This window comes from Crocodylus siamensis, chromosome 4, assembly GCF_052110815.1.
Source record: "Crocodylus siamensis isolate JL-2025a chromosome 4, ASM5211081v1, whole genome shotgun sequence".
Classification (NCBI taxonomy): domain Eukaryota; kingdom Metazoa; phylum Chordata; order Crocodylia; family Crocodylidae; genus Crocodylus; species Crocodylus siamensis.
In genome coordinates this window covers 205654461-205715408 of record NC_143398.1, presented here as the reverse complement: position 1 = coordinate 205715408, position 60948 = coordinate 205654461, and the positions used below count along the sequence as shown (strand labels likewise).

The window sequence follows — 60948 nt, the reverse complement described above, 5'->3', positions numbered from 1 at the left end:
TTTGCTGGGCTGGACCGGGTGCTCCTTGAAATGCACCTGTTCTTACAGGGCGTCCAAGGGGGCCCAAGACTGCAGAGCGGACACTGTGGCCTGGCAGGTCTCCCTTATGTGTTTCACTCTTTCAGGCAGGGGCAGGGGTTAAGGGGAAGCCGTGCAGAGCAGCAGAAAGGCTTGCGGGGAGCACGGCTTGCAGCTGCGGAAGGGCGGGGGTGGGAGGCGAGGGCCGGCCTCGTTGGCTGGGCCCGGGGGCAGCGGCGCTTGGCGGCCCGGCGGGGCCCCCGTGGTGCTCGCGCCGCGAGGGGTGCCTGTCCCAGGCCGGGGGTCCCCGAAGAGCCCGGCGCTGGGACAGGCGGGGGCGCTGGGCCGGGCTCACCTTCCCTGCGACAAGGGCGCGGGCAGGGACTTGCCCCGAGGCCGCCCCGCCCCGCCTGCCCTGCCCGGCGGTGCGGGTCCCCGCGGAGGGCAGCGCCGCCTGTGCCCCGTCCGGCGGCCGCAGGGCCGGGCCGGGCCGGGCCGGGCCGGGCCGGGCGGGCGCTGTCCGCGGTGCTGCAGCGGCTCCCGCGCCGCCTCCCCGAGGCCAGGGACCGAGCCCGGCGACGCCCGGCCCCGAGCTGTGCCGGCGGCGGCGGGCTGCCCCGTCTGCCCTCGCCCGGCCCTGCCGATGGAGCCGGCGGGAGCCGCGGCTGGAGCGGGCTTCTCGGGGCTGGACGAGCCGCGGTCCCCGGGCAGCCCGCCACGTCCCCCCGAGGCGGCGAGCGCTGCACCAGCCTCGACGTGCCCGGCCCGGCCCGGCCCGGCCGCGCTCGCCTCCGAGCCCCTCCGGCCGCTTCCAAGCAGGCAAGCGATCAGCCCCGCTGAGCTGACGCGGGTGGTGGCGAACCAACGGGCCGAAGCGGCCTTTTAAAAGTCTTCCCGAGCATGGAGACGCCTTCGCTTCAGCCTTTAGGACCTCTAAATCCGCGTTTAACAAATGCTTTTGTGCTCAGAGGGCTTGAATTGCTCCTCCGCTTCCTCTGCTCCGCAAAGCGCCCGTCCGGGGCATTTAGCGCTCGTTTTGCTCCGCAGGCGGGCGGTTCGGGGTTTGCTTTCACCGGCAGGTCCTGCAGAAAGGACACGTCCCCCGGCCGCCCGCGAGCGCTCTGCTTCTCCAGGGTAAAATCTTCGCCCCCCGCAAGGACTCTTCCTTGTCCCTCTGCTTCCCCGCCTGTCGCTGGTGCTAGGAAATCACGTCCGGCTCTTCTCTTTAGAGACGCTCCTGTTTATCCGGGGCGCAGGTGAAATGCACTCCGCGCCGCAAATGTCTGGCAAAACCTCTTTCAAAAAAAGAAAAGAAAAGAAAATTAAATCCCGGGTTGTAGCGGCTACAGGCAGAAAGGGCTTCTGCAAGGTGACTATTTTTAGCCGAAGGACGTCTCGTATGAAATCTAGACCGAACAAAAACATTTAAACTAAGTCATAAAAACAGGTGTTCCCTGGTCGCCACGGGGAAGGGGAGGATTGTCCTGGTCTTTGGGCCTTTGACGCCCTCTGGTGGAGACTCACAACAGTCATCGCTCGGCTCGGGGCTTCGTGCAGAAGGATAAAGGAGTGGGGCACATAACGCGAGGGGGGGCTGGGTTCAACCAGGCTGAACACGGCCCCCTCCTGAATGATCCCTCTGGCAGCCCCCTGCACGGCAGGAGGCTACTGCAGGAGCTAGAGCAGAGAGGGCTGAATGGAAGGTGTGGAGCGAAAGTTAAGATCCAAGAGCTTTCTTTTTTTCCCCTTTGAAACAAACGGACTGAGAAACCCGGTGTCCGCTGGCAATCGCGACTACTTCACGTGAAGTGAACGTTACAGAGGGGTCTGGGGGCTTTGGTGCGCTGCCTGCACTGATCAGCTCGGATTCAGCAGGGACTTAGTGCCAACTTATCAGCCGTCCAGCCCCGGGGTGCCGTCCCTGCTCGCCTCTGCCCCTCTGAGAAGGGAGCGTGTTGAGTACGTCCTGTATTACTCATAGGGCTGGTCTTTCCGGGTGCGGCTTCGTGATCTGGATTCATCATCCAGCTAGAGAGCCCTCGAGGCAACCGAAACACCTGCAAATAAGTCACGTTAGTGTGGGAAGGCAACACTTGCCGCGTGATTTCCATCCCAGCGAGCTGACCTGGTCGATCCCCCCGCCAGCCCGCTCGCCTTCCATATTGGAGCAGAGGAGGTGCTGGCAGCGGTGTGACTCATGCCTGCGTCGGAGCAGATCAACCGGCGATTCACGCTTTAAAAAAGCAAATCCAAGCACTTGTGGGAAAAGGTCATCTCGCATTAAATTCTGTGGCGCGATTGGTATTCCGGCGCCGTTTCTGGCGGAGTTTATAAGCGGCCAAGTCCCTGCAAGGTTACAATCCCCCTGTCTTTTTGGACACTTGGAGTAAGTGCGGGTTCTCTCCTCCGCGGTAAGTCTCCTTTAAACTCTTCTCACTATACTCTGTTTTGCAAGCCGCCAGGAGCCTGTTTCAAGACATGGGGCTTTTCCCTAAAACATCTGTATGTGCTGCCCTGCCCAGGGAGAAATAACGGGCATTTTGAGACAGCCAGTGCCTTGGATGCTTATGCTAACCTGTTACTTCACTTCCAGGCATCGTCCAGCGAGTCTCTGTGCTTCAGGATTTGTATTTTTTCTCTCTCTCTCTAAAAGAAAAAAAGAGAAGTAATTTGCCTGTTTGCTATTGAAATCACTGAAGCGTTGTGTTTAGACGCGGGTTTACATCCACGTAGTGCAAATGAATAAACGAGTATTATCGACTATTGGCAAAAAAATAATAATAAGTTATTCATCCATTTACTGCGACCTTGATATTTTTTACAACGGGTGTAAAATAAATCGGAGCCAGCCGTGGGCAGGGACAAAGAGATAAGCGAGGCATTGATCCGGCGGCTCTCGATTAGTGACCCAAAACTGGTTACTGGAATGCAATGTCTGACACTGAGGAACTTAACAGCTGGCTGGGAGCAGGGTTAGCCCACAAAAGGCTGGATGTTCACCTAGGCATCCCTTGGTTACCGTTGGTAAAAAATAAAGCAAACACTGAAATACGAACGCCATTGTTCAGTTGTGCGCGCACGATACCGTGTGGTCGTGTGTAACATGCCTATGGATCTGTGCACATCCATGTACGCCATGCATGTACCTGTGCAAGAAGAAAATATGGCTTTGTTATGTGCCAGCCAGAAGGCTATTAAACCACCATCCCGTCTTGAATGTTATCCAGGCTGGCGAATGTTTCGGGGATTAGCTGATAAAGCACACAATGGCAGCAAGGATTCTGTGTGGAATCGCAGGTCATTTTGGCTGGTAATTTAAAAACGTGTTTTGTAAGTTGGTTTCAATTTGACATGAGCCATAATTGCCCTCTTCAGTGGCCATTGATAGAATTGCGATAGACTTCACGGTCTGGTACATCCATCATTTCGCGCAGGATGTAGCGCTTCAAGATCCAGCAAGAGACACGATTTAGCTCTTCAGCCTATCGAAGCGTTTTCTAATTGCCATATTTGCATGTTACGTGTCTTTAAACTAAGTAAGTGACTGTGCCTTCAGTGAGCTTCCCTTTCCATCGCTTTATTGGCGAGTGTTTTTCTGCCTGAGACACGTCGTATTAAGGACTCTTCCACTCGAGGTGCAAGCCTTTGTGCTGGCTTCTCAAGCCACTGCCACTTCTTAAGGAGTTTAATTGCTTATTGTTGGCTGCAGACTCAACCCTGACTATTGCATCTAAACAGGACTCCGGGCTCGTCCCTCCAGGAGAGCAGATCTCTACAGCCGCCTTCTCTTTCCTTCCAGTAAATTCTTTACTGTCCACCCATCAGCGGAATATTGGAGGAAAAAACGGGATCCAAGATCTGTGACTTTCTGAACTGATGGCATCCTCAGCTCCATCCTCCTCTAACGCCACTCAGGACCCCACCCCAACTAATTTACGACCCACAAGTAGGTTTTAACCTTTCTCTTCGTTTAAATCTTTTAGATGTTTTCTCCTTTTAGGCTGGCGCTTCCTAGACACCAAATTCTCAACCAAACGACAAGCCTGGACCTCCCTGTTCAGAAATCGCTCTATACAAAGACACCAGATTTCTGGTGTTAAAATCAGAGGCTGGTCCTTAGGAAAAAATGAGCGCGCGCGCCCAGGATACAGGAAAACCTCGCTAACCAGTGCTGGTTTTACTTGCGGGCCCACTTAAGAGACTGACAAAACAAACAAAAGCCCCAGTTGCTTATAAAATCGAGGTTTTCTCGATTTTGCTTTTTTTCAGTGGGGAAACTGAATCGCGAGAGGGTGAAGTTACACCACTGGTGTGTCCGCCCTCTCCCATTTTGTAATGCTACTGCTACTGCTTCCTTCGAGCTCTCATGGAAGCCTATAATCAACCGAAATGTGGATGCTAATTGTAGCTTTTCAGAACCCAGGATTCCTAATTGCCCCGATTTTGCCTTGAGTTATTGAGGTGTGAGTGGGAAGCAGAGGACGCTGCAGGTGGATAGAGAATGGGTTTATAGCTTTGCCTAGACAATTCAGACAATCGCCTACCCCCAACGTTAAAAAAAAAATAGGAAAGCTGGATGTCATAATCGCCCCAGACAAAGGGGAGGAGGGTGGGCAGCATGAAATGAAAGCTTGGCAAGCACAGCAAAGCGGGGAATAGCTTTTACCCTGAAAGGGCTGCCTGGGCTATGAGGCATGAACATCAGAGTCATTATTGTGATTATTCTGCAACTGGAAAGAACGGGGGGGGGGGAACAAAACTGGGGGGGGAGGACAGCTCGTTTGGTGTGAGATTTGGGTGTGAAGATGCTGGATGTAATGAAGAGATAACCTTTAACAAGAGGCAAAATGTCTCCTTTTCCTTTCTATTGACGATGGGTTGGCGAGAAGCGGATGGGGAGGGGGTGGGTGGGCTGTTTATTTCATCCATCAGCCATAGGGACATGTAAGGAAATGGTCCTCTGAAAAGACTCCGAGGACTAGACGTCGCCCGGGGGTGCCGCTTCGCCCCTGCCCCGGCGGCAGCGTCCTCAGCTGCGTGTGCCTGGCTTTGTGCAGGGCTGCCGTATTCCTGGGGCGGGCAGCGGCTCTCCTGCCCGCCGGCCCCTGGCCCCGGTCTGGCTGTCAGCCTCCATCCAACCCTCAGCTGCGGGAAGTGTCAGGGCCCTTCCGCCGGGCTGTCGCTCTCCGCTGCTGCCTGCGGGGTCCCCGTCTCGCCTGGCCCCTCCGTCCCGTGCGGACCCTCCCCTCTGTCTGAGCTCACGCGGCCCAGCCCGCGCCCCCTCCTCCCCCTGCTCGGGCAAAGCAGGGGGCAGAAAGGCGGCAAAGACCGGGCGGGGGGCGGCCGCTCCCAGCGCGCCTCCGCCCCGGCTTCCGAGGGACCCGGCCCTGGCCCTAGCCCTGGCCCTGGCCCTGGGTGGCCCTGCGCGGTGCACGCGGGCGGAGCTGGGGGCGGCGGCCGGGCCGGGGGGCGCAGGGCACCGCCCGCGGGCGCTGATGGGCGCCAGGTGCGCGGGGACACGCAGGCCCGTCGGGCCGCGCAGCCCGAGGGCGAGTTCCGCGCGGGGGCGCGGGACCGGGGGAGATGGGGGCGGGGGGGAGGGGGCACGTCTGGGGCTCAGTCATGCAGGCGCGATCATCTAGTCAAATACTATTTTTCACCCAATTAATTCCTGAACTCTTCCGCGACCCCATTTCACGGCGGTTTATTTTGAGCTGCCACTTCCCTGGAGCCCCGCCAGATCCAGGGCGAGGCGCGCAGGTCCCAGGTGCCGGCTCCTTCCCCCGCCGGCCCCACGAGCCGGCTCTGCCCCGACCCCTGCGCGGCTGGGGCGGGGAAGGGGCGAGCGCCCACGGCCGCCGGGGGGGCTTTGCCTGGGCGCCGTCGGGGCTGCCGCTGCCCCCGGAGGCGCGCGCTGGGTGCCAGCCCCGGGCCGCCTGCGACCTGACTCTCTGACTTCTGTTTCAGCCTACGACACGTGGTGCGGGGTGGCCCATGGCTGCACCAGGAAAATCGGGCTCAAGATCTGCGGTAAGTGACACAGGCGCGTGGGCCCTGGCGCTGGCGGGCCGGAGCAGGCGGCGCCGGGGCCCGGCCGGGCCAACCCCAGAGCCGGCTCAGTCTGAAGGCCCGCGGCCGGGCTGTGCGGGGGCCTCTGGCGCCCTCTGCTGCCTCCCGGCGGCGCGCGGGGCAGCCGCTGCTTCGCTGCCGGCTTGGGGCTCCCGCCCGCTCCCGTTGAAATCGGCGGGAGGGCCCGAGGCGCGTGCCGTGCATGGTCACAGGGGCTGGCTGAGGCCAGCAGCAGCTGACCTGCAGAAAGCCTTTCCCAGGCACCGTCTCCGGGCTGCCCTGGGAGGGGAAGAGCTGGCAGGAGCGGGGAGACTCATGGGTGTGTCAAGAACTGGGGGCGGCGGGGGGAGAAGGGCGGCTCTGGGAAAGGCGCAGGGGTGGGGGAGCCGCATCTCAGCGCCTCAAACGTTGCAGCCTTATCGGGCTGGAAAGCACTAAGCTCCTGGCTGGGGGGGTGGGGAGGAAAGATTAACGAGAGCCTTATTAAAGAGCAATTCGTCAGAGAGCTGCGCTCGCGAGATAGGGCTGGCAGCCAGTCAGCGCGCGGGCACATGCAAGGAAGGCAGGGAAACAAATCCGCTGTCAGATTGCGACGTTATAGCAAGAGATCCATTTGCAGATAACAAGCTGTCCTCGCCTCTCCACGTTTCTTTCTGGCGCCGTCCCTTTCGGAGACAAACCGGCCAGTCTCCATTATCTGAGAGCCAAGCCCCTTCCCCGTTCCCGCAGCCCCTGCCTGCTCTGAATAGGAATGATTTCCTCCCCTACCCGGTTCCCCTCCAGGGCCGGGAGGGTTCAGGGCTGGACATGAGTGGTGGCAGCACTCCCGCGGGGCCAGGAGCCATTGCAAGGCCTGATCTCGCCCTGAACCGCGCTCGTGTTTTCTTCCACGCGGGTTGGGGACGAAGGGAGCCCCTGGGCTGGCAGCGCCTTACCTCTTCACTCTGCAAAAGCCTGCATGTGACCCCAGTGGTGGTCTGCACGAGTAGTCGCTCCTTTCTATAAATAGCTCCTGCTCTGGGTTTAATGGACCATTTTCCTACCGGTCCCTTCAGTGGCTGGAGCGATGGGCTTTTTCATCATCATTTTAATTTAGCACGGCAAGCAGAACTGATAAAGTAACGCACCGCTGGGTTTGTTCTGTGTTGCCAGGGTTATAGAGGGACATCACAGCAGCACACAATGTAGGTGTTATTGAAGGTAAACTGGAAAGGAAGTATCCCACCATTTTGGCTTTTGAAGGAGGAAGAGCGGCTGAACTGGGCGGGTGTGGAGGGAATTCAAAACAAAGAACAAGCTCGTTGGGAAACAAACACAGACAAGTAATAAAGGGAATCTGCATTTCATTGCAGGCTCGCTCTTTGCTTTCAGTGCTGTTCCCTTTATTACTCGTCTGGTTTATACGTACTAAAATTATCCAGTGGTAATACAGGGTACTTCATCTTGTACACTAATTGTTTGGAGGTTTTTTACCCAGCCGCTGTTTATATGTAATCACAGTCTGTGTAACTCATGCTCACTAATAAAAGTTACCTGTGGTAACTAAATAATACCTTCCTGCTGCTAAGTACTATTTTAATTACAGACATATATTACTGTTGTTTTTTGCAATAGTGATATTATGGCAATCATTACTATTAGATTTCCCCTTTTTTTGGACTGATACCTGCCATTCCTCTAAATCCACATGATGCTGTTCCACATGATGGAGTTACAAGGAACTAGAAACCTCCGAATCGTTTATCTGTGTATGTCGGGCAGATCTGCTTTTTATGTCGATTTATTTTTAATGCAGAGCTTAAATAAAGTTCAGAATAGGGTTCATCGCAAAGAAAAGGAGGAAAAATCACTTTACTTTTAATTTAAATGAAAAAAAAAATATTTTCAGCAGCTGCGTGTGTAGCATCGTTTTCCCAACCGATTGGCCTAGTTAAGGAAGACTGCTTTCTTCTCAAGTCTGAAATGGGGGGAAAAAGACCATCTTGTGAATGGTTTGATGCATTTTCATTGTCAGCAAAGCTGGCTGGTATTGCGGGCTTTTTCACTGTTGGCTACAATTCGTCCCTCAGTCATTCATTATGACCCCAGGCTTCCAGCATCTACGTGACACTATTGTCCCTGAAATCAGAGGAAGGGCTAGATTTAGTAAAAATTGTTCGGATGCCTCTTCAACAGCAACCCCAGTCCGCTTTCCCTGACCTGATAATGGTGCTCTGCAGAATAACTAACGACACAGTAGGATGCATTTGTTTTCAAAGGAGCCCAAATGAATCAGATGAAAAATTAGGAGACTTCACCTCCTCATTCATTTAGGAGCTTTTGAAAAGGGGATATCGGTTTGTGAAGGATTTAGTGAAAATCAGGCGCGTGTATTGAGGAATGCTGTTGTGATTCTGGGACGGAAGCTGGAGTCGATTATCTGGAATAGATCCGCGATGTAAACCAGCTCTGGGGAGATTTCCTACACTCCTTCCATTTTTGTGGGTTTTTCCCTCCCTCCTGTGGTGTGAAAATACTACTGTCTCCTTTGCACTTTGACTGCGCTTATGCCGAAATTCCGGACTCAAGTTGTCAATACTCAGAAAAAAATTAGCTTTTTAAACGTCCTACGCCTATTAATGCAAATCTAGTAAAATAACTTGCAGTTTAATGTTGACTGTAGCAGTGAGGAGAGGTGTTGGTAGTCTCACCTAGACGAGAAATAGTGTGGCCAGTAATCTTTCCAGCAGAATTCCTCATTTATGTACGTAAATTGGGTACAGACAAAGGTTTCCATGTATTCATGGGCTTATTGTCAGGCATGGAAAGAGCGTCGGAGCACGGTGACACACGATCGACTCCTCTCCCGTTCTGCGTGTTCCCTGTTTCCCGGTCACCCGTTCAGAGGCGAGGGCTAGAAACCAGGAGATGTGACCGGAAGTTCGCATGATGGAGCCAGCCAATCGCAGGGCAGCAGGCTGTTCCCTCCGGGGGCAGCTTTAATCAATCCGATTGCCCTTATGTAATAAAATCACCAAGTTCCATTAAAATGATATTGTAGTTGAAAGAACTCCGCGAATTATGTAAGCAGATGTAAAGCGGCAACAGGTCCCTCAATCCTTTTGTAACTCTGTCCTCTAGTCTCTGCTCCCCAAGGTGCTCAGTAATGCGTGACATCTTAGTCCGAGTGGGGCTATAAATAGATCCTAATGCACAGCCCTGATTGGTCATTCTTGCTCACTCAAAATGTCTACTGATTTAGCTGGAGGCTTTGGGTGAGCAAAAAACGCAAGATGTGCCCGCGTGTTGGGTACCACGTAACTGAGAACTCCCACCCAGGGGCATGAGCCTCGTGTGTTGGACTACGGTAACGTTAACCGCCGCTAGGAGAGTCCCTGCTCATTAAATGGCTTGCCGCTCACTAAATGGCTGAAGCTTTCACTTGCTAGGTATTACTAGTTCACCTGTAAAGCCGTCGATTTGATCCAGAATTGATCTGGTTTGCCCGCATTCATGATGTCAGGTTGGGGTTATGCAGATGGCAAGGTGGGGCGTGTTCTTCCGCCGAAGGCCCCTGTTCGCCCTCCTGAGGGTGATGCCACCTCCCGAGATCGGTCTGGGAGTGAGTGGCTGAGACCAGCCGGCAGGGGCAGCCCCTCCCTTGAGCAGCAAGACGACCCTTCTCACCAGGTGAAAAGATTAAGAAATTAAATAAAATGTTCTGCCTTTCAGGAAGCGGTTACGACCTTCGTCTGTAATGAAGGCTCTGCCCCTGTGTTTTCCTATCGGAAATCTTTCCAAAGATAGGTTTCTTTTCACCCTGATAATATGTTAATATTTAACGCTATCGGAGGCGTGCAACAGTGAGGAATCATGATTTTTTTCTGAGTAGATGTCTGTTTAGGTGACTTCTTGTAGTGCACGTTTCCAGCTAATCTACTACCTTCCGAGGAAACAAATAATTGGATTCCTTTCAAAGAGAGTAAAACAAGTCAGGTCCTATTACCTGGAGAGAGAGAGTCACTGTAGGATGCATGCCTAATTTGTACCTATTATTTCAACATCAATAAATGCTGCAACCTGTTTCACTTTATTAGCAGATCACCTACTGACAGTGCTAGGTTTTATTGTAAGAAATAGTTCATTTTAAACGAGGAACGGCGGCAGGTCTGAGACCCCCTTACTGAACTCTTCTGACTTTAGAGGGTCATGTTCCTAACTGCACGTGAGGGCAGAGGAAGAGTCGCTGGGGCGTGCAGAGATGCTTATCAAATGGCAGTGTGGAGGATAAAGACATCCGGGGAAAGGCTCTGGCATAGAAGAAGCCCTCTCCTCTCCTGGGAGAAGGCTTATGTGCCAGATGTTCCAGTGACCCTAGATTGCCCGGGTAATAAGGGCTATTGTCTCGGCTCCATTTCCCTTAGGTAATTTGAGACACGAAATGAGGGGCTTCCAGAACAGGCAGCTCCCCAAGGGATCACTTCCTCTTCAGTGCTCCCTGCAGTGCTGGCTCGGACTGGACGAGGGAGGTCCAGGGCGGAAATGGCCTGTCCCTTGCTGTAGCTGGCAGTAGAGTCCTTGCCTTGCCCTCTCCCCTGCCGATAAGCAAGGGGTAGCAGCTCCCTGCCCTTCGGCCAGTTCTCAGTCATGCGGGACGGCGGGTTTCTCAGGCCCTGGAGGTTTGGCGAAGACAGGTTAGCCCTCACTAGCCAGCTACTCACTAGCCAGCAGGCGACAAGGCGGCCTGGGAGAGCTCGGTCACCGGCAGCGGGTGGAGGGAGCCAGCAGCTCGGCGAAACGAGGTTTCTTTTGATTGATTCCAAGTCAGGGCTGATGGAAGATGCACGACCCGCTTCCAAGCAGGCGGGCTGAGTGGGAAGCCCTGGCTCGCAGCTGGCTGCAGACCTCGCCCAGCTTCACAGTGGCCCGCTTGGTTATGTCGCCTTACCGCTGCCCCAAGAGGCCCCGTGCTGCAATGCGAGCGGAGCAGGCGGGGTTTGGCCGGAGTTTCTGCAGCGCTCGGGACCACGCACCTGGGCGCTGTACGGGAAATACGCATCCACGTGCCATCCCGGGAGCCCTGATTCCCCGGGAAGGGTTTCTGACATTGGACTTGTCCTCGTTTGAGTCGGTTTGGCCTTAATGCAACTAAAAATTACTTTGTTTCTCATTAATTAAAGCAATTTAACACGACTTTATAGCCCAGTTCCCATGGACCCAGGGCCTCTGAAATGACGCCTCCGACCGCGGGCATTAGAGCTGTAGGGCTTTATTTCCAGTAATAACTGTTTTTCAGAAGTTATGACAAAATGCCCCCCCTCATAAACAATACGGGGTTGGGGTTTGTTTTTCAAAATCGGCATCTTTTCGTATTTTGACGCGATTAGCCCCTGTCCCCCAACAGTCAGAGGGGAGTCGGAGTGGTCAGTGCCCTCAGTATCTTCTAGACCCGAAGGCCCTTCCAGCTCAGTCAGCTGCTGCCATCCTTTTTTTGCATGATGGCAACACGAGGAGGGAAACCGAGTGGCCCTGATTTTAATCATACACCATTGCCCCTCTGCCTGCGAGGTCCATAAACTCCGCCTGCAGGGTGCAATAGCATTGACTCATCCTGAACTCTTCCCGTGGCTGGTTACTGAAGTGGAATCTGTCTGATCGACTTAATAAGAATTTACCACTGCACTAAATGACGAGAATTTGTTTTTTTGCATGGCTGGGTTTCTGCAGTCGATGTCATTTCGAGCTTTCCTTCCTCGAGGCAAACAATCCCCATAAATACGCTTATTCCCGACCTCATTAGCTAGATCCAGAGCGAACTCCGCGTTGCACTGTTGTCTGGGGAGCTGCTTGAAATGTCTCTAAACATGCTGGGCAACGAGAAGACCCTAACCTGCGCCCCTTGCAATAACCATGTAGGGTTCTTGCAACGCAACAACAGCCTGGAGGACAAGAGCCGGATCGTGAGCTCCCTGAAGGAAAGGCAGTCCTCCAAGAACCTGCTGGCCTGCGAGAACAGCGAGAAGGAAGCCCGGTTCCGGCGGACCGAGACGGACTTCTCCAACCTGTACGCCAGAGGTGAGCGCAGCCCGCGGCCCCGGGCGGCCGCTCCGCTCCGGGGCAGCCGCGTCGCTGGCCCCGGCGGGCGCAGGCCCTGGCCCCGTCCCGCATCGTTCCCCTTGGCTGGCGGGGAAACCCTCGGTCCTCCCCGCGCGAGGCGCGGCCGGCGCTGTGCTGGGGGCGCCGTGCCAGAGCCCAAGTGCGCGGGTGTTGGGACCGCTCCCTCCCGGGCACGTGCTCGCTGCCAGGGCGTGCGGCGGACCTCGTGGGGACGGCCTGGCTCTCGGAGGTGCAAGGGGCTGTCGCTATCGATCCAGCAACTCCTGGCTGGGCAGAGGCAGCAGCCGGGATCCCTTCCCGGGGGGAGCGGCGTCTGCCTCTTGTGCCCTCGCAGCCCGGGGGAGGGCCGGGGCTGGGCAGGCGGGAGGCGATGCCCCGGGAGGATGGGGAGGGCTTGCACTGACGGCCCCTTGGCCCCGCAGACCTCCTGCCCGCCAAGAACGGCGAGGAGCAGACCGTGCAGTTCCTGCTGGAAGTGCTGGACATCCTCCTCAACTACGTGCGCAAGACCTTCGACCGCTCCACCAAGGTGCTGGACTTCCACCACCCGCACCAGCTGCTGGAGGGCATGGAGGGCTTCAACCTGGAGCTGTCCGACAACCCCGAGTCGCTGGAGCAGATCCTGGTGGACTGCAGGGACACCCTGAAGTACGGGGTGCGCACAGGTACCGCCAGCGGCGCCGCGAGCACCCGCGGGACGGGAGGGCGCGGGGGGCGCCGCTCGCACGGGCCCGCGGGCGGCGCCGGCCACAGGCCTGGGAGACTTGATCTCTGCGCTGGATGAGAGGCGAGCGGCCCGCGCCCCTGGGCAGCGATGTCGTTAGGCAAATGAGGGGATAAATGACGCTGCATTTGCAGTTTTTCTTCTTTATGTTCGCCAGGCGCTTCCTGGAAAAGAGGCTGCCATCCTAAGACCCGATAATAATAGCGAGCCCCAGCTCCCGCGTGGAGCAAAACTTTCCCTCCTCCCCGCGGGCTGGTCTTGCCCGACTCGTGTTCAGCCCCGCACCGGGCACGGCTGGGCTTCCGTCCCCAGCACGACTGGCCTGAGGCGCCAACTCCTGCCCCCAGTAGTCAGGGTGGCTCTGGACTGTTGACACGGGGATGGCTTCACTTCTTCCCTTGGGAGCTTTCCCCAGAGGCTATCAGTGAGGGCATTCCTTCCCCGGTCCCACAAAGCTTTTAAAATTTTCCTTATGGCTTCCCCTCCCCACCCCTCAACCTGTCAAGTTTCACTAAGCAACACAACTGGGGAAATGATGTGTTAATTTTTGTTAGTCTTCTCCTCCCAGCACACACACCCCACTGTTTCATTTCTTCAAGGGTGTTGTTTTGTGCCCTTTCAAACCAGACACAGCATATTTCAGACTCCCAAACCCAGGCCTTTTCAACCGGTTCTTTCAGGAAAAAGGAATAGTTACTGCAGCTTTAATTAATATACAATCCCTTGGCTGTTGTACACTTATATCGTACTGTAAGTGTGGTTGTATGGCTAGTACTTTTGCCATGCCTCTTCCTGCTAGTGTTATATACATTGGCAGCTGCTTCTCACTCATGCTCTTTAAGAATGACCTGACCACTGAGAAAAGAGGCCAGATGTGAGCAAATGCGGACACTGTAGCAGCGGGTGAAGACTTAAAAACAGAAACTTCAGGCTTTATAACAAATCAGCACTCCTATACCTCCCATTAACTTCACTGGAGGTCCCCAAATTTGTGAAGACTTTCTTCAAGCAAAACGCCCATTGAAATCAATGAAATTTCTTCCTTCTCATTTAAAAAAGTAATCCATCATAAGGAAATAAGATTCTTGCTGAAAGCATGAACAGAAGATAAAGTAGGTGACTTCTTAAAAGAGTTTCTCAAACCCTGTGTCAAGCCAGCAAGAGAAGAATCATTGATTTACAAAACAAAAAGATAATCCATGACACTATAACCTCTATTTAGCCTCTTCCCAGCCACTGATCAGCAGAGCAGTAACTGGAAAGAAACATTTCTGTTCATTTAGCATATCATTTTCTGGACCGTGCAAAACTTCGGCTACATCTGGGTGGTTTAATGGTATCAGAAAAACTATGGCTTGTTACTGCTATATAACTGTAAAAAACCTGGTATCATTTAGCTATGCAGCGGAGTGAGAAAAATAGCTAACCCCAGCATGTATCTCATCCCTGGTAGTGGGGTTGCAAGTGAAATGTGGAATATATTAGCAATTCATTTAAAATGAGCAGAAAACAGAAGATAATAATTAATGCATGTTTAATAAGTTGCATATTGTTTAGGAAGGTTGTTCAGTCAGTGGACTGTTATATAGCTTCTATGTCATGAAGTTGTACAGACAATGAGTCATAAATATGTAGCATATATAGGATCTGCAACAGACTCTACAGTGAAGTCCTTTTCTACAATTTTACTATTACTACTATGAAGTTAGTGAATTATTACTCAGCGCCTCATTGTTCAGGTCAATTGCTGGAAGTTTATGTTTCAGCATGAAAGGAACACAGTTGATTTTAAACAGTTTGCTTTATCAAATATGTCATTAACACCACCATGGGGACCCAACCCTGCTAGTATCTCAGTTGATTTCAGTGGGAGAAGGATATGTCTTGCCTTTTAGTAAGACTGAAGTGATTCCAAAGTTCTAATTCTCTTTTTGTTATTAATAATATTCTTGTCTGTGGGGGTTCAACATGAGAGAAAGGCAAAACCAAGGTAAATTAACTTGTCTCATGCATATATATAGTCAGGTTTTTTACAGGATTTGGGTTTTACAGACTGCTGGGGACATCAACAGAGCAGAGTAATATTTATTTGATATAAATTGTTTCCACTGGAATTTTGGAATATAAAATGGTAACATTTTGATCAGAATTGAGGTTTCTTTAAACTGTTCATGTTCATGATAAATGTTGGACCAAATCTGACCTGACATTGTCCCTTTTTATTGTAAAAAATGGACCCTTATCATTTTTCTAAAAGTTTAACTATTCAATTATTAGGAGAATTTTGCACTTTATAACTGTTCTGAGTAGTTCAGTCTCCAGGAACGAGGAGTTTCTGATCAAGGGACTCTGAGCAAAATAATCTGGACAAAAAAACACCCCTACTTTTGATAAGATTACTATACCTTTGTCTTAGAGGAATAGTTTAATTTGTTCTTATATTTAGTCTTACTCTTTCTTTACAAAGAAATTCCAGCTGAATTGGAGCAGCATAAGTGACTCTGAAATAATTTACAGAAGTGTTTGTAGCATTGTCCTAATTTTTCTTTAGCTGAATCTCCTATTTCAAAATTTGTTCAGGGACTAATCTTTCTTGTTGAAGACTTCGGGAATCTTATCATAATACAAAAGCAGTACCAGACCCAATGTGACTTATATTTACTGTCAAGAAGTCCATTTAGCTCAGGCTGTCTGCCATTGCTGACTCTATTCATTCCATCCTATGTTGACCAATGTATGTATTCTATAGAGCTTTCCTCTTTTTCCCATTTACATGCAATTTTAGCCAACATCTGCAGACCATGAAGTATGTAACCCCTGAATTATAGCTCGAGGGCCATCAATCAGAATAAGGCCCAAAACAGTCTTTTGGCTGTGAGGCTGAGAATGTGTTTGCCTACATTGTATTAAGAAGGCAGCCTGCAACATTTTAGAAGTTTGTGATAAGAAAATAACTGAACTCACAGACATGAATTGTCTGAAAAGTTTCACTGGGTATGTCTACATGAGATGCTAACTGCACAGTAGCCTAATAATACTGTGCAGTAGCACATCATATCACAAACAGTGCTAACGCTATAATGCTACTGCATAGCATTATTAGGCTACTGAATAGTAGCATCACTAAAAAGGTGTGTGCTGGCACTACTGCACAGTAATGCTGGTTACTACGCATTTAGTACTTGATTGTACACATAACTACTGTGCATTAATGAACATGTAAATGTGCCTGCTGGCAAGATATTAGCATAATGCATTTTGTCTTATAAAGCTAGATTATTGAAGTGACTGATGAGAGAAAAGTCAAATGTTAAATATAACAAGGAAGGGTTTGTTTTCAGTTGTTTTCAATCATCTTTCCAGGTCATCCTCGGTTTTTCAACCAGCTTTCCACTGGGCTGGATATTATTGGTTTGGCTGGTGAATGGCTGACGTCAACTGCTAATACAAACATGTAAGCAGTCTCTTATTTGTTTTTCTTTTCAATAGTTATATAGGCTGCCAGGGCTCAGAAGTCTTTTTTTTAAAAAAAAAAAGCTTGCAATTTCTACAGCTCAGTTGTCATAAAAATGCCCCATATCATGTACTGTGTGTTTCAGGCAATGGAACCAATTATAGCCTTGAACAGTATTTAAGAGGAAATCTTATTTTACCAACACATGCAAACTCAAATATCACAGAATAAATTGCAGGCAAAATGTATCAATATTGTTAAAGCTGTAGGAAATGGCATGACTTCTTTTGAAAATGGTCTTGTTTATTTTTCCCTATGTATTATAAAAATGAATTCTTAGGTTGATTTCTTTTCATCTTCCTTCCTTCCTTTGTTTCAATTTGCATTCAAGTTAAGTTAATTTGGGTTTATTATTGTTAAGGTTAGAACTCCAGGGCTGCATTCAGACAAGCATGGATGTTTGGTTCCCGAGCAAGAAGCAGTGGCACACCTTGTGCTGCTGTTACTTGTCCCCAGGGAACACCCATGCCATGCAAACTCTGGAGCACAGCAGGTTACCCCAAGTGAGGTAGGAAAGGCTGCATAGGCAACGCGTGGGGGGAGCATGTGCCCCCCTGAGATTGGCCACCACTGGCCGGGGAGCGGGGAGCGACAGCCAGTGCCCCATCTGAGAGTGTGGGGGTTCTGAGAGAAGCACTGGTGGCACTTCCATGTTTGCGATTGGCCACTGCAAGACTCCCCGCTACTGGTCAGTGATCAGCTGTTGGGGGGCCCCCCAGGATCAGGAGGCACCCATCACCCATGGAAGGCTGGAACCAACAACTGTTCAGGCCCCAGCAGTCTGTCCTGGGGGCTGGGAAAGCTGCATCCATGGTGCTCTTACCACTGGAAGACTGGCTGGCAGCCAGAGCATGGCTTCCATGGGCCAGGCTCCAGTTTAGGGCAGCGCACACTGCAGCCACGTGCGTCACCCCGTTTTTTTCTGTGTGGGGTTTTTTGACTCTGGGATCTGGGTACTATGTGGCTGTGCTCATCTGGATGCAGTCCCAGGGCACGTCTCCATGAGATGTTTATTGCAGAATTGCCTAATTAGCTCCACACATCTCAGCATTTACACATGTGGCCCTGTTAGGCCACAGGAAACTAGTAAATACAAGTACTATCCTGTTGCAGAGTTTTTTTTCCTGTGTAGCAGTGCATGTGTAGACACTGACCCGGCTGGCTAGGGCATGAGAGCGCTTCAGTGTGGAGGCTGCCTGCTGACTAGCCCTGCACTGAAGCACTCTCCTGCCCCAGCCAGCCACTCCATGGCACACTGAGCCAGGCCAGACCAGCCCTGGGCTGGCAGGCTGACTCCCTGGACTCTCTGCCAGCCAGGGCTTCTCTGACTTGGCTCAAACAGTGGGTGCATATGTAAATGCGGTACCCAGGAGCAATAAACTCCAGGACAATATGCGCTGGAGGTTATTGCTGTGCATTAATATGTGTATGTAGATGTGCCCCAGGATTAGTAATTCTGCAGTTACCCAAATGCAGAATATAGAGCAGAATCAAGTGTATTTCTCCCATTGCTCTTTCTCCCACTTAGCAGAAGCAGAGCTGGGCCTTTTTTGTCTGCCTTACATCACAAAAGTGACTTTTAAGACATTAAAAAAAAAGAAAACTGTCAAAAGGATTAAAAAACATAATACTGAAAATTGACTTGGTACTTTGAAGGAAACTGAGATTTGTTAAAATCCACTGGGAGAGAGAAGAAGATAAAAAATGAAATGTTGTGCCTGAATTGTATTTAGAATGTATATTTTTTTTGACAACAAAATGCAATGTAAGTGAATATGAAGTTCAAGGTATTTTGTTGAATTTCAGCAACAAACAGTGTCATTCAGAAAAAAGGCTTTAGGCTGATTTAAATTGTGTATTGATTTGTGTATGCTTCAAAAAGTGCTAGGAGTCAAAATACTTATCTGATAATAGAGACTAGTTTCTATTTCAGGACCTTATTGGGCATGTGTTACAGTTGTGCTCATTGCACCTAAAATTATCACTGGCTTGTAAATTAGCATAATTGCTAATATGTAGGAAATGAGAAATTTACCTACACATTGAAAAAACAAGGATTATTTTCATTTGCCCCATCCCTGGATGATGGTTCATTGAGTACTATAGATTAATAGTTAGTCTATGTGGATTATCATATATATCCATGCACTATCTCTAGCAACCCCCCCAAAGTATGCAAATAAAAAACATTTTAAAAAGTGAGACAGTTAATGTCCTATTCTTAAGAGATTACATTAATACGTCAAATGTGAAAAAATAATTGAAAAAAATTACATTTAATTTGTAATTTGAACACTGTAACATTTCTCTAGTACCACACAATACTGTAAAATTAAAAATCTTATTTAGTTTTTGAAAGAAAACTTCACTTAAATTCTATACTCTATATAGGAAAAGCATAATTTATTATTAGAGAAAACATCTTTTATTATTAAAGGTACCTGGTAAGTTAAACAGAAGGGTTGTAAATCAAATTCAGTTTGACTGACAGCTCATGAAATCTCGGTAAAGTCAATGGGGTTGTACCATCTAAAAGATAAAGAGGAATTTGGCTCCATAACATTGTACACTAAGGCCGTGTATATATTAAAGAACTTTTTTAAGAACATAGTTCTCAATACTCCAGGAACCCAGTTTCAAAAAGGTGATTATCTGTTATGAAGGATTTTTTTTCTTGGATTGATATATAAAAGTGTGCTTCTAAAATAATTCAGTAAATCTTATAGCTATTTCTGGATCACTTATATTTTAAACACAGAAATATATTAAGCACATTTGAAAATAATTTCCTGCAAGCTTGCAAATGTATGACTAGCCTTTTAGTGTTGAGTTTACTAAGTACAAAATGAAATACATTTTTCCTTTAACTCAACAATCAACAACAAGGCAACCATTGATCCTTCTCTATCATGAGGTATGCATGAGAGGTCACCAAGACCTTCGATGCATATGCCTAGGCAAGAGTATGAAGGAGTGGAGGCTGTCCAGATTTTCCATCCCCACTTGAGACCATCAAGACAGAATCCAGAGGCCAGACTGAATCCAAACATTCAGTACTTCAATGGCTGTAGTTATATGTGCGTCAGGAATCAAACCCCAGTTTCCCACATGGCAAATCCAACTTAACAGGACTCAATAATTATAAATAAATTTAAAGGCAGGTGCTTATGAAATATAACATGTTTCAAAGAGTTTGAGAGAGAAGGTTATTTAAAATAGGTAAATAGTTTTCATGAGCTGTAGAGAAGAGAGTCCTTCTGTGCAGTGTTCCAGCACAGAAGAAAAGGTAATGACCTTTACGTAGAAATTGTTATAACCTAGTTCTGCAAGAAAAGCACGTAATGTGACCATAATACTGGATTCTTGTGAGAAAGTTATTGTCCTACCACCTTTTTTCTTTTCCACATATAAACAATATTTAAAATATTTGTCATTAATTACAAAAAAATCTTTTTTCTTTCCCAGACGGATTTTGAATGATCAGGATATTATATACTCTCTTAATTTTCTACTTGTTACCTAATCATAATACCATATACATATATAAATTGAGTGCCAAGGTATTATCCATAATTGAAATGATTCACCCGAAGACTTTTAAAGAGGAATTTTCAAAAGTTGTCAGTGCTAATCTCACTCTACTCACATGTAGTAGTAAACATAAGAATAATGATATATAGCATTTTTCATCTTTAGATCTCAAACTGTGTTTTAGAGAAGGTCAATATCATGATCCCCATTTTACAGACAGGCAAACCTAGGCACAGAGAAGAAGAATGACTTGTGAGTAATAAAGCTTCCAATGCCTTCAGTGACAGCAGAATTAAGCTAGTGCTGGACACTTTTAAACCTGGTACCCAGAAATTCCATTACTGTGGAGCTCAGCATGGTGTATTTATGAAGTTCACTTATGGTGTTACCTGTGAGAATTGTGATTTTCTGGAAACTCCTGGAAGCATGGCTACAGGAAAAAAACCTTTTTATAACTAGAGCTATTTTTCCAGGATGGTTCCCATTTGATAATTTTAGGCTGAAATTTTCGAAGTTCCTTCTGGGTAAAATTTATAGCATTAGGACACCCTAAATGTCTAGGTGACTGAAAATCTATACTTTATTTACAGTGGCCTTTTAATTTTTGATCTTTTAGTTTCACTGTGAACCTTTGGAAAGTCAAAAAATACCTAGAAATTGCATTTATTTGTAAATACAATTATATCTGTGAGAACTCTTAATATTACATACACAAACATTTGTTAAAAGCTATATACCCACTATCAGCAGTCAGCAGTTTGCCTGAGCCCAGTTGCTCCTTGGAGTTATGTGGTTAAGGTGCACTAGCTTCTATAGCCAATGGCACAGGAGAGAGTGATATGGCCAGAATCGCATCTGCCTACCTTCGAGTCCTTGCATCACTAGGTACGCATTTACAATTGCATCCAGAATGAGGTTTCAACTTACGCATCTAGAGCAGTGATTTTCAGTCAGGATGATGTGGCAGTCTGGTGTGCTGTGAGACCCTTTCAAAGCCTGGGGGTGCCGTTCAATATTAGCACTGTTAGGTATATAAATGCCTACACATGATTCACAAGATAAATCCATAGATTTCACATAGGGATACACAGTGTCAAAAACATTCTGGTCTGTTGTGATCTTTCTGAGTTCTTTGAATCATAATAATTGCTATAATATTTTTCTGCGCTCAAAAAATGAATGAAATCAAAGAGTCGGGCTTGCCAACTCAAGACAATATTTTTTACTGACAACCTTCAAACTTTTTACTGACAACCAAACGTTTACACTGACTTCTAATAGGATCTGTTTTATGTAATGTAAATGTAGCCCTTCTGCAAGGCTCCAGACAAGGGCTGGGTTCAAATTTAGGGGTTTAATACCAGCCATAGTAAAAATTGTTGTCTATCAGTAAGAAGTTTGCAGATTATCAGTAAAAAACATTTTTGAGCTGGCAACCCTGCTTAACTGTGGCAGTGGTTTTCTACTCTGAAGCCCCCCACTTTAGGGGTCTCCTACTAATCCCCATACGCTGATGCCACAGACCACACCCCATGACATGCTGCCTCCCCTTCATGCTTCCCTTCCCTAGCCCATCCCCAGGCTTACTCCTGCTTGTCCCATACCCTTGTCCTGGCATGGGCCCTCAAAAAGGACTAGTCTGCCTACTTGCAGGGCATGGGTCACTGCATATGGTTGGGGCGGGGGAGGGAGCTATGGAGATTTCTGTGAGTCACAAAGCCCTGACAAAAGTTCCCTTTAGAGTGCTGTGCTCCAGCTCAGACACCAGATGGTGCTGCTCTACTCTATCTGCCCTTGAACACTGACTTCAGCTTCTTTCTTGCAACAGAGCTTCTATTAATCAAGCTCCAGTGGCTTAGATTTTTTACACAGCTTAATCTTTTACAGACAGACATGTTTAGCTTTGTGTTTTATGGTCTGTCTATAAAGTTATGGACAATTGGAAACCCTGCTATGAGCTGGCATTTTCAGAGGGGTGCCCTGAGTGTAAGAAAAAGGTTGAGAATGACTGATCTAGAACCACAGCAAGATGTCTTAACTGCTCTGCCACTGTGCATAAGCCATTTTTTTTTCTCCCAGGAAGTGTTTGGACTCTATTTGTAATTCACAGGGACAAATTCAAATCTCATTTAAATCAATGGGAAAAGTCCCATTGATTCAATGAGCTCTGAATCAAGTCCTCAATAGCCTACACACTAAGGGGCTTTCATTGACTTGTAATTCTGTCTGAAAAATGACTGGAAGATTAGGTTAAGATACTGAAAGATAAGAGCTAGCCAATGTAATTTTGCTACTGGAAATAGTGGAGTTGCAGCTTAATTTATTAAGTCTGCATTTCTGTCATCAGGACCCAAATTCAAGAACACAGTTATAAATGCTTGTTTATAACAATTCTGACGATGGTTAAAAGTACCATAAAGATACTATTTTGACTGTTCAAAACCGTCAGTTACAAGAACAGGACAAAAATTAAATTCTACCTTATAAATGCTTTTCTAGTACCAGACAGAAAAGGGACATAATTAAAGAGTTGGTTTGTTTTTCTAAAGGAGACCAGAGAAGTTAAGTCTAAAGGCATCGTTATCTAATTCTAATAGGTTCCTGTGAAAATTCCAGTCCTTATGTTTAGTTCATTTTTGCTTCATTCTGAATTCATTTTTCTTTGTTGTTCAGAATAAGCATACTCTCATATAGCTTATTTACAATGATAGTAATTTCACAAGCCTGTCTTGATCACCAAAATTAGTCACATAACTTATTATTTTACATTTAAATGTTTGTACATGACATCCAATCCAAAGTTTCTTGCCTGTATTAGGTAGATATAACAGTTGACTGCTTTCTCATTTTTGTAATTGGTAATTAGAAAATCATCATTTATAATTACTCTTGACAGCTATTGATTGCACGGTCTTGTAGAAATAAGTTGTCCTTGGGGATTATCAACAAATAAATTCATGGAATTAATTGTATTTAGATTTTTAAGCCCTAGTTCAATAGTTTTAATTATCTTTGTGGTTAGCTATCTGATGACTACAGTTTTCATATGATTTTGGCAATATGCTATTCTTTAAGTGTGAAATTGGCACTGTGTGAACCAAATATTTTACAGTCCAACCTTACACAGTACTGACCAGCAAAGTTTTTTCAATTAATCTGAATGTATAATCACAGGTTTTAGTGACTAATGGTTAGAAGAATGCATAGAAAATATGCTATATCTTAGTACTATATTAACATTGCCCCCCTAGGGAGTCTTGCTTGAGTTAGGGCTGCAAGATCAGATCCTAAATTTAAAGGAAGTGTTAAGTCTTGAATAGTTTCACAAAGGATCAAAGATCAACCATTTATTTATGTTTTGAAATTTGAACTGTAATCAGTTTATTTTTTTAATCCATGCAGGTTTACATATGAAATTGCACCTGTTTTTGTCCTCATGGAGCAGATAACACTTCGGAAGATGAGAGAGATTATTGGATGGTCAAATAAGGATGGTGATGGAATATTCTCACCTGGTGGGTATCTCCTACATTTTGACCATTTAACTGAAATGCCAAGACTTAAATATTAACTGTAGTTGAATAAGCATATTCCTGTACTTACCATAATGCAAAATCCAGCATCAGAGTTTAAAACTAACAATGTTCTACCTAAAGTATTTGTTTCATTCAGATTTCTCATAAGGAGTTATAACCATTTAGATGCATTTTTAATCTTTTTAAAAACATGAATTTGTATTAAATGTGGTTACAAATATAATGGTAAGAGCCCTTCAGAAACTTGGCCAAAGCTTTCAAACTTGCACGTCTAAAGTCAGCTGCCACAATCAATCCTTAGGCACTTAAATATCCATATTCAGTAAATCTTATAACCATAGTCCTGAATTTCTAGAGGTACAAGGCAACAGCAAGTCCCACTGGCCACCAGCCCACCATGCAGATGTGGGATTGAGAACCTGGAAGAGGGATGAGCTGCCTTTTCCTTGCATCCACAGGGAAGCTGGGGTTAAGTGTAGGCCACTCTGTGGCATCATTTGTCTTGAAACTCAGGAAATCTGAGAGAATAGTTACATTAATCCAATATGATAGATCACCACCTTCTATGCTCCAAACTTATTCCATGAAAGGAACATAGGGACAATTGATAGTAGCAGAGGGGACTGGGAAGTTGTGCAGAGGCATAGGGCCTCCTTGTTGATAGCACTTACCTGTTGCAAAATACCAGGTTGGTATGAATTTGTCAGCGTAGGGAAAAGGGAAAGAACCCTGGACTTGTTTCTGAGGATGAAAAACAAATTGCACTTCACTTTGGAATAGTCAAGCATAAAATCCATGAACGCAAACTTGCTAAGTTCCTATTTCCCTAGGCAGGAAAAATACACAAGGGGATCTGGCTCAATACAGTGGTTAATGAAAATGTTTAAGAAAAGCTTTTGTAGGCTCTTGGTAATAGCTCTCCAGTCGCAGGGAATTAGGTATGATCCTGCTATACTTGTTAACAAGAAAACATGGGCCTTGTTTTCAAGTGCAGCATATTGAAAACTGGTCCTTTAATTAATATGTTAGAGAAATATTAACAATCAGATGAGATAAATGAGAAACTCTGACTTTCAATATGATTTTTTAAATGATCTGTCTTCAGACCTTTCAGATAGATAACCATGCATCCCATTCATTTATTCTGTTCATACTTCACTGGAGTTTTCACTACAATGCACAAGTGGTACTGTGATATGACTTTGTTCCAACAGAGGTCATTTTTTCTCATTTTCAATATTTTATTATGCATTTTTATAGGGGGGGCTATATCCAATATGTACAGCATCATGGCTGCTCGTTACAAGTATTTCCCTGAAGTCAAAACAAAAGGAATGGCTGCTGTTCCTAAACTTGTCCTCTTTACTTCAGAACATGTGAGCTTAATGTACTAATTGTTGTTAATACATTGCTAACGGTTTTGTAGACATTTATCTAAATGATTCTTCTACCATTAAATGTGTGTATGTTTTGCTGCAGAGTCACTACTCAATAAAGAAAGCTGGGTCTGCACTTGGGTTTGGAACAGACAATGTGATTTTGATAAAATGTAATGAAAGGTAAGATGAATGTTAAGTTTGTGATATATTAAATGTGTTCAACTGTTAAATTTGTTTTATTGTGCCTAAGGACTGGTTCAGTACAGTGTGTCAGGATGCTAATGGCCTGTTGAAAAGCTCCTGTTAAATTATTTTTGCTGTAGCTGATCCTGTTGTGTAGTCTTTTAATTTTCTTTGTCTCTGTTTCTATAATAATTACAGAGGGAAAATAATACCAGCTGATTTGGAAGCAAAAATTCTGGAAGCTAAGGAAAAGGTTTGCATTTTAAAACATAGTGCCTTAATGTTCAGGTCAGAGTTTATTGTTTTCCTTTGGTAGCTGAGAGCTAACATTAAATCAGAATATTTATGCTAGAAGCTGTCAGACCCTGTATTATTCTCCAATAACAATTTTGGTTAATAAGGTCTTTTTTTATACAACATCTAGAAATATCTACATTTTATTGCTTAGGTTTCCATTGATGACTTAATCATGTAGGGCTTTCAAACTCTTGACCCACATATATAGTTTTTGACTTTTTTTCCTTTTAACATTCTGTTCTGGAATATTTGAAAAGAGATCATTGAAATTCATGTGTCGGAGGGCTCATCCTAGGAACTCTCCACAGTTTCCAATAATTCTTTCAGGATCAGGCCCTTGACTACTTATTTAATTTTCTCATATGAGGAATTCTATGCTTAAAATAATGAATTTGTTATTACTTTTGTTTTTTAATGTTTTCAAAAACAACAGAAATACAACAAGGGGGATTTGCCTAGTTGTTTTGCAAGTGTTCAAAAGAAACTACAGCATGCATAAAACAATAATACAGTTGTGTAGTTGTGTTGTCCTAGTAACATGTGTGCATGTGTGTGGGCATGCGTACAGATGTGTGTGTGTGTGTATGCATATACATATACTTTGTTTCTTGCAATTCAGAAAGAGGTAGTTAGCTCTGTTAGTGTGCAGTCAAGTCAGAAGTCAGGGTAGAGATGCATCTTTATACACTAACTAAATAATATATATGGAGAGAGAGAGCACAAGCTTTTGTGAACCAAAGTTCACTTCAGATGCTGTGAAAGGACATGCAGAAGCAGAGTTCATGCAGTTCAAGCATTTTATTTTGAAAAACGTGTGTGTGTACATCTATTTTAAGTTGTTTCATGCAGGTCACTTATTTTATTTTGATATAACTTACAGTCCCCTTTTTTGTTCTGTTGTTCTATTCCAAAAAAATTAAAGGCAAGTATCATCTTAAGAGTTATACTTAAAATGATTTTTTCTAAGTATTTTTTAGCATGACTTGACCATTAGAGAAAAAAAAAATCCCATTTTTATGTGTTTACTTTTCACGTTTTCCAGCACTTCAGTATAGAGAAACAATAACAAAGCCAGCAGTTTTAACCATGTATAGCCAATTAGTTAATTTATTTCCAGGGTTGTTTGCATGGGTCTTGCAAAGAGCAAAGAAAAGGAAATCATTTTAAAAACAGGAAAATGGGTCAGTAAAGCATCAAATTGACACTAGAATACAGCAACAGGTGAAGCACCTGAAATTACTTTTAAGCCTTTTCTCTGGAAATAGATTAGCTTTCATTTATGATCATTTGTTTATTTTTATTGTAGGGATATGTTCCACTGTATGTTAATGCAACTGCAGGCACAACAGTATATGGAGCCTTTGATCCAATACAGGAGATTGCAGATATATGTGAAAAATATAACCTCTGGCTCCATGTGGATGTAAGTAACCAAACACACTGCTAATACTAATTAAGGTTAAAAAGCATTCCTTTTTGTTCCAATTATTTTGTGTTGAATTTAAATATTTGAGATTAAACTGTGTTCACATTTCCTGCAATTCTGATATTAAGAGGATTGGAAACAGATAATAATTACATTCTACAAAATCCCTCCACATATGGAACTTCTTTTAGGAGTTCAGTGGTTAGAGGGTTTGCTGGTTTGAGCTTACAGCAAACTAAAATATTTTAGGCTTTTCAAAAATATAAAACTTTCCTTGTCCTTCCATCACTTTCAGGCTGCTTGGGGAGGTGGACTCCTAATGTCCAGGAAGCATCGCCATAAACTGAATGGAATAGAAAGGTACTATACAGGGCTTATCGGCATTGTTGTATTTTTTGTAGTTGCTCATAACTGCCTGGCACTTCACCAATGCGTAAAAAAATGCAGTCCCTTCCTACCTACAACTTACACCATTAATTATCCACTCTGTTAATTAACCTGAAACAATATAAAACAAGACAGGGGCAAGCAGGTTGCAAACAGCACTGGAAGGGAGATCAGTAAGGGAAAGCTAAGTGAAAGGTAAGTTTAAAGGAAATTTGAAGGAGATAGGGAGATTACTTGGCAAATAAGAGGAGTGACTGAATTGGGAATGGGAGAAGAGGACAAGGAGAAAACTCTTCCCTCCCTCTCCAGGGCTGAGAAACACAATGACAGCAGCAGAACTAGTACAGTGCTCCACTGTGCAGGGGGAGAAGGATTTGTAATGCTCATAGATGAGGTCTGCACCCTGAATGTCAAAAACAGAGTACCACAGGTGCACATTGCACTTCTTTGGAGCTCTGGATGTTGTATCTAGAACTACCCCAACTCTTTCCTACCTAGAACAGGAGCACAGGTCCCCCATGATTACAAGCTTCAGGCTACTCCAGTGGTTTGCAAGGATATGCAATATGGCTCCATGGCCCCTCCAGTATTCCCTAGTACACAACCCAGTTCAGAAGAAAGTGCACTGAGACCAGGGTGTAGCCTTCATTGAATAGTTCATAGTACCAAGTTAACCAAACTTAGAACAGGCAGGGAAGGAGTCCTTGCTGAACTTCAGCAAGATTCACAATGCAATACTATTTTCAAAAACCTTGTCACAGGACAGGACTCTTTCCTCCCCATTTCTAAGCTTGTCCGCATGTCAAGGATGGTCCAGTCTGTTATGCTGGGTAACCTTTGATACAAAGGTGTCTGTCTACCAGTGATGGCAGGGTTTCAATCTACAATGGTTGATAGTTGTATATTCCCATGTGAGAATGTCTCTTGATTCACCTGTTTCCCACTGTATCAACAAGCACAGCCCATCTGGAAGAAATCTGGAAAGTGATGAATGACCAAACAATACATAATCTGCACAATTAGTATACACAAAATACCCAAGGAATGCAAAAAGGTGTTTGAGGCAAAATCTACAACACATGGCCAAATTACCTTGTAAAGGCCTAGCATGATATTCCTTCCTTATCCCCAGTGCAGTCATAGCTAATTCCTGGGATAATCAAAGTAAACATAATAGGTAAGACAGAGAGCAGTATAATAAGACAGTAAAACATGTTTGAACGCTTTCTTGTAGGGCACAAATTGCCGAGTAGAAGCACACATCATACAGCAAGTAACAAGAAAAATAGCTAAGTGAAGTTAGTGTTTAGGCAAACAGTGTGAATCCACCAGGTTCAGGGATCAACAAAGCAATGCACTGCACCTTGGCAGGGAAACCAAAGTCAGTATTCATTGCAAACATTCTGTGGAGATGTGACATATCCAGGAATACCTCCATCCTGTGACTGGCTTGCCGCCATGGGGACAAGGCCTGAATGAGCTGCCGTGATATGTGCCTTCACTGTCATACATGACAACAAATGGTATCTTCATGTTCACAAAAGTCTAATAGTCACCCCCCCCCCTTATTTCTTTTACCAAATCCAGCAAAAAATACTTCATCTCCTCTTTGCTTGGCACCTTGAAACTTAAAAATATGCCTGTGTAACTGAAGTGGTAAACTGAGATCTTTTGTAGGACAGGGATTAAATAAATCATATTTTCTTAATGTACTTATTTAATCTGTTGTTGAACTTTTGGAAAATATAATCCATAAGTCTGTTTTCCATATAGAGGTCACAAACTTCCTGTGTGTTTGAGCAGCCTTCTGACACTTGCTTAATTCCTGGACAACTCTAAAGCCCTGATTCAATCCATGTTCACTAATACTGGCTAGACACGAGTGTAACTCCATACATTTCAATTCTGAGAGCAGAACTCAGAAGCAGCTGCTCCAGATTAAATTTGCTAAAGGCACCTCTGTTTTCCAGATCTTCTCTGAGCATGTACTTCTTTTGCAGAGCCAACTCGGTCACATGGAATCCACACAAGATGATGGGAGTCTTGTTGCAATGCTCTGCCATTCTTATTCGAGAAAAGGTCTGGTTTATACTGTTTGATAATCTTGCAATTTAACACCAAAACACACCCCAAATTTTTTAGGGCATGGTACAAGGTCGACTTCTTTTGGTTGCCTTTTCAGAAGAGAAGAATTGCTTGGATTAATATTTTGTTTATTTGGGGGAAGAAGGAAATACCTTTTGCTTTTGCTGCTTTTGATTAAGGTAATCAATATTATGGAGCAGATCCTCAGCTGATGAAACTTGGAATTGTCCAAGGGCATCAGTGGAGCCAGCATACTGATGTACATCAGCCAGACAGCTGTCCCTATATGTTTGTCTTACACTGTATGTGCACCTTGCAGGTTGGTAATTTCAGAAATGTACAACTCAGTAAATAAACAGTAAATATTTTCCATCACACATGTGGCTTAACAGTTGAAAATCCTGTTGGCAAATGGCCATGTTACTTTCATTTTTTACTTATGATTTCAGATGCAGTTTTAGGACCTCATCATCTTGGAAGTTTTGCCATGATCATCAAGGGAAGCAGAATTAGAACCATATTTTTTAGAACCGTGTTTTTGTTTGATCACTCAAAGTCATATCATCTATAAGCAGGATCATTTTTTAAAAAACCTTTCTGACCTCATTGTCTTGTCATTTGTTCTGGGCAGTAATTAGCTGAAGAGTCAGTGATGCCAAGTGAACAGAGCCCTAACTGCGACTTAGGAGACCTGTGGTCTATTCCTGGTGCTGCCACTGGCCTCCTTGGGTGACTCAGTGGATCTTTCTGTGCCTCAGTTTCCCCATCCATAAAATGCGGTTAATGATGTTTAGCTTGCTTTGTAAAGCATTTTGGGGTCTCATTATAGGAAACATTAGTTATTACTAGCAGTATGCCTGCTTAAAGAGCATCACCCCAGTTATTGCAAGGTGTTGCCAAGGTAACTCAAGTAAGGGCATGTTGTTTCTTCATTATATTTCTATGTACAGGCATACCTCGGAGATATTGCGGGTTCGGTTCCAGACCACCGCAATAAAGCGAATATCGCAATAAAGTGAGTCACACGAATTTTTTGGTTTCCCAGTGCATATAAAAGTTATGTTTACACTATAGTGTAGTCTATTAAGTGTGCAATAGCATTATGTCTAAAAAAACAATGTACATACCTTAATTAAAAAATACTTTATTGCTAAAAAATGCTAACCATCATCTGAGCCTTCAGCGAGTCGTAATCTTTTTGCTGGTGGAGGGTCTTGCCTCGATATTGATGGCTGCTGACTGATCAGGGTGGTGGTTGCTGAAGTTTGAAATATTGTGAGAATTACCAAAATGTGACACAGAGACACGAAGTGAGCAAATGCTGTTGGAAAAATGGCGCCGACAGACTTGCTCGACACAGGGTTGCCACAAACCTTCAATTTGTAAAAAACGCAATATCTGCGAAGCGCAATAAAGCGAAGCGCAATAAAACGAGGTATGCCTGTACATCATAGCCAGGAAAGAAAATATACTATTAGTAGGTAAGTTAATAGTAGTGAAATGGGCAGCCAAAAATATTTTTTTTCTGTTCTTTTTATTGGTGATGTTACGTGTCTTATCTAGTCCCAGTTATGCCTACATTTATAAATAATGTTGAACAACAGTAGTATTGGCCCATGAATGCAGTCAAAGCCCTTCTTTGCATTTTAAGTTAATTTCTCTTTGACACTCTTCATCATTATATGTTTATCCTAAACTGTAAGACCATCTGAGCTCATTTTAGCCCATAATTTAACCTCCAAAAGTCTTATGTTTTAAAAATAGGCTTTATATGCTATTAGCCTGTGGAATAAAACAGGGGATGTTTGAACAGCAGGTTAAGAATTCAGACTGATTTGGGGCTGTTACTTCTGATTTTTTTTAAGTACTGATAAAACCTTTGTTTTTCTTAGTATCTCTCTACTTGACTAACCAGGGATTAAGGCATCCAAGTGACTGAGTTGAGAACACAAAATTGTATCCATGACTTGTGTTCCTCAAAACCAGTCAAAAGTTGAAAAGTTGGGCCTTGCAATACATTGTTTCTGTATTAATCTGCAGGTATTTGAGAAGTATGTGTATGATTAATAAATGTGTTTATATGCACATTATACATATTTCACACATAGTAAAAATATATGATTTTTATAATAGGGTATACTTCAAGGTTGCAATCAGATGTGTGCAGGATATCTGTTTCAGCAAGACAAGCAGTATGATATATCCTATGACACTGGAGATAAGGCAATACAATGTGGTCGTCATGTGGACATTTTCAAATTCTGGTTGATGTGGAAGGCAAAGGTAAATAATAAAGATCAAATTAAAATGTTAAAAATGCATTTAGCATATGTCATGTCAGAGTTTAAAAATCACTATCAATGAGAGGGGTGACTTTCAGCTTTCCAGTACTAGTGTGGGGGTCAAAAAAACCTAACTTGTTTTAAGATAAAGTTTGATAAATCAATTAATAGATACTGTGTTCACTTGCTTGTGATACAGAGAACTGCATTTTATGATTGTGGAGGTCCTCTGCAGTTCTGTCCCATAGGTTTTGACTCCATGGACAACATAAGCTTCATGGTAACCTTGCCATACCCAGCAATAGTGCCCTTGAACACACTGCTAGGCTCCTGGCAGGCTTCCTCCAAAACCAGAAGCAACGTTGCTGCATCTACATGATATGTGGGAAGGCTAATTAGCATGAAGTTAGAGTTATTGGCTATGTGAGGCAAGGATTTCTTTGGCTGGTATCTTTTATTGAACCAACTGTATACTTAGGATGGAATTAGACAATGTTTTAAATGCACAATGTTCTTCTTATGTTTTGCATTTGAAAGCTTGTCTGACTCTCCTAGCTATGCAGTTCGTCCAATAAAGAAAGAAATCTTTACTTTTCAAATAGCTGGACATCATGGCTACATCAGTCTACCCACCACTCCTCAAGGCTACTTAGGTCATGTAAGCACTACATGGACAATGCTATGCTGCCTATAGTCGAGGAGACAGCCCACCTGCAGTAGTGCAGTGTGCTTGAGTGCACTGCTTTGGGGTATGGCAAGTTTACAGAATAGACATGGCCTCTGAAAACAAATTTTACTTTTACTTCTGGGAGGAGGTTGTATCTAACTAAGCTCTGCAGAACTGGCGTGTGGAGCTCTGGCAAAGCAAACACTGAGGCTCATGCTTAATTTTCATTACCCAGGCAACCCATTGAAATTAGTGGGTTACTCAGGTGCCTGGTGTTAAATACCCATGTATTTACAGGCTGGATGCCCAGGTAAGTAAGAGTACAATTTTTTTCTGTTGATACTTCATAATTTGTTCCTTTCTATTTATCAGCCTGAAATGTCAATGTGCTGTGGCCCCTCTTTCAGCTCTCATTCAGGCAACATTTATTGAAATGGGGCCTTTATCTGAGTGAGATGGCCACACTCAAGTGCTTTGTGAAATGATAAGAATTAGAAAGAATAAACACACAAAAAGAGTATTTTGCCTTCAGAGGATGATTGAGCAGTTGGAGAAATATAACTACTGATGAACAAAATATTTATTCACATGTCAATGTCTTGAATATTAAAAAATATGGGAAGCAAAAAACAGAAATGTGGAAGAAAAACTGTTTTTACACAGCCTAGTTTTCAAAATGTCCCATGAGTTACAAGCTTATCTTTAAAAATGCTGTGACAAGAGAAACACAAGAGTGTAAAATATTTAACATTCAGGCATATATAAGATAAAGAATTATTGACATAAATAATGTTGTGTTTCATAGGGACTTGTGTTGGTTTTATCCATTATTTGGTGCACACTGTAGATTCAGTGGCACTTCTGAATGCATTCCAATTAGTATCCATTTTTTTTTCCAAAACGCACCCTTTTGGGGCTGCAATCCAATTACATGAATCCACCTATGATCCATTAAAACTGGGCTGTGATCCATAACTGAGCAATATGTTTTTCATAGTTCTAACCACCATTTGCTGACTACAGAACCCTGACAACCCTAAGTCACCCAGAGATCAGTAGGCCTTCTTAAGGCAACCCCCGGCATGGGTGCCAGAATGTGGCACTCAAAGGCATTTTGCTTGGCAGTTAGTTGTGCCTTGGGGTGGACAGCAGGGAAGGGGTCAGGGCTGTGCTGCCAGAATAAGAATTGGGCCATTTGTTGCGACTCCCCCACTGTCTGCCCCTGGCAACACCAACATCTTACAAGTCAAAGTTGAGGGTGTTTTTGGCACTCTGCCCCAAAATGTTGCCGACCCCTACCCTAGCACATGTTTTCAGCCCCTCTCCTTGACACAAGTAGCATGTTAAGTCTACCCATATTGTTGTATTCACTTGACAGGCCAGTCTCACTGACAAGATACATCTGTGGTTGAGAGTAGTGTAACACCCCAAACTCAAGCATGAATAAAGAGCATGTGAAGCGTGATTTCTTCCTATCCAAAATAAAATACATCATCGGTGTAGTGAGTAAAGAATCTGACTGCAGTCATTGGTACCAGCAAGGAGAAAAGAAGGAGAGTTGTTGTTTGATATAATTCTGAATTATGAATGGTATTCTGTTAGTGTTAGAGCCCCAGTAATGGACCAGAACCCCTTTGTACACAGTAGTGTACAAGCACATTATAAAAAGACTTCATGGTCATAATAATGTGAAAAGACCATGTTTATGGTTTGCAAATGAATAGGGCATTTATAATATTTATTAAAAATAAATTGTAGACCCAAGTTATAAAGTTCAACTGCTGGTTTGGGATTTAAACCTTCTCCAAAAACTGGGGAGTTTCAATTTTGATCTGACCTTTTTAGAGATCCAAATTTTCTCAAAGCATTTAGGCTCTAGAGTTTTAGATGCTATTTATAATAGCGTCTACTAAATGGGATGATATACTGAAACAATTGCCTTTGGTCAGGCTTTTGCTTTTTTCTTTTTGGGGTAAAATAAAACCTTAGCTTGCTTTTACTTCCAGGATTAATGGCTGCCAAAAGTGAGAAGCCTTGTCTCCAAAGTTCCAGTAGATAGTGTGCTTAATGTGATATTTTACCCAGATATAGCCAACACCCTTCAATTATCTTATAAATTTACCCTCAGGGGAAATGTATTCTCACTGTAGAAAACCAGTGCCACAGATGCCTGACAAGGGCTGTATGAAGGGTTTACCCAAGCCATAATAGTGACCTTCTGGGGGAAACATGCACATGCCTTTTTTTTAACCTCTTCATTGCTATACAAAAATCTTCTCAATCTTTTAAAAATGCTTTTTCAGCTTTCATTTTGTTATTTTTATACAATAAACAGATGAGATCTCAACTCACCTCCTGCTGGAGGACATGAGAAGTAACATGCAATACAGAAGATCAGATGAAAAGCTAAGCAGCTAAAAGGGGAAGGGATTTTTACCCAGGTTTTTTAAGCTCCTTTTTTTTCTTAATACAGTGGATTCCACTTTATAGAATCACTGGTTAATAGAATAAGCTGCTTATTTGAATCAATATGGGAAAACCACAACTACTTGTATATTATTACATGTAAAAATCACTCATATTAGAATAACAATTTTCAGTTGTTGGAATCATATCACTGGAGAAGCCCAGGGATTGTGCAGTTTTGCGAGGAGCCCTCTGCAGGCTGGCAGAGTTCAAGCCTGCAGGGGGCTGGGCAGGGGGCACCATGTGCATGTATTATACATGCACATGGCTCTAAGCAGCCTGGAGAGCAATTCCCACAGCTAAGCAAGGGGATGGGGCAGTAACTGAACCCCCACAGGGAGGGAGGGAGCGAGGGAGGAAGTTGGGCAGGGCTGGGAAACCAATGGGGAGTGGGACAGGGCCACGGGCAGCTCGTCCAGAGGAATGGGGGCCGGGTTCCCTGACGATATGCCCCCTCCATGCATGGTAGCTTTGAAGGGCACAACCCCATACCATTGCCCTTACTGCCCACACTTGCCCCCACCCCCACCCTGCGCACAGAGCTGGGTGTCACGGGTCCCTCTGCCCCTCCAGGAGTGCACACCACACTAGGGAGCTGCCCCACCCCCCACCCCCCACGCCCGCATTGGGCAACAGTAGGTAGGGAGCCAGGATCCACTCTGCTGCAGCAGCTGGCACCTCCTGCTAGGGGAAGGGGGCTACAGACCAGGGTCCCCAGCCCCATAGCCCTGGCAGCTGGGGGCCCCCTCCAGCATGGCTAGGGGCCCAGGGGGCTGTGGGTGGGGGCAAAGGGCACCAGCAGGCCTGGGGGGATTGGGGGGGGAGCAAGAGGCACAAGCAGGGCTGGGGGCTGTGGGGGAGGAGTCTGTATCTGTATTCTTTAAAAAATGGTTAATAGAATCGAATCACCATTTCCCAAAGTGATTCCAGTGAGAAGAATCTACTGTACAAACACCTGAAAAACAGCTGGGGATAAGGAAAGAGTATTCCCACCTTACCCACTTCAACTGAATTCCTATTCCAGCATCCTGGGCCTCTGAGAGAAACAGGGAAGCCAGCTCTTAATATTCCTGATATTTCTAAGGGAGGAAAGGAGAGGAACTAACATAAAATCAATCCCTTTCTAGAAATAAAGTGTTTAAGGATGTTTTTAAATCTTTATAAATTAAGTTTAAAAATAGAGTACAAACAAAATAGTTATTCTTTGATAGTCTACATTTAATCATGTCAGTTTCACTATTTACACAATACATTGAACTGGAAGGTATAGTTACTTCTGTAGTCATCATTTAACTTTTCTTTCAAACTTGTCAAAGAATGGTCCAATAATTATTTTGTTTTATATTTATACCTGCTTACAAGAGATGGCTACGTGATGGAAAAGAAGAAAAATTACTACATAACTAATAGATTTTTTTTTTATTAGGGCACAGTAGGATTTGAAAATCAGATCAACAAATGTCTGGAATTGTCAGAGTACCTCTATACTAAAATTAAAAACAGGGAAGAATTTGAGATGGTTTTTGATGGAGAGGTAAGTCATTTTAAATGCATTTTTTCATTTAATCTGCATTCCATAAAAGAAGTTTGAACAGAGTTGAATTTCTCTAAGCTTCTCGAGCTATCCATACAAAACTGTTTTTATTCCCAAAGAATAATATCTGAACAAATTTTTGGCCTACAAACTGTGCTTTGTGTGAATTTCAGTCACGAATGCAAGATTTTGTCTCTCCTGTCAGCTTCGCTTCTCTTCTCAAAAGTTACTGTTCACATCAGGTGGTATTTATCAACAAAGATACAACTGTAAGACTAATTTGCAGGATTGAATTGGCTTCTCAAAACAGGGCATAGTGACTGCCTTAAGACAGGCTGATATTCCAGATGCTGTCATTCATGGGGCATAAAGACTGCTGTCTCTACGGTCTCATCTGTAGCAGGTGCCACCACACAAGCCATGAACTATTGGTTGATAAAACAATGCACAGAGTTTGCTCTTCACTTGCTAAGAATCGGCAAAGTAGTTTACATTACCAAAAGACAGAAATACTTCTGCAAAATGTCAGACTACTACTAAGGACTAGGCACTGAAATTTTGAAAGGAAAATTGCCTTACAGCTGCATAACTGTTAAACAAAATATTTATCGGTCTTTAGTGCACTAGACTTTTTAAAAAGAACACAGTAGTGAATTCAAGATGGCAGCTACAAATAGCGTGAAGTACTAATATTATACATCATTTATTGTTTTAATATATAGAAGTAAGCACCTTAATAACATTTTGGACTTGATTTTGGTAATAAAATGTTCAGTAACGATTTATTGGTCTTTCAGGTATTAATGTGAATTATCTATGTTGTAATTCACTTTTAATGTATTGTTTATTCACATATATATCTCACTAATCTTTTTGCAGCCTGAACACACAAATGTATGTTTCTGGTACATTCCACCAAGTCTCAGGGGCATGCCAGATTTTGAAGAGAGAAGAGAAAAGCTACACAGGGTATGAGACTTGCATATAAAACAATGATTTATTTCTTAAGCCATCTACAATACTGTATCTGTCTCTACTCTCATCGATGTACCCAATTCTTGACCCAGGTCTCCAAAGTTATACATTATGACCAATGTTATAGATCTTGAGTTTTGTTCCACTTCCTTCCCTGTTCATATCAGGTCTGAAGTTATATTCTTTCCAGAGGTGGTATATACTAGTTATTCTTTATTAAATGTATTTATATTAGCTCTAGGAACATAGTTGCATATAAAGAAAAGGTCCCTACCTATAATCTGAATAGACATATCAACAAAAGAAGGGGGATGAGAGACAATGAAAAGCAGTAAGATAGAGAGGTGTATACATTCTTGGATTTTTATTTTTTTTATTGTGCTGGTCTGTGTTTATGCTTTCACATTATCTAATTAGTTAATGCTTGGTGTGATAATGACCAGACTTTGAAGGCCCTTTGGCAGGAATGGCTGAGTGGTAGACCTGGAAACATGCTGGGAGCTAGGTCAAAGAAGTTGTTTCAGACATTTGGGACTTCAGAGGAGGCCCAATGATGCATGTAGGAGTAGGAATGATTTGTTATGACCTGAGCTGATCACCTTCACCATCCGCCGTAAAGCTGGCAAGTCAGTCAGCAACACAGAAGTCCTTGACTTCAGAAAAGCCGACTTTGACAAGCTCAAGAGGCTTGTCGGTCAGGCCCTCAGGGACCGTGACCCCAGGGAGATGGGAGTTCAAGAAGAGTGGTTGCTTCTCAAGGAAGCGATCCTCAGTGCACAAGCTAAATCTATTCCAACACAGAGGAAAGGCAGCAAGAAGGCACAGCAGCCCTCCTGGCTCTCTAGGGACCTAGCTGACCTCCTGTGGCTAAAAAGGAAAGCCTACAAAGGATGGAGCACGGGATTCACCTCCAAGGAGAATTATTCTGCACTGGTCCGGTCCTGCAGGGAGCAAACCAGGAAAGCCAAGGCTGCAACTGAACTCCAACTAGCTTCAAGCATCAAGGACAACAAAAAGTCCTTTTTCAGATATGTGGGGAGCTGGAGGAAAAGCAAGGGCAATGTTGGACCCCTGCTAAACCAGATGGAGCAACTGACAACTGACGCCCAGGAAAAAGCCAACCTATTAAATAGGTACTTTGCATCAGTCTTTCATCAGTCCCATGGGACGCCCATGCCTGCTATGGGACAGGGAGATCCGGGTGATGGGGATCCCCTACCCTCCATAAATGCTGACCTCGTGAAGGAACACCTTGAGAAGCTGGATACCTTCAAATCAGCTGGCCCTGACAATCTGCACCCCAGGGTACTCAAGGAGCTGGCGAGCGTCATAGCCCAGCCCCTGGCACGGATCTTTGAAAACTCCTGGCGCTCTGGTACAGTGCCCGAAGACTGGAAGAAGGCCAATGTGGTGCCGATCTTCAAGAAAGGGAGGAGAGTGGATCTGGCTAACTACAGGCCCATTAGCCTGACTTCTATCCTGGGGAAGATCTTAGAAAAGTTTATTAAGGAGGCCATCCTTGAGGGACTGGCCCAGGCTAACATTCTAAGGGATAGCCAGCATGGGTTTGTCGTGGGTAGGTCTTGTTTGACCAATCTCATTTCCTTCTATGACCAGGTGACCTATCACCTGGACAGGGGAGAAGAGATTGATGTCATATATCTTGACTTCAAAAAAGCCTTTGATCTGGTATCCCACAATCACCTCTTGGCCAAACTGGCCAGTTGTGGCCTTGGCTCCACCACGATCCGCTGGCTGGGAAACTGGCTCCGTGGTCGGACCCAGAGTGTTGTAATCGATGGCAGTCACTCATCGTGGTGCCCTGTGACCAGTGGGGTCCCTCAAGGCTCTGTCCTGGGACCCATACTGTTCAACATCTTCATTAATGATGTGGACATTGGAGTCAGGAGTGGACTGGCCAAGTTCGCCTATGACACCAAACTTTGGGGCAAAGCATCCACACCAGAAGATAGGCGGGTGATCCAGGCTGACCTGGACAAGCTCAGCAAATGGGCGGACAAGAACCTGATGGTGTTTAACACCGAAAAATGCAAGGTTCTCCACCTTGGGAGGAAAAACCTGCAGCATCCTTATAGGGTCGGCAGTGCTACGTTGGATAGCACTACAGAAGAAAGAGACTTGGGGGTCATCATTGACCACAAGATGAACATGAGCCTCCAATGCGATGCTGCGGCTAGTAAAGCGACCAAAACGCTGGCTTGCATCCATAGATGCTTCTCGAGCAAATCCCGGGACGTCATTCTCCCCTTGTACTCGGCCTTGGTGAGGCCGCAGCTGGAGTACTGCGTCCAGTTTTGGGCTCCACAATTCAAAAAGGATGTGGAGAAGCTTGAGAGAGTCCAGAGGAGAGCCACGCGCATGATCAGAGGTCAGGAAAACAGATCTTACGATGACAGGCTGAGAGCCATGGGACTCTTTAGCCTGGAAAAGCGTAGGCTCAGGGGTGATCTGATGGCCACCTATAAGTTTATCAGGGGTGACCACCAGGATCTGGGGGAACGTCTGTTCACCAGAGTGCCCCAAGGGATGACGAGGTCGAACGGTCACAAACTCCTGCAAGACCGTTTCAGGCTGGACATAAGGAAGAATTTCTTTACTGTCCGAGCCCCCAAGGTCTGGAACAGTCTGCCAGCAGAGGTGGTTCAAGCACCTACATTGAACACCTTCAAGAGTAAATTGGATGCTTATCTTGCTGGGATCCTATGACCCCAGCTGACTTCCTGCCCTTTGGGCAGGGGGCTGGACTCGCTGATCTCCTGAGGTCCCTTCCAGCCCTAATGTCTATGAAATCTATGAAATCTATGAAAGGAGATCGCAGAAATGGTGTTGGAGAGGGTCAAAGCTAAGGGATGTGTCTGAAGTTTGCAAACTCCATTATGGAGAAGCCAACAGGAAGATCTATGGAAGTCTTGAATGGGTAAAACTAGGAAGTAAAGTATGTTATTTTAGTGGCAGCATTTTGGACAGATAGACTGGATGAGGTAAGAATCCAAGTGGCAAAGAGGAAGAGATGATAATACTCAGGATGAGATAATCAAGCCCTGAGCAAGGACTTCTATAGTGTGAATGAATAAGAGAAGGCAGGTTTGGAGATACAGTAAAAGCAGAGCAGGATTTCATGAGGGAGAAAAGGACAGAGAAGTAGTAAAGTTACTGTGTGAACCTAGAGGACATGTTAGATAATGGAATCACCAACAGTTATATAAAATAAGAGTAGCATAGAAAATCTAGGAAGAAAGACAAAATGTTGGACTTGACTGAAGTAAGTGTGAGCTGGTGATGGGACATTATAAGATACCCAAGATAAAGTATCAGAATAGAAGCCAGAGATATGACTCTGATTAAAAAAGGGTGAGGTCTGGATGAAAAACAAGTTCCATGTGGTCCATAATTAGGTTCCTAATGAGAATAGAAAAGACAGGCTCTCTGCTGTTGATTGGCAGTTACTTGGGAACAGTTAAGACTGATGGAACTGTGTTCTTTCTAATTGCATGGTATAATAAAAACTTTTTCCATAATTTATGCAGATACATTTTTTCTTTATCCAGTAAGACTGGTTGCAGATTTGTCATCGTAACCTTTCTGATAGAAAAATCACCCTTTTGACCAAACAAAAGTTTTATAAATTGTATCTGCTTTACTTAACAATTTCAATTTTGGGAGATTTAATTTTATACCAGAAAATCTAAATTTTTCACAGAAAATTTCTACATAGATAATATAATGCTTGTGTTTTTCCAGATTCTCAAAAAAAAGAGAATTTCAACCATCTCCAGCAGTTAACCATTTACTTTTAGTATTTCTCATCCAAACATTGCAGCATCAGGCTCTTGAAAATTAGACTGTAAACAAGAGTGAAACTGACTTAATTTTCATTATCCAACTTGTAATACCTGCAATAATTTATCAAACCATACATTGTGATGTGTAAATTAAATTAGTAGAATTATTACATACTTAATTTTCTAAAATGTTATTAGGAGCTTGAAAAAGGAAAATGGTTTACATTACAGTGTTTAAGTTGCCAGGGTACTATAAATATCAGCTGCTAAAAACATACATATATGCACATACAGAAAAACATTTTATTTTTAAACTTTTTCTTTCTGTAGACTTTTTTTAGAAAAGTCTAGGTCTGATATATTTGCTTTCTTTTCTAATTTAAGAAATCTAATGACTGATAGGGAAGGAAAAGACTATAAATTTCTTTCCCATTTTGTTTTAATTATAAAGGTGGCACCGAAAATCAAAGCACTGATGATGGAGTCAGGTACAACAATGGTTGGATATCAGCCTCAGGGAGATAAAGTCAACTTCTTCCGAATGGTTGTCTCAAACCCAGCAGCAACTAAGTCCGACATTGACTTCCTCATTGAGGAAATAGAAAGATTGGGGCAGGATCTGTAGTACACTTGGCAAACAATTTATTTCTCTAACATACTGTTTTCCAGTACTGGCTATTTTTATCCAGTTCTGCAGAACATGTTTTAAGGAAATTCCCTTTCTAAATGTTCCATTCTCCTAAGATGCTCTAAAACAAAAATCTATAGGTTACTGAAAAAATGTGTGTTGGTAAGTCATTTTACAGAGGGAAAAATATATTATCTTGAAGTATACTATTGATCCTTATTTTAGTCCGTTTATTATAGTCAACAGGAAATTCATAAGTACTAAAATTAAGAACTCTGCACAATATATATGTACAGTTTAAATATATATATACACATGTGCTTATAACTTAGAACTAAACCACAGCATGTTTTCCACTTTAAGAGAATTAACTATTCCTTCAACAATTAACGATGTGGATAATGTGCTACAGATCCATCTGCCAGATGAAAATAGATGTAAGGAAACATTTTTAAAAATGTAGATTCTTAGGAACTAAGGAAAATGTTTAATAGCATTAATCTCTATTGTTGGTGCTTTTCTTGCATACAAAATAACAAAACCGGAAAGCACCATCCAGTAAAATAGTTGTACCTCCCCTGTAGTGTCATATCAGGGGATAATTGTAGCAGAGTCATTGTAGCAAGTATATTATTGCTGTATTTTTAGAGATTAATTTGTGTAGATTGTATACATTATTGTTAAATGACTTTGTGTAAAAGGAATTAAATGTAATAGTTTTACAGCAAGATAACTGTTCAATTGTAGGTATATGAAATATTTGCTTATTTATATGCAGAGATTTACCATGCTAAAGAGTTGTCTTGTATTTTCTTCCATTTGTAATGTATCCTATTTATATATTATTGAAGTTCTAAATAATGTTTATGGTATTTTAGTGTCTTTGTGAGCCAAAGAAAAGATAAAAAATATTAGTTGACACTTTCATTTATATAATAGTGCCCTTGAAATAATAACTCACAGATAATTTTACTAACTATAAGGAATTCTAACATTGTATATAGACTCTAGTACGATGAAATCCCTTTAATTTATTAATTGTACTGTCTGGCTGTATGTCCAGTGTTCTGAATGCTTTTGTAGTTACTGGTCACTATCTGTTGCTAATCAAGGCCCCTGTATTTTCAATGTAGTTAAGGATCAATCCCTGAGAACCTTTTAGCTCTATTCTGTGACAAGATTCCTGACGGTCCATAGCAATTCCATGAGAGCATTAAGTAGGCTCATTATCAATGTATAGAAGCCACTATGTACTTTGGAGTTTACAGGAAAGGAAAACAGAAACTCACCACAGAACTAAACTACACATTAAACTAGCTTGTCAAAAGAGTTGAAAATGATCAGACATTTCAATATAGGTTCCACAGTCATCTGCAGCCTGTTCAGCTTTATTCAGTAGGTTATCAGGATTACAAAGTACATGATTTCATACTGGCAGACAAGTACAGGAGCAGAACTGGTTAAAGGTTCCATAGTTCTTAGTCTACAGATTGACTATTGTAGTGATAATTGAAACCTACTGATTCAAAATATTTTCAAATATGCTGCTATGTGTGCACATCTTTAATTAGCTGCTTTTCTTTCAAATATGCAATAAAATTTAATTGCATTAGAAATATTCTGTGGCACGATTGCAAAGAATCTTATTTTTATTTAAGACTATAGCAATAATCTGTTGAAAGGACCATCAAACTTTTTATTATTATTATTATTATTACTACCAATACTAGTATGAGAGCCTCACCCCTACTTTGGCCCTCTTTGTAGCAGGTCAAAGAACTGCAGAGGCATCATATGGGCTGTTAATGGCCAGGAAAGGATTCCCTTGGGCAGTCACTGCAGCAGACTTTGGTAAGTTTGTCTTCAGAGGATCTCATCAGAAGTCCTAGCTAAGCAGGCACGTTAAGGGCCAAGCAGTGAACGGAGGGATCTGTCAGCACTAAATCACAAGGCAGAAGGGATGTTGCTATGGTCCATGCAGCAGATCCAGGAGGCTGTTCTTACTCAGGCAGCTCCCCAGGGCTGCCATAAATTATGCTGAGGGTTTCTCCAGCCCCCAGAGTAGTCCAGGATTGGGAAGGCCCAAGGATCACTTAAAGCTACATTCTACCTTCTGTCACTTAGTGCCACAGCACAAAATTTCATCCTAGATCTTTAAAGTCAATTAACTGTTGGACTTTCAAAATGTCATGTCTGTGCTTTCTTAAGTAGCCTAGAAATTCTGTGAAATTTTGACATCATGGATATAGGAAAGACTGAGAAATCTGTTTGAAGATTTGAATATGTGTGGGCCCAAACAACCTTCCACAGACAGAGATTCTAATTCTGAAGCACAAGTGCTTCTTTCTATAACTAGGGAACTTTCAAAATTTACATGAATAACTTTTGGATGGAGGGAATTACTTTTCAAGCACTGTTTCTTCCTATTTTTTCCTTGAGACATGGCACACCCCTGTCCTCCTTTACCCTCCTATAAAGCTGTTTCTAGAAATCAATATTTTCATGCTGTTATTCCTCAGTGCAGACAAGTTCAAGGCTTCTTGCAATTCCATTGTCCTCTTCTTTTTTCTTCTGTCAATAACGTGCAGAGGACGACAAAGTATGTTACCCATTTCAAAGCCTTTGCAACCTCTTAATAATCCCGCTAGCATACTGGTCTTTCCATTAGTTCTTCCCTTCTTAAAATCATATTTTTACTCCATACAGTTGTTCAGGAGATTATAGTTCACCATGTGTCTTCAGTCTTGGACTTTGACCTTTCAGAATGAATATTCCTAGCACCTTCCTGCCTTTAATACTAGCACCTTTAAAAAGGTCTGATTCTAATATTACAGATTAGTCACATCTGGCATTGGATATGTATGATGTCAACTTCTTTGTTCTTAAATATCTTCTTTACAGGTATACACTTCCTCATTAAATCCAGAATAAGTGGAATTTGAATACATCTTGCACAAGATTTTAGTTTTGAGTACTTTTCCCTCTGAATATAGCGAAATGCTTTATTCAAAGACCTACTGCTGAAGACTGCAGGATCTATTCTAGTCCTCAAAAATAGTATGAACTACGATGATCAGAGCCAAGATGCCTGACTTGGAAGGTGATTCTATGTCTTCCACACAAAGCATCAGCAGAATCACTTTTAGTTCCTTTGACCAATTCCTAGTCTAGAGATTCTGGCCTTCTGCATATCCTTACATCTACTAAAGATATAAGATGTAATCTTCATACTTTATGCTCTGAACCTGTAATTTTAACTTCATGGCCTTTTTGTCTAGATTTGCACCATCATATAATACTAGTAAAAAATAATCTTCACATTTATATTTGAAGAACTCTATAAACTTTAGAAACATATAAGTTGAGTAAGTATTCTTATCTTGTTTAACAGGTAGGGAAACTATAAGAGAAAGAGATGGAGTTTCTGCCCAAGACCATACATCAAGTGCTGAATGCTCTTATGATGTAGCTGGGAACAAATCCTAGCTCTGAGTATTGTATAAACTGTACTTCGCTAGAAAATGCTGCTTCTCTACTTAGCAAAGTGTCTTAGCAGGTCAGAAACACCAGGGATCCTAGTACTATCAATGATAGTTTGAATCCAGAACAGAATCCTGGTGTGTATTATAGAACTGTGAAATTTCCCACTGACATGCTACTCACAACCAAGAGTGGTAATTTTATCTCTAGATATAGACCATTATATATGGTCTCTGACTTTCTGATTGTTCTGTATCTTAATTTTGTGGTAGATGATGCTCACAGATAGTTCCTTGTGTATCCTTTTAAGGCTATTATCAGCCTTTAGACTAGTTATGGCTGTCAGTTTCTATGGCAACAGTGTCCATATTTACCTCCAACCTGGAGAGATGATCTAAACAGAGATTTTTCTAGGTCTGGCCATGTTCATCAATACAACAAATCATCTCTATTTCATTTTAGTAGGCAATCCTAATCTGAATTATATTCTACAGTTTACCAAAGTCCTTCCTGGAGCTTTCCTGTTCTTAAATCCACATGCTACTGTGTGTATGGGAGATCAGAGAGTATGACTCTACAGAAGATATGACTAATTCAGAGAATTACAGGTGAGTAACTCAGTTTCCCATATGTAACAATACTCTAAAGTTCTGATTTCTTCTCTAAAATCTTATTGACAATCACTGCAGTGTTAAGATGAATGAACTTGAAATAAATGATCAACGCAGAGGGCATATGCTAACAGAAAGTTGTTGCCGCAGTGTTTATTAGTTGATGTAATAGATTTGGGAAAAGATGACCATTGGGAAAAGCTGCTGTAGATTTTAAGCAGGAAAAGTTCTCATTTCAGTAGAGAGAACTCTGTTTTGGAGAACATGGTTAGATTGATGGCAGACAGAAACAGGGGCCTTGAGAGTAGCCCAGAATTTAAATATATATATAATTTATTCAGGGCACAATCTGTTTTTTGAATGGTGACAAATAAGAAGAGATTTTTTAAACAGAATCTCTGTGTTTTGTGGTTAAAAGAACTGTTGAAATTCTAAAGATGATATGCAATGCAGTTTTAATTTTTCAATAAAAGTTTATCTTAAAACAGTTCAATTTGTCTTATAACATTTGTGAACTCTATGCTTTTCCTCAAGAGCGTGACAAATAAAACTTACAGAAGATGCCAAACAGTTAAAATATGGCATCAAAACCCAAGGCCCCGTGTCATTTTTTAATCCTGAATTTAATGGGAGTTTTCATAAACACCAGCAGAGGAAGAATCTCAAATTTTACCCAATATAAAAATAGCAAGATTGAAATTTAAGTTAGTTTCATCTGCTATTGCTGAAGTACCAGACTAATTTATTCAAACCAAATTCCCAAAAGGGTAGAGCACATAGCCATGTATTTACATTTAAATTAGCATTTAACACACGGCTGTATTTATAAAATCAGTGTTCTTGAAGTAGGATCTACATGGCCTCAATCCTCCAAAGATTTACACACATTTAACTGCACACGCCACGTAGACCTGTTGACTTTACTGAGACAACTCACTAACAGTTGAGCCTACATGTAATTCTTCACAGGATCAGAACAATTTTTAACCTAATCAAAACTCCTCTCAGCTGCAAGGGAAGTTTTGTTTGTGCAAAAAATACAAGATAAGATTACTAAGAGGTGGTGGGCAGCACTATGTATTATCTCTGGGCCCTAATCTGCCACCTAATTGTGCATACGTGACAGGGTGGACCCCATGAGGGGTCAAATACAAAAGTAAAGGCTTCCTGCTCTGTGTTCTGTATAAGGTTCCAAGTGCCCAAGCCCTGATCCAGAAAAGAGCTTAAGGTTTGTTTAAGGTTAAGCACCTGAGTTTTCTGATTGGAATACTCAAGTAATTAACACTGTTTATGTACTTCTTGGATGTGCTCATTATGTTGCACGATCAAACCTAATTCTGAGCAGGAGAAAATATTGAGAGGTTCCTCTGCTATTTGTAACAGGATACACTGTAATACAATCAGGTCACACAAAGTCAATATATTTTATCTGCTGTCGTATAAGTCTTGGTATTAATCACAACTTGACTTTGAATATGCATGCAGCAGTAGAGAAAGAGACTAATTGTTATTTAATACCACTTAAGTTTTGTACATGGGTATAAAACAAATGAAATCCCTGCTTAGCAAAAATAACACACAGGATTTGCACGCTTATAATTTACTTTGATGGAAAATAGTTCACCTTGGGCTTGAATGAATCATATTACATACAAAAACACAAGAATTCTCCTATAGGAGAATTATATTCATAGATTGTAAGGGCCGGATCACTGGGTCCTGGCCCCCTGCACTAGGAAGGAAAGACAACTGGGGTCAGGCGATCCCAGCAAGGTCACTGTCCAGTCTCCTCTTGAAGATTTCCAGAGTAGGTGATTGCACCACCTCTGGACGGAGCCTATCCCATAGTCTGGACACCCTGATTATGAAGAAGTTTTTCCAAGTGTTAAGCCTGAAACAGTCTTTGAGGAGTCCGTGGCCATTACTCCTGGTTTTTCCCCAGGGGTGCCCTGGTGAACAACTGTTTGCTGATGTAGTAGTAAGCTGCTACCAAGTCCCCTCTCAGCCTTCTCTTCTTTAGGCTGAAGAGTCCTAGGTCCCTCAGCCTTTCCTCATATGGCTTGCTATGCAAGTCTCTGATCATACGAGGGGCTCTTCTCTGGACTCTCTCAAGCTTTACCACATCCACATATAAATGTGTGACTATTTGTAATGAAATTTCTTACGTACTGCTCGTGTATCAGTTGACAAAGATAGTTCAAAAGGTCAATTTACTACTGGTTTAGGTATTAAATTCTATGACAACCTCTTATACAATTATAGAAATCTAATTATTTTTAGTCATATATACCACTAAAAATGGTGTTCTTGAATTTTAACGTAGAAATAAAAATATTTTTCCTGGACTGCACAAAAAAGCTTTAAAAATAATTGCTGTATGTAGTTTTTGTAGGTGTTAATTGTTTTCAATAGTATGACAAACTAAATTCATTTTTATAAGTTTTCAGGCCAATTATTTATATGATGAGGTATTGTAGATGCCGTTCTAATTCTGATTTACAGAACTTTATAAAGCAAACTAAGACTGAAACAATCCATACTACAGATGAGGGTTATACAGGTCGGTTGTAAGTGTAATATGTAAGAAGTGCAATATACACTACTGAAATAATATAAATAAAGATTACTGTGTTACATTTTAGAATGCTTAAGAACATTCAGCTGATGCAATGACTGCTTGACCTAAAAAAAGAAAAATGAGGCCCATATTCAGACAATTTGTAACCAGATACATCTCCACAGCAGTCCATGTAATTACTCCTGTTTACATCAGGCTTGAATTTGTCCTGTTCATGTTCTGGATTCATAGATGCTAGGTTCAGAAGGGACCTCAGTAGGTCATTGAGTCCGACCCCCCGCCCTGGACAGGATGTGATCTAATATTGCAACTTCTACATTTGAGGTGGTGCTACTTGAACCAAGAAGTATTTGGCACAAGAAACAGCACTCTACTGAAGAACAAAGGAAGCAAATAAGCTTTTGGAGATAAAATGAGGAGATTTTCAACAGGAAACATGGAAGGTTACAGGGAGCACTGCACAATGTGAAACGGTTTGGTTTCAATGAAGCATAGCTAGGGAGCAGTATTCTGGATGAAGTAAGAATTTCAATTACAGTCAGAGAGAAAGGGTGAACAGGTTTTGTAATAGGAGCAGCAAACAAAGAGAGGTCTTCAGATATTCTGTTCTTTGAGAGCTGTCTTCTGGAGAAAGGGCACTCAATGTGGACGTACTATGTAAGTTAAATAGAACTACTCTGACCCATGTTATGAAGAAAACCAGATAAATTATCAAAATGATCCATTCTGGCTTTAGAATCTATTAATTGAAAGCTTTATCCCACAACACTGTTAAAATATAACAATATAAGAGCTAAGAAATGGAATGAAGATAGAGATTAATGCCTAAGAAAGCCTAGGGAAACACAAAAGTGACATATACAAGGAATGACCTCACCTTGGATTTACATGAACTAAGGAAGCCAATGATCTGTGTCCACAATATGTCATTTGATTTGAAGCCAAATCCAACAGAAATGGGACACTAGCAAAAGATCTTTTTCCAACACTGGAACATAAAACAAGCATAATTTTAAATACAAGACTGAATAGTTTTTACCTGCTGAGCAGTGAACATAAGTTAAAGCAGAATGAGAAAGGCACAAGGCAATTCTCATCAAGCAATCTGTTTCCAGGACAAGCTCTTTATGTCTTTTAAATTATTGCAAATATGCTAAAGCGTGTTCACTGTTTAGCATAATACCCTGTTACACTGGCAGGTGCATTACTTGGTACCCAGGAAACAAAGCTCAGCTTTCCCTTCCAATGCTGAAGAGAAGTATCTGCTAGGCACAGAAGTGGATCATGTCCATGGGAAAGGCTAACATCTACACCAGTGGTAAGAAGACTGGTTTAATAGCTACTTTTTACCTCCAGCTGAGGTAACTTCCTATTTCTCAATTTATTATTTTATGTTTGTTTATTATTTTATTTATGTTAACTTGTTTTGATTTCTGACTATAAGCATCCTTTGAAGAAACCCCTTGCTAATTGTTGCCCCTGCTGATTTCTACTGACTCACTCCAGCATTGATGTTTATTAAATCTATTGGCATTGTAAATGGTCACTCTGGTAACTGCAACCTTACTACAACCACTAAGCCCCATCCTGTTCTGCTTCTGAGAGCCTATGCAATGGGAAAATGCTAAGGTGCTGGAAGTGCAGGAACTCAGGAAAACCATGAAACAAGAAACTGGAAAGTTGTGGATTACAACAAAGTTTCTTGGATGGGGCCAAATTAAGTGCGGTCTGGCAGTACGTCTGCACATTTCTGCGACTTCAAGAGTGAAGCTTACTTGCTGCAGGAAATGAGGGTTGTCAGTGGGAAAGTGGATACAATATAAATTATGGATGCATAGTGAAGGTTGAGGAATATGTGAAGATCTATCTCCTAATCTATGGAACATCAATAAACATCCGAAAACTACTGTTGCTGCCCATGGTTAGCATTTCACTCCATAATGTGTTTGTTTTTTAAACTGTTGCACAGTGCAATTTTAGGCCTCAAACTATGGACAATTAGAAACAGTTGGAAGGAAGACATTATAGAACAAAGGGAAGGGTTTTCCTATTTGGCTATGTGACATCTAGATTGTATGAGCTGATGCAACTAAGATTCTCAGATGCTAGAGCAAAATACATTGTTGGGAATTTTGTCAACCTGAAGATTTTAGGCTTGGCAACTTCAGCATTGAAAACCTGGGTTTGGAAGCCTGCAGCTTTCTGAAAGTCTTTGCTTTCTATTCCCGAGACTGATTTATGGATCTGCTGGAGGATAGAATTGTGGAGTGAGTGAGTGCCATCTCTGTGGGCTCAGAGGTTACACTATTTTTTATACTGTTACTTTGAAATCTAGAAAAATGGGGCCAAGAGAGTTTGTTACTATGGAAACTGCACCACTCCAGGTTTTTTTAGAATGAAGAGTTAATTATCTGGATATAACCAATTAGCTGCTAATCACTGATGGATTTTGCTTTGGGAGATTAACTGATTTCAAATTTCCATTAATTTTTATGGCTCTCCCTCTTTGCATAATTCCTGGATTATTTATCTCTTATGTATAGGCTTCCCTTCCCAAAAAGGCTCAAAGCAGCTTACAGTAAAAGATGAAAAGAACTGTAGAAAGAGAATAAAATATTAAAATAAAAGTTAACAATGCTCCCACCCCTGGACAGAGGGAAAACAAGTTCAAAAGCAATCCCACCTGATCCCGCTCCCCTGCCTGACCAAGGAGAACATCCTCCTGCCCAGACCAACCATCCATATTCCTTTAAATCTCTACCCACTGTCATGCCCTGCCCCACATGCATGGGATCCCACCTCCCCATCCTCATACTGTTCCTTCCAAGGACAACAGAGGCTAGGTACAGACAGTCACAAAACCCAAGGCTGAATCAGTTCAGTCTTTGCAAGTTAAGCTAAACTGCACAAATTAAATTGAAACAGAACTGAACAATTACCTTTGATTCAGGAAATGCAGCCATATGCCTGCAGTTGCTCAGGCCAAAAACCCGGTGGGGAGGATGGAAGTATGGCTCTTCGGCTGTGTGTTCACTTCCTCTTCCTGCTGCCCCCAAGGTCTCTGAGATTTGCAGTCCAGACTTACAACAGCACTCTGCAGGATTGCTTATTCACTTCTTCCTGCTTCCAGGTGCCTTTGGGATTTGTATTCCACAGTTGCAGCCAGCAGTAAGTTTGAGTGGGGGAAGGGGTGTTTAACCTCCCCTCCTTGGCCCCAAACCACCATTGCAGACTGAGCTGCATCCCCAGCTGGGTTTCTGCCCCACTCCCCCTTGTCAGCCAGCCCTCATAGCTCCTGCTAGGGAGCAAAGGGGCAGGGCCAGCCCTGCTCTCTGGAGCAGGAGGATGCTGGAGGACTCTGATTTAACTTGAACCAGGAAGGCATCTGGGACAGAAGTTTCAAAAACTGGTTTGACCCAAATAAGTCTGATACTACATTCAACCAGGTTTATCTTAAACCAGTTTCAGCCATTTGAAACTGGTTTATGTGCACTGAGCTCCTGTTCTGTTACAGGTTTAAACTAGTTTCTGATCACTTAAACCAGTTTATGTGTACCTTCTGTCCCTAGCCTGATTATTCAGTTAAAACAAACAAATCACCATTTTATCCCATTACTGTCATCACTGAAGGACAGCCCCAAAGGGAACCCTTCAGGAGCCCAAGTCCATTATAAAGCCACAGGCTAGCTGGGGCCATTCCTTTCTAGCTTAAATAGACATGGGTTTGCCTGCACAGCCTCCTAGTCCTTTCCCACTCCAGAGATAGTCCCCAGAAAGTGGGGAGTGGTGGGGAAATGTTGTTTGCAGTCCCTTTGACCCTAGGTAGTGGTCCAGTTTAAATGGGGCCTGGCAGACTGGCAGCAGCAGTCTTCAAAGGTAGCCTTAAAAAAGGGACTACAGGCCAAGTTGTCTCAGTTGTGACCATGATCTGTTTGTAATTTTTTTAAAATTTTGAACATAATTTTCATGCTGTGCTGGATGGTGAATGGCGGAGATTAATTAGCTTTATTCATTCATTTTAGTTGTGTTTTTCCTATTGTGTTGCTCATCCTTCATTGTGTTTAGTTATAAGGTTAGCTTATTCCTTTGAACTATCTTTGCATCATTATGAGTTTTCAGTTATTTCAGACATTTTGTAACAATGGAGTGTTGGGGGAGGAGTGGATTCCCTACACAGGAGAGAGCCACTTTCAGCTTTAGTGCTGGCTGAATATGCTTTTACCTTCAAGGAAGCTCCATTGTATTTTATTCTTCCTAGAGAAATAATTCTATAAGGGTAATCTGGCTACTGCCACTGTGATTTGCATTGTGGAAGATAATGACATGTTCCTTTATATTCGCCTGTCTTCCAAAGGAAGCCACATCTGTGTTTTTGCAAGATATGTTCAGCAATCAGAACCAGTTCTTCATTTGTTACTCTGCATACCCCAGCCCCGTTACAGAGAACATTTTCAGACAGCTCTCTCCAGTTTTTCTTATGCACACAAGCCAGATTTTGACTGCAGCGCTAGGATTAGGACTTCTCCAGTGCCCCACATGGATTAAAACCAAAACCCTCAACAAAATTCTCCTCATTTGAATACATTATGTGCACTATAAAAAGAACTAATAGTCCAATAATTGTAACAATTTGCTTTCTCCAAAAATCTGATCTCATGGGGGTTTTTCCAGAAACTCTGTGAGAATAATGCCAGTAATTATGCTAAGCTGTTGTTGAATGACTTAAGAATTTGTATAGATTATGTATATACTGCTATAATTTTAGAATTATTGGAGCTCTGAAAGCACTATGGAGATGGCATAGACATCCCTTGAGATCATCCGGAGAATCTCTAATTTACTCTGCAGTTCAACTCAAGAGCTGCTTTTGACAGGAGCTGAAAGGGCCATAGAAGGCTGGTAAAAGGGGCTGAATAGGCATGGTTGGAATCATTCCCCAGAGGAACTTTGTTGGATCCTCAGAAAAAAATAAAGATAATTCAAAATAATAGATTAAACCATTTTTGTCTAAATGTACTTGTTCCAATAAACAAGCAAATTTGTTCCAACAAACAAGCAAAGCCCAAGAACATTGTAAGTTTGGGCTTATTAAAGCAAACTGCTAATATGCTTATAATCAAGCCAGTTATGTTATGCTTTTAGTTACTCTATACTTACAATATCTCAAAGCATTTTACAGACAGAGCAATTTTTTGGATCTCTATCCTCTGTGCTGTGTATATTTGTTCTCTGTTGGATGGAGCAACAAACCCTCTCAAGAACACATGCATCTGTGCATGTACTGAGAGAGAAAGGGAAGGAGAGTGTGATATACATGACTGGGCCACAAGAATGAATTTGATCCTCCCAAATTGATAACCATCCCAGATACAAGCAGAAGAGGAAAAAAGGGACAACAGTATGCTTGGTAACATTCACATGGTGCCCAGTCTAGTGACGGGTAAAAACCGCCCAGAACAGGAAAATAGAAGCACTAAAAGGTTTGTCTGATACCTTTTCTGTTACTATGTGACAACTTTTGGAATTCTGCAGTACACAGAGTTGAAAAACTATGAGCTGAGCAGTTAAGTCACAGTGGTGTACACATACATACATTCTGTCCGCCCTCCACTTTCCCTCTGTCTCTCTGTCTCTTACTTACACACACACACACCCCGCTTGAAAAGATTCAAACAAAATAAAGGAAAGGTATATAAACAAGTTTTAGTGAGATTAAAATTGAGTTTCTGTGTTTCCCTTTATAATGCAAACTGCAAATAACTTTTGTTACAGCTTTTTAAAAGGAAGGCATTTAGCCCATAATTCATAGCTATTCATGCTCTGCAGATTACATTGCAATTATAACTACTAGAATTACCAGAGGGCCTCAATAATAATTACTATATTATTTGTAGTTTTGTAGGGTGGGCAACATTTCAAAAGAAGCAGGAAACCAATTAATTATATTTGGATGGTATAGTAACAGCTGTTATGACTGTATAGCTGAGTACAATCCTAGCATTTATACTGGCAGTGTTATTAGAGAAACAAAGAGAATGAGTTGTAACCCACTGTCACCAGGATCCACTCCTTCCTCCTGGAACTATCTGCCATGTCTGCAGTTGAACACGTGGATCTCGGCTTGGTCTCTTCAGTTATCTCCAGACTCACCAATGACTTCCCTGTTCACTGGGGCTAGGGACAGACATTCCACATAAACCAGTTTAAGATATCAAAACTGGTTTAAACCTGTAACAGAACAGATGTTCAGTGCACATAAACCAGTTTGAAAATGGATGAAACCGTTTTGAGATAAACCTGGTTGAATGTAGTATCAGACTTAACTGATTTGGGTCAAACAGGTTTATGCAATGTCTCTCCCAGACCCCTTCCTGGTCTTAGTTAAATCAGAGTCCTCCAGCATCCCAGATGCTTTGCAACCCTGGGTGGGACTCTGCTCCAGCCCAGCAGAGCTGGCCCTTCCCCTCTGCTCCCTGGCTGCAGCTCCAGCACAGACTGCAGGTACAATGGGGCTTCCCTTGTCCCACCTTCAGCCCCTCACTACTCCCTTCTCAAGCAGGCATTCCCTTTCCTCTCTGCCTCACTCAGACACCTCTTAGCATTAGCTAGCATACCACATGCTGGCTACAGTCTGTGCTGGGGCGGGGGAGACAAAGGCAGAATACAGGGAGATGTGCCTGCAGACATGTGCCTGGATTTCTTCAGTCCAGAGAGGATGTCTGTGAGGTTGCAAACTAGTTTAACCTAGCCAGGTTAGACTAACCTGCTACGCTTGAATCAGTTCAGGCTCAGGCTTTTTGAATGTCTGTCCCTAGCCTGGCAGACTGTAATCTTTATATTGAGGAGAAGCTGATAATGAATATTAAAAAAAGAAGGAGTTCAACAGATCACAGCCTAACTGCATAAGTGTTCATTATGGTGAACATTTTATAAAATGGATTGAAAGCAAAAGGCTGAATTTGAATTCCTCCTTGGTGTAATTCCACAGAATCCAGATTAATGACACTGAGGAAAAATGTGGACCAATTTAAATTAATTAGAACAAGATTCAGTATTTGTGTTCTGCAGGTACAGAAATCCAGTTAAAGCATTGGAAACAGCCATGCAGCTAGGAGCCCTCAGGCTTACAAGGTCACCTCAAAGCAGATGCAGCTTTAGCATTGCTTGCCGCCTCCCAGGCTGTGCTTCCAGCTCCAGCATAGCTGGTTCAGGGGTGGTGCAGACTGTGCACCGTTTTACCTGTAAATGAAGATGAATCTGCCTCTTGTATTTTCTAGGTATAATGCAATGGAGGAGGCCTTCACATTCAAGGGAATGTCAAGGGAATTCAAGTCTTGTTTTGTGCCAGGAAATAAAGATAGTAAACTAGAATGGGCAGCAAAAAGGTAAAGGTGGCACTGGGGCTAGGATTTACTTGGATATAAACTGAAATGTTCAAAATGAAGAAAGAAGACAGAGATGAGCCAAAATCAGAACTTGGTGTCCAGGTTCCCCAGAATATAGATACATTCAATACAACTGAATTCTCAGGGCTCAAATTATTAATGAGATTTCCTGGCTGGGCCCAGTAAGATATAAAGTCCAAAGTGCTGAAAATGCCTTATCTATACTTACGGATTGCCCTGTATATACATACTGGAGGAAGAAATCTGTTCCAGTCATTAATATCCCTGATGCCTATTAGCCGTCAGAAAAACAGTTTGAGCCAGAGGCTCCTCTGGGATTTGGGGAAATATAAAAGTCCTGCTTGAAGTTAAAATAGCCATTGCTTTTTCCTGAAATTGTTCAGTATCATGTGCACTCTGTGATGCATGACTAGTACTGATTAAGGTTGTGTTAGGTGGTATAATTCCCTGTTTTTAATTAATCTGATATATTTTTAAATCTTTGTCATTGTAGACACGTTGGAAAATAATATTTTTAACTAAATTTGAACCCAAGTAAACTCAGGTTGGGTTTTTTAGGTAAAATTAAATGCATAAGATACATAAAAATCAAAATAAACCTGGATTTTATAGTTCTATTCAGGAAAAATAGACAAAAAGCAAACCAGAACCATTTTCCTGATGTGGTTGATGTCTGTGGATGCATTTATACTCTCTACCATCTCCACTTGCCAGGTTTTGAAACCTTCACCTTCAGAATGATTTTTCCAGGCTATGTCTCTGAATGAAGGGGAAACCTGATTCAGTGTAACAGGGGACCCTAACTCTGTTACGCAGCTGAGAGGAAAAGAGAAAGGAAGACACAGGGATCAGAGCAGTCTGTCTGAAAGGGAAGGACCCATGTCAGGGAACTGGGGTCCTACTATCTTAAGAGAACGGTGCAGCTTGCCTTTAAAATTAACCTGGTGGACTGGCTGTGGCTGTAGAGGTGAGTGGGGTGCCAGCAGCAAAGAGCCCCAAAACTTAATATCCTGCCAAGACCAGGCAAAAGCCACAAATGGCTAGAAGCTAAAAGCCATGGGGCCTTAGCCCACAAGCAGTGAACCTAAGGTCAGGGCTCTGAATTTGAGGGGGCTGGAGCTTATAAACTGGGCCTGGGTGTGATGGGCCTAGACGAAGAGGACCCAGCTGAAAGAGGCGGTGGAAGCCTGGGAAGGCCATGACTTTGACAAGTGTTTGGAGGTCTGAGTAGGCCAGTCTGCATATTGAGGCAAGGAGCTTCCCAAGAACGATAGCTGATAACATCTGCGAGGCATGTCTGTGACTATGGGAGCAGCTGGAGGTCACAATTATTGTCCCTAAGGCATAACTTGGGGCTGCCTTAAGAGGTGAGGCCCATGCTGTAGAGTTCAAGGCAGAGAAGCCTGGAGATAGTGCACCAGGTGAAAGCACCTAGGAAGAGACTACCCAGGTCTCGCTAACAGCCTCCCTGGAAAAAAAAACAACAGCCCTTAAAGAGCAAGTTGTGACACGCGAGAAACAGGCAAAGTAAAGACCAGGGGGTTGTGAGCAGGTGGATCCCATCCTCTAGGGGACCTCTGACCCTGGGTGAATTGCCTGAACCTGCTATACAGAGCAACTTAAGCCAGTTTTGAACAGGAGACTGAGGAAATAGTCTTCATTAGATTAAAACGTTGGTGCTTAATATAACCTCCAGCCTATAGATTACATCCAACCCACACAGCCATGCCATCTGGCCTGTGGTGCTCCCCACACGTTTGGAAATTTGTCTGCCAGCACACATTGGGTTATTGCATGGGGATGGGGTGGGCCTAATTCAGCATACATTGGACTAGGGCTAGGGCAAGGGCAGTGGGCAGCAGGCCCAGTCAAATGCGTGGGTCTAGGGCCTGATCCATTTTCCAGGACTGGGACTACATGTCAGATTGTGCCCACACACCAACCCCACACTGGATGGGGCCCATGTATAGTGATGTCCATATCTAAGAAACACAGGTATACAGGAATGAGAGCTAAACAACTAATTTTATTTCTGGAGTGGTAGGCAATCTCTGTAGACCCTTTGTCTCTCTCCAACTAACTAGCTGGCTGCTCTTTAACTCGAGGGTCATATCCCAATTCCCAGCTACTTCAGTCTCCTGTTAGGGAGCATCTCATAAGTATAACTTCTATCACTACCCCACAGACTGATCCTCTGTACCAGTCCTGGCTCATGGATAAACCCTGCACCACTGAACCAGCCCACAGCCCAGAAAGGCTAGGCACCACTGTGTTAAAACTTACATTAAAATAATCTCATAACTTTTTAAGCAGATGGAGTCCCTTGGCAGAAAGTTGAAATCTGGCCTTGGAAATCTCTTCCGTTAGATATTTTTTACCTTATTGAATGTATATTTCAGTGCTTAGACATACAGTATGCAAGCAGCAGATTTTGGGTAGGTCTTTTCTTGCTAGGTTTTTATTAAGCTGCTGTCTCTGGTTGGCCTGAGAGTTACCACTGGCAACAAAACCACAGTAGCCTTACTGGTGAACTTCTAGGTCTGGAGCATGCCTGTTGATTTAGGTAGACAGGACATGGGTAGGGCCTGTTGAGTCCCATCCTTTGTGGGGACTGCTGCTGCTGTCCTAAATTGGACAGAAAGAGTGGCAATTGAAGCAAAAGCATTGAAAGCTAATTTAGCTATGTTATGAGACACCATAGTAAAGAACTACACAGGCTGAGGAAAGACCTGTACTGTCGCTGAATGCTTCATAAGGTGTACCAAGCCTGGAACAAAAACCAACAGAGAACAGCTTGTTTGAGTCATCTCAGCAGGGCTGCATCAGTTCAAGGCAACATGGCTTTTAGCTTGAAAGGATCTTTCAGGCTTTTGCAGTCAGTTAGGACTGCATCATCTTCTTCCTTGGTTTGCTGGACCCAGGTCCAAGCCTGCAAGTTCTACCCATACACATATCTCCTCTAGCCGACTAAATCATATTGTAGTTACTAACCACTGCTGCTGCTGGTAGATAAACTTCATTTCAACATCTTGTTCTCCTGGCCTCAGTAACTCCCATTGCATAAGTGTTTGGCCTTTTGCCAGCACTTTTTCTTCATGCTGACCACACTAAACAGTCCCAACTGATTCCCCACTTTCATCTTTTTCCTTCTGTTATTTATCTCTTCCTGTTCCTGTAGTAGTGTGTCACAATTTTCTTCTTAGTTTCCCACTGCTGGGCTTTGTTAACAACAACTTTTGAACCTGTCTTTCAAGAGGACCCAAAAGGCTTGGCAAACAGCCCTGAAGATTATATATTTGACACAAAAAGTGGATGGATATGAGGCCAAAATAAGCACAAGATGCTCAGAAAAATATATGTACACTAGGGCTGCGTAAAGCTTCAGTTGCTGATTTGACTGGGCAGAGACTTGGCCCAATTTGGTGGCCAAATTTCTGAATCCAAATTGAATGAGGAGATCCTTTAATCTCTCCGAATCAACTCAGAATCCTCTGAGTTGATTTGGAAAGATTTGGAGATTCAGACATAGACGTCGCTTTAAATGTTTTTTTCCACATACCTCTAGGTAGCAGGCAGCTTGTGAATGCTGCAATGCTGGAGTGCATTGAATGTCCCACAGAAGCACAGCATTGAAAGTCCCCAGCATGCTCGGCAGCAGACCTGGAAATGGACCAGAAGCATGTCAGGTGCACTTCTGGGTCTGCCAGGAAGCGTGCTTCCACCCCACTCCTCTGCACCCCCCATCTCAGCAACTGGTGCTTCCTGGGTTTGGGGGGCCCCCCATGGCCAATCACCAAGCCAGGGGAGCATGGGGGGTGTCCCCCAGTGCACTCCCCGGAGGACCCAGAAGTGGACCGGAAGGACTTCTGGTTTACTTCTGGGTTTACTGCCAAGCACGTGGAGGGCCCTTCTGCGCTCCTGTCAGACACTCCATCCGCCCCAGCATTGCAGAATTCACAAGCCATGCCCAGTACCTGGAGGTATGTAGAAAAAAAACTTTTAAAGCTGTGTCTATGGCTGAATCACTGATTCTCTGAATCAGCATTGAATTTTCATATTTGGATTTGGCCGAATCGAATCAGGGACAGTGATCTGAATCAACGAATCAAATCACTGTCCCTGATGTAGGGTGAATCCAAATCTGAATCGAATAGGGCCCATTTCACACACCCCTAATGTACACAGAACTATGTAGAGAGCTCCTTAGATGCTAGTCCTAAGCCCCTATAGACATGGGTACCTCAGAAATGCCTATTGGTACATTAAGTCTCTCTGTTAATAATCAGTGTCTTCTAACACGAGAGAAAAGGACACTGCATCTATGAATAAAAGAAAGTTAGATCTTTAAAGCTGAGAATATAAAGTTTAAGACTAAAAAATTGTTATGTAATATCAAGTTATCATTTATTATTTTAATCCTAATGTACAATATAGACACTGTAACACACACATCTGTGTTCTGGAGATTCAATCAAATGTAGACGTTAGGCCAGCATCAGGAGGGGGCCAGATGACATGAGTTACCAAGAAGTTCCAGAAAATAGGTGAGTTCTACACACTCCTTTTTCAGTAAAGCTTGGATTTTTATGGAACAAGAGATGGGTTTGCTTCATTGACTCCTGTTGGCTGCAGTGAAAACATTAACATGTTGCTTGATTTAGTCCTAGGAAAAGTGATTTAAACTTAAAACTAGTCCACCTCATTTTTTTTTAAACTATAACATTTTAATTTAGCAGTGTCCCTTTACTGCAGCTGCCCTCAGTACACAGCAGTATTTAAATGGACAGGAATAAGAAGGTGAGCTTAGTGAGCCCTATACACATGTTCAATGTTGCATCTGAAATCATATGTGTTGTGAAATAAAAATATAAATGTAATAATTCACCTTTTCCTATACTATATGTTAGTGCAGCTTAATGGGTTGGAAGCAGTAGAAACAAATAGCACAGCTTTTTCCTTCTCAAATGCAGGTCACTCGTTTTGTTAACACTATGCATCACATCTATCAGATTTTTGTCCCTGTAATGCAGGGGCGGGCAAAATATGGCCTGTGGGCTGAACTTGGCCCACCAAGCCATTCTATCCAGCCTGCAGGGCTCCTAAAAAATTTAGAAGATTTATATGTATCTGCTCCTGGCTGCCTGTCAAAGATGCCAGGAGCCAGGGACAGTAGGACCCAGGGAAGCCAGCTGCAGGACCCAGGAGCAAGGCCAGGCCCCCCGCCCACCCCACTCCCATCCCCGCCCCCCCCACTGGAATCCTCTGCCTGCCAC

At 43.2% G+C, this 60948-nt stretch overlaps 1 protein-coding gene across 2 annotated transcripts; it reads left to right on the top strand.

Moving 5' to 3' along the window:
* The first annotated feature begins 1638 nt into the window (after nt 1-1638).
* Nucleotides 1639-46157, top strand: GAD1 (glutamate decarboxylase 1). Of its 2 annotated transcripts, none has more exons than XM_090045490.1 (17): nt 1639-2429; nt 3818-3964; nt 5986-6048; nt 11983-12141; nt 12606-12848; nt 16271-16361; nt 23355-23467; nt 24749-24864; nt 24968-25047; nt 25249-25303; nt 26654-26770; nt 27069-27133; nt 29161-29239; nt 31379-31528; nt 36087-36194; nt 37074-37163; nt 41424-46157. In XM_090045490.1, exons 2-17 carry the CDS (start codon nt 3895-3897, stop codon nt 41595-41597), a joined length of 1773 nt encoding a protein of 590 aa, XP_089901616.1. In that variant the 5' UTR covers nt 1639-2429; nt 3818-3894; the 3' UTR covers nt 41598-46157. The 2 variants fall into 2 exon arrangements, with proteins under 2 accessions (XP_089901616.1, XP_089901615.1); XM_090045489.1 differs by having other exon boundaries at nt 1640-2429; nt 3757-3964.
* The last annotated feature ends 14791 nt before the right edge of the window (nt 46158-60948 follow it).

What these genes read in the sequence shown, in the direction of transcription:
- GAD1 (XM_090045490.1), top strand. Translation starts at nt 3,895, where the DNA reads ATGGCATCCTCAGCTCCATCCTCCTCTAACGCCACTCAGGACCCCACC. An exon ending in AAACTGAATGGAATAGAAAG is followed by an intron (nt 27,134 to 29,160) that starts GTACTATACAGG and finishes CTTCTTTTGCAG; the next exon opens with AGCCAACTCGGTCACATGGA. An exon ending in GGTTGATGTGGAAGGCAAAG is followed by an intron (nt 31,529 to 36,086) that starts GTAAATAATAAA and finishes TTTTTTTATTAG; the next exon opens with GGCACAGTAGGATTTGAAAA.